The sequence below is a fragment of the Gossypium arboreum genome, chromosome 3 (assembly GCF_025698485.1).
Source record: "Gossypium arboreum isolate Shixiya-1 chromosome 3, ASM2569848v2, whole genome shotgun sequence".
Lineage (NCBI taxonomy): Eukaryota > Viridiplantae > Streptophyta > Magnoliopsida > Malvales > Malvaceae > Gossypium > Gossypium arboreum.
Genome location: NC_069072.1, coordinates 138,161,693 through 138,232,525, shown reverse-complemented (window position 1 = coordinate 138,232,525; position 70,833 = coordinate 138,161,693). Strand labels below are relative to the sequence as shown.

General features: G+C 30.8%; 9 protein-coding genes, 2 long non-coding RNA genes and 1 pseudogene across 18 annotated transcripts; 6 read left to right on the top strand and 6 right to left on the bottom strand.

Annotated features, from left to right (window-relative positions):
• Positions 1–5,059: 5,059 nt before the first annotated feature.
• On the bottom strand, positions 5,060–6,610 carry LOC128290466 (uncharacterized). The gene is made up of 2 exons (XR_008280324.1): positions 6,224–6,610; positions 5,060–5,393 (listed from the first exon to the last, which is right to left on the bottom strand). It is a non-coding gene; the product is annotated as an uncharacterized LOC128290466 (long non-coding RNA).
• Positions 6,611–10,664: 4,054 nt separating this feature from the next.
• LOC128290467 (uncharacterized) lies at positions 10,665–11,327 on the bottom strand. Its single transcript, XR_008280325.1, has 2 exons — positions 11,195–11,327; positions 10,665–10,999 (listed from the first exon to the last, which is right to left on the bottom strand). It is a non-coding gene; the product is annotated as an uncharacterized LOC128290467 (long non-coding RNA).
• Positions 11,328–11,902: 575 nt separating this feature from the next.
• On the bottom strand, positions 11,903–15,246 carry LOC108474708 (pentatricopeptide repeat-containing protein At3g26782, mitochondrial-like; annotated as a pseudogene).
• Positions 15,247–16,142: 896 nt separating this feature from the next.
• LOC128290627 (zinc finger BED domain-containing protein RICESLEEPER 2-like) lies at positions 16,143–19,044 on the bottom strand. The gene is made up of 5 exons (XM_053026360.1): positions 18,730–19,044; positions 18,531–18,629; positions 16,508–18,293; positions 16,366–16,400; positions 16,143–16,265 (listed from the first exon to the last, which is right to left on the bottom strand). Exons 1-5 carry the CDS (start codon positions 19,042–19,044, stop codon positions 16,143–16,145), a joined length of 2,358 nt encoding a protein of 785 aa, XP_052882320.1.
• Positions 19,045–19,107: 63 nt separating this feature from the next.
• On the bottom strand, positions 19,108–21,177 carry LOC128290626 (DELLA protein 2-like). The gene is made up of 3 exons (XM_053026359.1): positions 19,977–21,177; positions 19,643–19,692; positions 19,108–19,272 (listed from the first exon to the last, which is right to left on the bottom strand). The coding sequence occupies exons 1-3, from the start codon at positions 21,175–21,177 to the stop codon at positions 19,108–19,110; spliced, it is 1,416 nt and encodes a 471-aa protein (XP_052882319.1).
• Positions 21,178–29,380: 8,203 nt separating this feature from the next.
• LOC108474706 (pentatricopeptide repeat-containing protein At4g21065-like) lies at positions 29,381–32,103 on the bottom strand. Its single transcript, XM_017776709.2, has one exon. It carries the CDS (start codon positions 31,996–31,998, stop codon positions 29,815–29,817), a length of 2,184 nt encoding a protein of 727 aa, XP_017632198.1. The 5' UTR covers positions 31,999–32,103; the 3' UTR covers positions 29,381–29,814.
• An 892-nt stretch (positions 32,104–32,995) lies between these two features.
• LOC108474793 (60S ribosomal protein L38) lies at positions 32,996–34,879 on the top strand. Its single transcript, XM_017776811.2, has 3 exons — positions 32,996–33,145; positions 33,889–34,072; positions 34,681–34,879. The coding sequence occupies exons 1-3, from the start codon at positions 33,143–33,145 to the stop codon at positions 34,701–34,703; spliced, it is 210 nt and encodes a 69-aa protein (XP_017632300.1). The 5' UTR covers positions 32,996–33,142; the 3' UTR covers positions 34,704–34,879.
• A 416-nt stretch (positions 34,880–35,295) lies between these two features.
• LOC108475090 (DELLA protein 2-like) lies at positions 35,296–36,477 on the top strand. The gene has a single exon (XM_017777089.1). The coding sequence runs from the start codon at positions 35,296–35,298 to the stop codon at positions 36,475–36,477; it is 1,182 nt and encodes a 393-aa protein (XP_017632578.1).
• Positions 36,478–37,906: 1,429 nt separating this feature from the next.
• Positions 37,907–43,708, top strand: LOC108475088 (zinc finger BED domain-containing protein RICESLEEPER 2-like). The gene is made up of 13 exons (XM_017777087.2): positions 37,907–38,614; positions 38,694–38,771; positions 39,148–41,045; positions 41,169–41,203; positions 41,314–41,428; positions 41,593–41,646; positions 41,870–42,021; positions 42,124–42,206; positions 42,291–42,402; positions 42,589–42,681; positions 42,799–42,879; positions 43,043–43,272; positions 43,388–43,708. Exons 3-13 carry the CDS (start codon positions 39,527–39,529, stop codon positions 43,542–43,544), a joined length of 2,631 nt encoding a protein of 876 aa, XP_017632576.1. The 5' UTR covers positions 37,907–38,614; positions 38,694–38,771; positions 39,148–39,526; the 3' UTR covers positions 43,545–43,708.
• LOC108475089 (protein NLP6-like) lies at positions 37,955–39,444 on the top strand. The gene is made up of 3 exons (XM_017777088.2): positions 37,955–38,614; positions 38,694–38,771; positions 39,148–39,444. The coding sequence occupies exons 1-3, from the start codon at positions 37,955–37,957 to the stop codon at positions 39,442–39,444; spliced, it is 1,035 nt and encodes a 344-aa protein (XP_017632577.1).
• Positions 43,709–44,207: 499 nt separating the features above from the next.
• LOC108475086 (pentatricopeptide repeat-containing protein At5g16860-like) lies at positions 44,208–44,790 on the top strand. The gene is made up of 3 exons (XM_017777086.1): positions 44,208–44,383; positions 44,425–44,487; positions 44,589–44,790. The coding sequence occupies exons 1-3, from the start codon at positions 44,208–44,210 to the stop codon at positions 44,788–44,790; spliced, it is 441 nt and encodes a 146-aa protein (XP_017632575.1).
• Positions 44,791–50,190: 5,400 nt separating this feature from the next.
• Positions 50,191–58,764, top strand: LOC108474502 (uncharacterized). 8 transcript variants are annotated; one of them, XM_053026078.1, is made up of 14 exons: positions 50,191–51,608; positions 52,674–52,723; positions 53,243–53,890; positions 54,043–54,087; positions 54,438–56,223; positions 56,362–56,396; positions 56,484–56,601; positions 56,678–56,803; positions 56,901–57,070; positions 57,170–57,252; positions 57,376–57,487; positions 57,663–57,752; positions 57,867–57,947; positions 58,046–58,275. In XM_053026078.1, the coding sequence occupies exons 1-12, from the start codon at positions 50,468–50,470 to the stop codon at positions 57,702–57,704; spliced, it is 4,356 nt and encodes a 1,451-aa protein (XP_052882038.1). In that variant the 5' UTR covers positions 50,191–50,467; the 3' UTR covers positions 57,705–57,752; positions 57,867–57,947; positions 58,046–58,275. The 8 variants fall into 8 exon arrangements, with proteins under 8 accessions (XP_052882038.1, XP_017631939.2, XP_052882036.1 ...); XM_017776450.2 differs by having other exon boundaries at positions 54,414–56,223; positions 56,919–57,070; XM_053026076.1 differs by having other exon boundaries at positions 54,414–56,223.
• Positions 58,765–70,833: the final 12,069 nt, after the last annotated feature.

Genomic DNA, 70,833 nt, shown 5'->3' with positions numbered 1-70,833 from the left:
AAGAACAATTGGCGACTTCTTGGCACAAAGTACTTTAAAATATTTTTAGTATCCGGGCAATCCCTAAAGACATGTAAGATACCTTCTATCTCGTGGTGGCAAACTGGGCAGGACATACTTTGTCCAATGCCCGTTCATACACATTCTCGATTAGTAAGCAGTCTTTGTCTGCAAACGAGCCATAAGTAGGAGCAAACATGATGCGGTCCTTGATACTTCCAGACGGCTTTCCACTTAGAATCTCTTGCATCCCACGTATCTAATTTTAACATATGATATGCATTTCTTACCGAAAATCCTCCATTTGTTGTATGTATCTAAAAGATTCTATCAGAGCCAACTAAAGGGCGTGGTGGAGAGATACTTGCGATCCTTTTGACAACTTCTTTCAACAGTCGGTCCTTAAAAGCTTCCATATTCCATGCTCTATCCTCTATCACCATATCTTTAAGAAAACAGTCTGTGATCGGCCTATCCATGGTAGAGACATACATTTTCAACGGTCCTACTTTTGAGATCCAAGAATTCTCCCAACAGCAAACCAAGATTCGTATTCCAATGTCCCAACCCAAATTTTCTTTCAGTAATGGCCATAGTTTTGTGATCCCTCTCCAAATAGTTGAACAACTTCCTCTTTTGATATCTTCAAGGATTCTTTCTTTTATCCTTATGGTCTTATTTAGTTTTGTTATTATTACTATTTTTTTAACTCCACTATTCTTCCCCCCAACTCTCTAGGCTACTATGGTCTAATCTAAACCCCATTTTTAACTCCACTATTCTTCCCCCCAACTCTCTAGGCTACTATGGTCTAATCTAAACCCCAAAGCTTCGGCTCCGCTTGTTGTTGCCCTTGTCGAAAGCCTGGGTGTAACACCTCAAACCCATATCCGTCACCGAAACAGGGTTACGGAGCATCACCGGAGTTTACAGAACAATTACACAATTTACCAAAGCTGTCCTCTTGACTCACAATCACTAAATTATTTATATCTGGAGCTACGGATCTCCAAATTAAGATTCGTTAATTTTTCCTGAAACTAGATTCACATATATACTTACCATAAAATATCCAGAATTTTTGGTTTAGCCAATAAGTATAGTTTATTCTTTAAAGTCATCTCTGTTCTGCTATTTGACAGTTCTGACCCATCTTCACTAAAAATTAATTATCTCATATGTAACACCCCTAACCCGTATCCGCTGCCAGAACAGGGTTTCGGAGCATTACTACCATTTACAGATCACTAAAAAAAATTTAAATACTTACCGATTCAATGCATCATATAAATAAATATATTACCATTCAATCAACAGTTTGACAGTTGTATAAACATCAAACAGCAACATTGTTAGTATACTTGCACATATCTCATATAAATTCAACACTGATATATCTATTTTCTCGACATATCACACTTGAGTTTAATATTAGTCTCAATTACATAATTTCCTTGTATCAACATATCAAAGATAATCATATATGTACATGTCATGAAACATATCATGCTCTTACCGTTTCTTCATAAGCATATATCATTCATTTCATTATATCAATATTTCATGCTCCATCATTTCCATATATTTTATGTATATTTATTAGGTAATAGCTTATATCAAACTTAACATAAATTATATTTCATGTACTTATACTTATTTCGTTTATCTATCTTCATAATTATTTCATATAACCATTCGTCATCGATACATATTACACGAATATCAATTGTTCAACAGATGCTAGAGCGTCTCCCATCCACGGTCTTATTTATCTTTGACATGATGCCATAGTGTCTTTCAACTATGGTCTTACTCATTTTCTGTCATGTTGCCATAGTATCTTTCAACCATGGTCTTGTTCATTTCATATCACGTTGCCATGGTATCTTTCAACCATGGTCTTACACATTTCATATCAGGTTGCCATGGTATCTTTCAACCATGGTCTTACGCATTTTATATCGAGTTGCCATGGTATCTTTCAACCATGGTCTTACACTCGAGTTGCCATGGTATCTTTCAACCATGGTCTTACACATTTCATATCGTAGAGCACACTCATGAACCTCATCCTTGCGGGATTACCGGTCGAGCTAAATCCTCGCAATATAAACTCATAGAGTATTGTCGGGATTACCGGTCGAGCTAAATCCTCGCAACGACAATTACTCTAATGAGCTTGGATCCGAATTACCAGTCGAGCTAAATTCAGACCCTAATTCGGATTACCCGTCCGGGCTAAATCCATTTTACACATATTCTTCGGAGGGCTATATCAGATAGGATCACCCGTCAGGGCTAGATCCTTTTACCGTCAATTCCTTTTCGAGATCCATCGAATTTTCCTTTCATTCAACCGGATTTCTTCCCATTTTATCAAATATATCAATGTTTTATAAATTTTCATACAATGAACATTCAAATCATATTCACATCAATAACATACAATCTCAAGCATTTCGAATATAATTCAAGTTACGAACTTACCTCATTGATTGCTCGTGTTTATTATTTCATTATTCGATATATTTTCTTTCCATGATCAAGTCTCGTATTTGTGTCGTCCGGATCTTTATAAATAAATTTGATCATCATTTTCATTCATTTCATATTCTAATACATTTAATTAATGCTCTAGGCAAAATTACCATTTTGCCCTAAACTTTAATTAATGACGATTTCATCCTTAGGGACGGAAAGTAAAATTCTTGCAATTTAATCCTTATTTCCAACTATGATTCTCATATATATTGATAACAGTCCATGAATTCTATAAAATATCAAAATTTTCCATAATTTCAACACTTTTCAATTTAATCCCTAAAACATGTTTTCCCCCGATCTTGAACTAAATTGATAATTTCGTTAAATTTTAGTAATTTAAATAATAAAATAATCTATTTCATGCAATTTAGTCATTTCTGACATTTTTACAAAATTGCCCATAAAATTTTACTTTTATTCAATTTAGTCCCTGAGCCTAAAACATGCAAATTAGCCATGCTAGATGAATATTCATACATATTTTCCTCCTCCTCCTCTCCATTCCACATCCTTAATTTATATAACCTACAACAAGTAACATTATCAATAATTTCACTATTTACTTATATGTACATTCAAAATTGTCTATTTGCGTCATAGTCACTAAATTATTTATATATTAAGCTACAGAACTCGAAATTAAGATCCGTTAATTTTTCCTGAAACTAGACTCACATGTATTCTCATCATAAAATTTTCAGAATTTTTGGTTTAGCCAATTAGTACAGTTTATTCATTAAAGTCACCCCTGTTCTGCTGTCTGACAGTTCTGACCCTTCTTCACTAAAAATTAGTTATCTCCTTTTACAGAATTCAAATGATGTTCTAGTTTGTTTCTAATAAAACTAGACTCATTCAGGATTCTATAAATATAAATTTAAGCCTCTAATTATTTTTCTTCATTTTTTTATTATTTTTCAAAGTCTGAACAGGGGAACCCGAATTCATTCTGACCTTGTCTCACAAAATTCATTATATATCAAAATTTACAAATTCATTGCTTACACTGTTTCTTCTATGAGAAACTAGACTCATTAAGATTTAATTCCATATTTTTTTCATCTTCTAATTCAATTTATAAAATTTATGGTGATTTTTCAAAGTTAGACTACTGCTGCTGTCCATAACTGTTTTAGTGCAAGATATTAATTACCATGTTATAACACCCTTATTTTCTTTTTCTACACCATTTCTCATCACTTTCTCTTATTTTCTCTTCACTAACATATCAAGAACATAGGACCTTATGTAATAAAACTCTACTATAACATTATTTCCATGATTTATCAACAATAACAAACTTAAAACATATTGAAATCTTGATGTACTTACCTTATTCTCTTGATACCAATCTTTAACTTGATTTTCTCTCCTCCAGCTTCTATTTCTTGAATCCAACTTGATATTCTAACTCCCCATGTTCTCCTTAACATTTTCTCTCTTGGTAGCTATGGAAATTCATTTGATTTTTGGGTGAAAATGGTGAATTTTTGGTAAAGGACCAAATTGTAAAGAAAGTAAAACTTTCTTTCTTCCTCTCTTTCTCTCACGTTAGTTTGCATGGAAAGGAAAGATGATGAAAATTCTTCATCTTTCTTTCCTTATATACTAAATAAATAATAATAAAATAATATTAAATATCTCATAAAATATTAATAAAATAATATTTATCTAATTAATTAATTTAAAATATCATTAACATAATCATTACATTCTAGAATTCTCTCTCTTACTAATTGACCATTTTGCCCTTCATGATCTTTTAGAATTCCATCCTTGAGTCATCATTTAATTTGGTAAAATTGCAATTTAGTCCCTCATAGTTCTTCACTTATTCAATTTGGTCCTAATTCATCCATTTTCCTTAGTTTCTAGATCATTCTACCCTTAAAATATTTACGCTATTGGTCCTTCAACTTTTCATATTTACACTTTAACCCTTTAAGTCTTGAGTATTTACTCTTAGGCAACAAAACTTTTCTAACTTTTACAATTTAGTCCTTTCCTGAATCAAGATATCATAATTTACTTCCCAATGTTGCCATAACTCAAAACTTCCCTTTTTTATCACTTTATTTCCTTATTTTATTATATCAAGGATAATATATTACTGTAAAGATTTTCAGGGTATTACATCATAGTACAAGACTCGGATAATATTACTATCTATTTCTCTTGAAAATAGATTCATTAAGAATTTCAAGCATATAAAGTATAACCAATAATTATTTTTTCACAATTTATAATGAATTTCTCAAGTCAAGACAAGGGATTTCGAAAATCATTCTGACTCTGTCTCACATCAACTTAAATATCTCCTAATATAAAATGCAATTTCATGCATCGTTTCTTCTGTATGAAACTAGACTCATTAAGCTTTAATTTCATATCTAATTAAATTTCAAAAATTTTTGATGAATTTTCAAAGTCAGACTACTGCTACTGTCCAAAACTATTTTAGTATAAAATGTTAATAATCAAGTTTATAACAACTTCATTTCCTTTCTTTACAATATTTCTCATATAAACCTCAGCATCCAAGTGGCATTTATCATGCATTCAAAGCCAACCAATATCAATCATATATCATCTCATACTAGCACACATAACCATGATGATACATATATCAATATGACGAGGCCGTTTACTTATATATACACAACAACATTTATCAAAAAAAAAAGCCAAATCAAATGGCTAAATACTTGACCAAATCATGTAGGCTACATTAGCCCAACAACCTATACAATGCCATTATAACCCAAAAATAATAAACCATGAGTACCAAAATAGCCAATAGATAGTGTGATGATGTCTCTGACTCTTCCAACCGCGCGAACTTCCGATATCTAGATACACAAAGAATTTTAAAACGACGTAAGTATAAAATGCTTAGTAAGTTTGTAATTCAAAGAAGTAAAGCCTATAACTTCAATTTATAAGCATAATTTATTGAAGTCACTCCAACATGCCTTGGCCTTAGCCTAACCAACATTAGCCTTTCAATTTTAAACATCACATGAACTAGCAAATTATTACAAAACATTATGACATAAGTTTACATTACTTATGTACATTCACATATCAACCATATAGCTAAATATATTTTAATCATCCAAAAACTCATTATTCTCCATTCTTTCAATAGCAATTCAAATTGAAGAATTTTTCAATCTTTACCTTTTTCTCATATCCATTGAACCACAATTTAAATGAATAAACATATCATAATATAACTCATATTGTTCCACCAACCTATCATACATTCATTCACAACGTTAGCTACGAAATTCACAAATTTCATCAATTCAATGCTTGTACAGTTCTTGTACATACCTGTACCATCTCGTACCAATTTCATACTCATCCATATTTTTGATATACCCATTGAACCATTTGGAATAAATATTGGATACTCAGGAATCTTGCACACTAAGTGCCAATATCATGGCTCGAAGCCAAATCAATGTAACTTTAATGACATGCCCTTTGTATCTTAATTTATTCCTAAGGTTCAACTGGGTTTTCCAATGCCAAATTTTCATAAAATACTTCCGTACAATCATAATCATCAACAATTCAAATATACAGCATTAAATCTCAATTATAATAATGTTTATTAACAAGCTCATACATCCATGTACATACCTGTACCGATCCATAACAAAATCATACTTACACGAAATGTCGCTGCACAATCGATGTCTTGCACGCTAAGTGCTATACCGGATGTTTCGCACACTAAGCGCCATCCTCGATACTTCGCACACTAAGTGTCATTTCGGATGTTTCGCACACTAAGTGTCATCATCAATACTTCGTATACTAAGTGCCATTTCGGATGTCTCGCACACTAAGTGCCATCCTCAATACTTCGCACGCTAAGTGCCATTTCAAATGTCTCGCACACTAAGTGCCATCCTACTAAGGGCCATTTCAGATGTCTCGCACACTAAGTGTCATCCTCAATACTTCGCACACTAAGTGCCGTTCGTTTGGTCGATAAATCATTAATCATTAAAATACTCATAAATATTTCATTTATATGATTTCAACGCATTAAATGCTCAATATAATAATACTTAATACGTTCGAACTTACCTGACTAAATTGTAGAAATACCAAAGTTCAGGGGCATTTTGGAAATTTTTCATTTTCCTTGATTTTTCCACCCGATCTTGATCTAAATTAATAATTTTATTTAATATATTAATTTAGACAGTAAAAAAATTCATTTCATACAAATTGATCATTTTTGACATTTTTACAAAATTACCCCTAAAGTTTTACTTTTATTCAATTTAGTCACTGAGCTCAAAACATACAAATTAACCATTTTTAACCAAAATTGAGCTTAGCCAAATGTTCATGGTATCAAAAACAACCTATAATTCACTTTATGGAAAAATTATATTTTTTCCCCGAATATTTCAGCTTTTTTACAATTTAGTCCCTAGGCTCATAAAAATGAAACTCATGAAATTTCAACACACTCAAGCCTATCCGAATATATTATAAGCCTACAGCAGCCTATAAATTTCACAATTTCACTTGTTAACACACAATTTTTGTATTCATCAATTTAATCCCTAATCGATAATTTTATCAAAAATCACTTAACAAAAAGTGTTTAACACCCAACAAGGTTTCATTTTCTTCCATTAAACTTCATAAGCAACTATCATGCTTTCATGACAAAACTCTAGATTTTTAACCATATTGCAAATTAATCCTCTCTTTAGCTAGAGTAAGACACAAGGTTTTCAAAAACATGAAAATCATTAAAAACGAACACCAATTTCACTTACATGCAAGGGATTTTGTGGCTGAAAAAATCAAGCTTTCAAAGCTCTTTCTTTATTGATATTTTCGGTGAAGAAGAAGATGAAGATGACCATTTTTTTGTTTCTTTCTTTTCTTTTAATTATTCTATTTACTAATAATTATTCCCAACACCAAAGAGACATTATGATTGCACTCCATGCATATCCACTATCTCAAATAGTGGTCTAATTGACATGTAAGGATTTTTACTTTAATAAACCATAGCGACTAGGTACTTTAATAAATAACATGCAACTTTTACATTTTATATTAGATTTTTTTTTTCGTAATTACGCATTCAAACGTTAAAATTATTTCATGAAACTTTCACACATAGTAATTCACATGCTGTAAACACTCTAAATAATATTAAAATAATTTTACGACTTTAAATTTATGGTTTCGAAACCACTGTTCTGACTAGGGTTTAAACCGGGCTATTATATTAGGTTGGCCATTTTTTTTAAAGACCACCACTGAATATTCTCCTGAATCAAGGACTCCTTCCGTCAAGGTCACCATATCTCTTGCAGTTCCTCAAGCCCCGAGCGAGGCCTAACCAGACGAGTAGCCCCCAAATCAATTTCATCGCCGCTGCCTTGACTCCCCCGATTTCCCAATCATCATCATGACGATTGAATGCCCATCGACTCTCGCACCCCCTGCTTCTCTTCCCCATGCTCCATCGAAGCAAGGGTTGTTCGTGTTGTCATCTGGAGATCTTCGTTCACCGCCAGATGACAGTATCTTATTACCCTAGCCCAAATCATCGATGTATCTTAACCCTTCTCACCCGATTAAGTTTGCAGCAGCCCAATTGTCTTGGACATTTCCTCACATTAATTATTAGCCCATTTATTATTTATTCTAAAGTAATATTTTAAAAACTAAAAAGTAAAAATACATGATAACCTTTTTTTTGTGTGTGTGTGTGAATTACATTATAACTTTTTTAATTTCACTTGGTAATATCTTTTAGAAGAAAAAAAAAAAAAAGACTAGGCATGGTCTCTCAAAGTCTCTAATGGGTTAACTTTTATGTTTTCTTTTTCTGCAAAAAGATTCTCCCAAGATTTACAGAGTAAGAAATTTAGTTAAAAGACAATCTTTTAACTATTTATAAATAATAAAAAAGTTTCTTGGTCCCACTTTCCATGTTCTATTCATGTTCATTGATTTTTTTTTGTTTATTTACATTTTTATTAAAAAAAATTAGGTAAGTGGATATTTTAATTATGACTAGAGGTGTGCATAGACCCGGCCAAGCTGGGTTCGGGGGGCCCAAAATAAAATTGTTAAGCCTGAACTTGGCTTGGCCCGGCCCATATTAAATTTTTTTAAATTTATTTTATTAAATAAAAAAATTTTAAAATATAATAAATCAAATATATTTAAAATAAATATTAAAACAAGAAACAAATAAAAATGATACTAAAATAATTCTTAAAACAATACATAAATTAAAAATATAATAAAAAGTGATTATATTAAAATTGAAAATAAAATGTAAATATGATTAAAAATAAAAATATTTAGCATATAATTGGGCGGGTATGACTCGGGCCAAAAAAGTTTTATCTTAGCCCGGCCTATTTTCTAAATGGGCCTCATTTTTTTCCCAAATCCATATTTCGGGCCTATATTTTTACTCAAACCGTTTCATTTTCGGGGGAGCCTAACATGCATTGATTAAAATTTATACCTACGGGTTATTTTTTGCTTAACAAAATTATATTTTATTATACTTAAATAATATTATTAGTAATAATAGCATTATAGTTCCATCCTCCATCTAATATCAATATCTTTTTGAGGTGCGATGAAATATAAATATTTTATAAGCAAAATTATTATTTTGTTGTTTCCAATTTATTAAGTGGATCTTTTATAATAATAATAAAACTGATCTTTTATTTAAAAAATTAAAAATATATAAAGTTATTTAAAACACATAAAAGAATATAAATGATTATTTAAATATGAAAATTTTTATTTTTATTAATTTATAAAATTTTAAAATTTTGTATTTATGTTTTCATGTTACATATTGAGAGATTACTATGTGGAACATTATTAGTATCACGTCAAACACAAATTATTTATGTTAGTGCAAAGATATCAATTTCGTTGATGGAATGGAAGTTCAAATACTAAATAGAGATGTTCATGAGCCAGGTCGAGTTAAGTTTATGCTAAGCTTAGGCATGAAATTAATACATTTTATATTTGCCGAAGTTCACCTTGACTCGAAATACGAGCCTAAAATTTTGACCAAACCTACTCATATTTGTAAATAGTTAGCCCTTTTTTCTTGTCCATAGATTGAATGGCCTGCCTGGCTTGACCCAACTTCAGTAAAGATTCTTTTCTTTAGGCCAACCGACAAGATTTTAAATTAAATAATTTTATTTTAAATTTAATTATAGTATATATTAATATTAAATGATATATTTTAATATCTTATAAATGGTTATAAAGGTTATTTGGTTAGACCAAACTTGAGCCCAATCATTAAAAATTTTACATTTAGGCTTGACCTTACTTGACTCAGAGACATGTTTAGTTTAAACAAAAATATTCATTTTTAGTACCTAAAAGCAACAATGTTAATTTTAAGTGTTTAATTCAAGTTTTAGAGTTGATTTGATGAAAATCTATAATTAATTAATAATATTAGCACTTATGTCATCAAATCAATCCTAAAACTAAAATCAAATTTTCGATCTTATTGTATTTCACAAAATTAAACGTAAACGCTAAATTTATTTTTTAACAAAATCATGAAAAATTGAAACATGTAATAATATTAGTATTTAACTTTCATTAAATCAACCTTAAAATCTGAATTAAACATTAAAAAGTTAACACCATTACCTTTAGATATCAAAATATATAATTTTTTCAAATATAAATACCAAATTGAACTAAAAATAACACCGATACCACATTAAAAAAAGTGTCAAACTCGAGTACCAAATTAATTATTAAGCCTATAATTTTTAATTAATTAATATGAAAATTGTTTTTCTTTTTGACATAGAAACTAAACATAGATCCGAGAGCGAAAGTATCATACATGCATAAAAAAAAGTAAAGAACAAAAATATAACAATGTCAAATTTCAAAAATTCAAATTCACATCCATTCTTTGAGTCTTATATAAGGCATCAATCATTGTTTTTTCTTTTTCTATGTAATCTTCCATGGTATATATCAAAAAAAATACGAAGACAAAAATGAACCATGTCTTATGATTTAAAAGGAAAACAATCACCATGCGTAAGACAATCACCACATTTCATCACAAATACCCCACAATCAACCAAGCTTTACATTACAATACAAAAGAAAAAAGACAAATTTGTAAGATAACAAGTAAATAAAAGGTTGCAAAGTTTTTTTGCTTTGGGATATTATCATGCACTCCAAATGGCCATTCATTTGCATCACTATAACCTAACTTCAGGATTAAAAAGCTTGTGAGCCATTGTAATAATACTTTAACATGGTTTTCGAAATCGTAAGATAGTACTAGGGAAGATGGATCTGGATCCAAACATGAAAACGTTTTTTCCTTGATATCAACATAGAACAGAACCCAATGTGATGATAAGCACAATGGTAAAAACAACTGCAATCACAAAAAGAAACAACAAAATATTACATCTGTTCCTGTTAGTTATGATTAGGGATTTAAATAAAATTTTATATTGATTTTTTCTATTGTATCATAATTGAAAACAATTCATCGTTTGCATTCACCAACACAATTTAAATGTTAATTACAAGCTAAAAAGGAAATTAAAAAAAAAATCAAAGAACTTACTTTATGTACACCCCTTAGCTTCTCAGCTTTAAACCATATTAGTACTTCAAGTTCTGATCTGGATACTTGTATCAACTGAGTCTAATAATTGCAATACAAGGTACTTCATATATATAATGATTATAAAATAATAACAATTTCAATTTCAAATATCAATAGGTTTTGATAAGATATAAGTTCTTATGGCCATTTGAGAGTCAAATGAATAGTGATTGATGTATGTATTTTGAAATTTATCAGATCTCTTCTTAAGCAATTTGAAGAAAGCATTAACTACCTGCATTATAATATAAAATGATAACATTGAACACAACATTATAACTAATGCATGACACAAATATTTGAATTGCCAAATTGATTTATGCGCAAATATTTGATAATTACTTACCGAATCATTAATATAATACTCTTTTCGAGTTTCATCACTTTGGGGCACCATGAGTAAAGGTGTCAATATCTTACCTTGGAATTTAAATTTTTTATCTTGTCCAATCAATTTTCTGTGAAACATAAATTTCTTTATATAGTTAGATTATAATAATCATTTCATATTCCAATATTAACACATCAAAACTAGCAATATACCCATTCAACTCATTCCTTTGCTATTTATCTAGCCGTTTATGCTCCTTGCTAGTAAACCTTGAGAGTAAATATGCTTTAATATCCTGAGTAATAACCAAATAAAACCATTAATATATGAATAACTACAAAGGAATGTACGTATATATAGAACCAAAGAAATGAAGTATGAACCTGTTCACACCATGGTCCTTTTCCTTTTATCCTATGAAATGAGAATGCATTAAGGGAATTAAATTCTCATACTGTATGAAACAAAAAAATTCAATGGAGACAGCTTCTAATCATAATTTATGTACAATGGCTGAGTACGGATTGTATGAAATTGTGAGTATGGATTGTATGAAATTGTGATTCCACGTCATCCTTATCCCTTTCCAATAGGAGAATGATAAATCAGATTTTTTCTCCTGATTTTTAACTTTTTTTCCTGTTGACAAAATTCAAATCTAATTAAAAATGCTAAAAATTAGGAAGAAAAATCTTATTTGTCATTCTCCAATCGGAAAGGAATAGGGATGGCGTGTAATCACAATTTCATACAATCCTTTATCTCCATCATCTGTAACAACAAATCAACTTTGTTAAGTGATATTAAGTAATACTAAAGAGCCGAGAAGGCCTTCTAAGTAAAGTGTAGGAAAATATAATTGAAGGATCTAAACACATTAGGAGTTAAATTGAAGGATCATTGCAAAAGATTTCTCTTGATCTCAAAGCACTATCAAGTATGTCAAAGCCTGATTCCAGCCTGAAAGAAAGATCATCCCATAATTTCCCATCTTGTAGCTTCACTTGATCTACAGCTTCTTGGAATTTCAATTTTCCATGTCTTGTTTCAGTGACATATTCAATGGACTTCCTTAACTTAAAAAGTATGCCATCCATCTCAGGGAACCCATCCTCAAGAAGTGTGAAACTGATGAACCAATGATCTGAAGAAACAGAGCCCTGGTCACTAAGACAAATTTCTTTTATCTGATCAACCATACTGTCATTCAAAAGAGAGTTATCCACAGTTATGGAGCATATTTTGTTGCTTATATTCCACTCCAAACCCAAGCTCCGAATAATTTCGCCTAAAGCCTTCCTCACATTGCCATTGTCCACTAAATACCCCGATGTCTTTTCAGAGACCATGTTCTTTTCAAGACAAAGATTAAATAGTCCCAAGAAATTCACCAGAAATCCTTGCAAGAACATGAACCCAATTGAAAATGGTGGAACCGTTGTCCGTCTCTTACAATGAGATGCCTGCCTGTAACCTTGGAAGTAAACTTCAAAAACGAGTGACAATCACCACAAGTTTGTAGGTTCTTTATGATCATAAGAGTAGTTCCCGGCTCAGTACAGATAAGTCCCCAAGCAACAGCCAATCGCTCGCTATGAACCTTCATAGACTCCTCTTTCTCTTCATTTTCCAAGTCATGAACTACCATATCTGTTTCAGCAACATATCCAGCTTCTTTAAGTTTTGTATTAAGCTCATTCAACTTTTCATAGATACCAGCAGACCGTTGATGTGATCTATCTCCGGCCATAAAATCATGTATCGAGCCATTGATCTCGATCTGGCTCCAACCGGGTTCTTTAACCAATCCTTTATTCCTCATCATGCTACTTGTTTTAACTGCTTCCTTCCACTTACCATCCAATGTATATATATTAGCCATCAAAACATAACTGCTGGTGCTTCCGGGATTTAAATCTAACAATTTCTTGGCTACATATTCACCGAGTTCTATATTATGATGTTTCCTACATAAACTAAGCAATGGAGCCCAAACTTGAGATTGTACTTGCAGACGCATCTCTTGGATGGTTTTCAAAGCTAAGTCAAAGTGACCAGCTCGTCCAAGGAGATCGACCAAGCAAGTATAATGCTCTATTCCGGGCTCTATTTCGTAATTGTCTTTCATGCTTTTGAAGTACTTCAATCCATCTTCTACCAACCCTGAATGACTGCAAGCCAATAATATGCTTGTGAAAACAACATGATCTAGGCTGCAAGGTCTGGTTATCTGCATCCGGTGAAATAGTTTCAGAGCCTCGTTACCCATTCCGTGAATCGCGTAACCGTTTATTATGGAACTCCAAACAGCTAAGGCTTTATGTAACACTCCTGCAAATACTTCTTCTGCCTTGTCTATCCTCCCACATTTACAGTACATGTGAATAAATGAGGTCCTGCTGATTTGACGCCAGCCCATTCAATTTCACATAATGTTCAATCTTGTTCCCGATGCTCAGTGATCCCAGATCAGCACAAGCAGAGAGTATGCTGGCAATGGTAGCTTCATTTGGTTTAAGATCTGTTATTAATAAACTCTTGAATAAATCCAATGCTTCAGCAGGGTAACCATGCTGAGTATTCGCTGCAATCATTGAAGTCCACAAGAAAATACATTTCTCGTCTACCATTTCGAAAACTTGTCGAGCCGACACAATGTCACCACATTTTGAATACATATTAAGAACCGAGTTATCGATCAAAGCTTCACCATGAAATCCACTTTTTAGAACAAGGGAATGAACTGATGATGCCAATAACAAATTCCCAGATTCCACACAACTCGAAATGATCTTAACAAACAGCACCATATCTTGACTAACACACCCCATTTGTCTCATTCTATTAAAAAGATTGAATACTTCCCCAACATTCCCAACACTTACATAGCCACCAATAATAGTAGTCAATGACCAATAATAGTAGTCAATGAAAGGATCGATCTTTCATCCATTGTATCAAAAACAGAACGAGCATCATCAATTAACCCAAATTTAACATACATATTCACAGCCGAATTCGCTAAAGGTATTTCGCAAGGTAGCAACCGGAGCTTAAACACGCAACAGTGCATTGATAAGCCTAGTCGAAGATTAGTACAAGCAGCTAAAACACTAACAAAAGTGGAAGCAATCAGGTCAAAACCAATAACCCACATTTCTTTCAACAAATTCATTGCTTCCATCACATGGAAATAACGACAATAAGCAGAAATCATAGTGTTCCAACAAACAACATTTCTCATAACCATTTCGTCGAACGCATTCCGTGCAGAGGCCAATTCAGAGAATTTCGAATACATATCGAGAAGAGATGTTTGTACGAAGATGTCTTGTTGAAAACCAAGCTGAAGCGCAGGCTTTGAAGAGTAATGGGAAAGTAAAGCTATTGCCATGAACATGAGTGCCTCGTAACATTGAAGAGTAGATTTTGAGAGTGTCAGCGAAATCGCCATTGTTGGTTGAGCTTCTGATTTTCAAGTTGAACAGATAAAGTGGACGCTTCTTTGAAGTGATTGAATTCAAAGGGAAGTGTCGCATTTACAAGTTCTAAACATTTGGTGGTTCTTAGCACAAGAAAAGAAAGTAATACAATTGACCTTAAAAAATGGAAACAATAGAAATGTTGGTTTGCGGCAGAGGTGATGATCGGGGTGGTGCTTAATCAAATATTAATATATTTCTCCAAACATAAGCTTAAAATTGTACTCATATTTGTAAAAAATTAATTTAAGTTTTAATATTTATATTATATTATTTTAATATTTAATAAATTTATTAATTTTTGTAGACAAATTGTAATAGCGCCAATGAAAATTCCGTCTATTAAGTATTAATTTTATGCTTCGGTTAATCTTATAACATATGATTTATTTAACATCAAAGCTGTCCGTAGCTTGAAGTTAATGGTGCAGACGCACCTTGCTAGTGAATCACTTTATCCTTAGTTATACGTGAAATTTTCAACACTAGATCAAGCACTTGCGATATCAACATATTTATCCAAAAAATAAAATGATTTAAATTAAATTATTGATATTTGGGAGGGACTAAAAATAAAATTTACTTATTTAATCAACTTAAACATATTGGAGTAGATTGAAAATTGTGAAAGCGTTGACCATCTCTTAAAATAAGATGCTTGCCTGTTACTTTCGATGGGATAAAGTGAAATTTTTTTATTTTATGTAACATTTATATTAGGTGTATAATTATTTTTTATTGAAATATATTTTAAATATATGATTTTATATATTTAAATTTGTAATGATTATATTTTAATAATGTTTTAAATATAAATTATATAATCAAATTATTATTCAATAGTGGTTCATCATTTGAAATTTGGATCGAGGCAGCAATGTTGCTTCCATGATTAGGTTCTGTATTAAAAAATTTTGCTTAATAATGTAGTGAGCCAACAGGTTCATCTGAAAACATTGCAACACCATTTAATTAAAATAAAATGTATTACCATATGATATTTCAAGAGTTTAACTAATTTGAAGTTAAATACTCATAATAACATTGACATTCGAGTTTGAGTAACATAGTAGTTAATAATAAGAAGAATAGATCAATTACCATTGTTGTTGGAATCTTTGACAATATCTTCAATACTAATAGCTTTCTCACAATTCGAAGGTTTGGATTTTTTTCTGAAACAACTGTCCTCATTCAGCTTCCTTTTTCCTTTATCCTATGAATTGAAAATGCATTAAGGTAATTCAGTTTTCAAGGTATATGAAAAAAAATTCAATGGAGACAGCTTTTAATCATAATTTATGTACAATGCCTACCGTAGTTTGGGTGGGTTCATTATTTTCTCCATCATCTGTGATAGCAAATCAACACTGTTAAGTGATAAGATAATGTAATACTAAAGAACAGAGTAGGAAAATATAATAAAAGGATCTAAACAAATTAAGAGTAAAAACTTACTTCCTTTTGGAGTTTCCAACCAGTTTTCATTGCATACCAAAGCTTCCATGCTCTCAGGATTCAAGCTACTGTAGGCTGGATTATTGATCATGGCACTAATATTTGAACATGATGTGGAAATTGATACCGGAATTGCAAGGAAATCTTGAGCCATCTTTGCAAGTATTGGAAACCTTTGAGATTTATCACACCACCAACCAAGTATGTCAAAGAATGCTCCGTCCATGGGAAGTAAAGGTTCATCTAAGTAAAGCTCAAGCTCTAACTTCCATGAGGCCTCCTCATTGAAGTTGCTTGCAGATGCAAATTTACTCAAGGAGTCCAAAATACTATAATTTCCAAGCCCTACTGTTGAACAATTGAAATCATCCAAGACTGAAGAAGATGTAGTTAGATTTTTGGCTTCACTGGCATATTCATAGTAGACATCCCGAAGAACTTTATGAAACATGTTCAATCGCATCTTACTGTCATGGCCATAAATCACCCTATATGAGAGCTCCACAATTTTTAATTTTAACCTTGGATCAAGAACAGATGCAACAGCTAATGCCAAATTGCATAAGCTCCAATAGCGGTCGAATTTCCTCTTCATCAATGTAACAAATGAATGACTGCTTTTTTCCAACTGAAGCAATTTCTTGTATGTGTCACAAAGCTTTGGAAAGTACAAACTTACAGGAAGGCATTGAGTTCCTTTGATATCATCAAAGCATTTCAAACAACTCTGTATAGCTACTGCATTCTCCCATTCCTCCATTGATGGGTTTAGTTTAAAATTGCCATCAATTTGCTCCAGTTTGCAAAAGATTTCTCTTGATCTCAAAGCACTATCAAGTATGTCTAAGTCTGATTCTAGCCTGAAAGAAAGATCATCCCATGATTTTCCAACTTGTAGCTTCACTTGATCTACGGCTTCTTGGAATTTCAATTTCCCATGTCTTGTGTCAGTGACATATTCAATGGACTTCCTTAACTTAAAAAGTATGCCATCCATCTCACGGAACCCATCCTCAAGAAGTGTGAAACTGATGAACCAATGATCTGAAGAAACAGAGCCCTGGTCACTAAGACAAATTTCTTTTATCTGATCAACCATACTGTCATCCGACATAGAGTTATCCACAGTTATGGAACATACTTTACTGCCTATATTCCACTCCGAAACTAAGCTCTGAATAATTCCACCAACAGCTTTAGTGTCATTGTTATGCTCCAAAGTTCTCAAGCCAAGAATCTTCATCTTTAGTTCCCAACTATCATCAATAAAATGTGCTATCAAACAGCAATATGCAGTCTGTCCACTATTGTTCTTCCACAAACTTACTGTCAGATTGAATTTACTAGCAAGCTTATCAAAATACAGCTGAAGTTTCTCCTTCTCTTCCATATAGATGCTACGCATGTAAGATGAAATATCTTTCGATTCAAACTCAAACATGGGTTGCATATCTTTCACAAAATTCTTGAAGAATTCTTGATCAGCCATATCCAATGGATATCGATGCTTGATGATCATTTTCACAAAATTCAAGCGACTCCTTTCTTGATTTTGTTTTTTCATTACTGAACAGCGGTAATTCAAGTGGTTTTTCAAGTGTGTGGATCCACTAGTGCTCTCCCCCGTAAGCACATTGGAGCAATGTTTACATTTGGCTACTTGTTCTCCACCTACTAAAAGCCTGTCAAAATGCTCCCAAACTTCGGACGTCAAGCTTCTCTGTTCGGTTATTGGAAGTTTCTCCTTATTAGCTTTGCCAGTCTCAGGGTCACCATTGGAAACAATCTAAGAAAATTGAGAATAATAAATCGTGTATACTACTTTATATAACTCAATTGATTTTTGGAACTAATTAGATTGAAAAACACATGATTTTAAGTTTTAGAGCAATTAGATGGATTTAAATGTGAAAGATGAATAATTGAAGTGTAAAAAAGTAATTAAAGTAACATCTTTCATAGAGAAATTATGAATCAGTTATGGACTAGAATATGATATTAACCAGGAAGAATAAATAATTACCGGGTTATGAGGTCCTTCTGGTGTGTTAAAAGGAGCTGCAACAACCTTTGATGAAGGATGTGTAGGCATTGGCGAAGGAAAATTTGAATCCACTCCCCTCTAAAAGCAAATATTATTAGCATAATTAGAACCATGAATACTAATTTATGATTAATTTAGTATTGAAATAATAGAATAATATATAACATAATATATTTACCTCCACATGAACCCCATTTATTTCTACTGCTTGAACCTCCTCTGTTTCTTCAACTGCTTGTAAACACCTTGATGTGGAAATATTTGGAATGACTTCTTTTTGGGATCCAATTTCAGTGCCTTGAATCTTTACTTCTACAAACATTTTCTTCATATGTTTCAAGTCATTGAAGATACGAAGAGCCAAAGATTTTGATATTTCAATCATCTTTGCAGGCCAATAAAATTGTACTACATAAACATCATTACTTGTGTAAAGATTTTGTAGACAGATTGTAACAATATCATACATAGGTATGAACTTGTCTTCCGTCATATTAAATTCAAGTTTTTCCATAAAGCGAAGACCCTTGTTGCTTGGCACGTAACAAGAATTACTTTAGATAAAAAAAGCATGTTTCTTGTTTGGATCCGAAATAGTTTCATTCATATTGTTAACTTTAGAAGCCCATGTTAAAGCCAATGAAAGCTTGTATTTACAACATAAATCTTTGGATATGTCATGTATCTCGGCAAGTGCAGCTAATCGATTCAATATCAAACCCTGTAAAATTATTAAATAAGAAAACAATTGTAACAAATAAAATTTGAAATAACACTCTAAATGAAAAGAATTTTGACATTGTACTTTTAATTTGATAAAGATAATTAAAATTCAAAGGTGATTTTTCCTGTTAATTATTTATAAATTTAAATAAATTAAAAACATAATATCATAATTATACTTATTCATAAATCGAGCTGGATTTAGTATGTTTATGAATACCTTTAATTAGAGTAAAAGAATAAAAAATTCTCATTTTCAAATAGTACAATTATGACATATTGAGACTATATTTATAATATGACTAAAATTTATCAATAATTTATTTACACAATTTATTAATTTTGTATGAAAAAAGTTAAGTTAATACCTCCGAAAAAGGTTGAAGAGGTTGAAGAGGCAGAGGATTTGGATTGAAATCTACAAAGATATTCCATTCAATAAAATGTTATAAATAAGAGTAATTTTAATCCAAGAATAATAATTAAATACATAAACAATAAGTCAAGGAAAGGAAAATTGAAGATATATATTTTAACTTTAAATACATTACATTATTTAAATATCATTAAACTAATAATATGTAAATTATAATCAAAATAAATTAGTTTTGCATATGTAATTTTGATAATTCACCATTAATTTTGACGAATCGATTAATCACTGATTCGATTATAAAATATAGTTTAGAAAAAGAAAAATACCTTGTCGAAACTGATGGTTGGTGGAAGTGGAATTGAAGTGTCCATCTTCAACTTTGGGTTTCCATGCCGATAAGAAAAACATTGGACATCCCTTGTAACCTAAAATCAAACACTCTTCTTCCTTCCCCATTATTTTTAGGGAAGTCTGATTGTCAAGAATATGTCGCTCTGTAAGTAACAAACATTCCTCCTCGTTGCTAAGATCATCTTTCGTGTGGTTTAATGGAATTCGACTAAAACCACCCATTGAAAAGAGACGTTGCCATTCACTCAATGTTTGGTGCCGCCTAATTAGATTATTACCTTCGCATGCATCTCTGTTGCACTCCCACCAATACTCATTTCTACCAAAACCACTGTCCGCCTCCCCCCAGCATGTGCAAGTATTGGAGGAATACTGGAATGAATCCTTGAAACATGTCAAGAAATTGAAGTCGCTATGATTAGAATAGAAGTCTAGCATGATTACAATCGTCGGATTTATCTCCTTCAGTCTTACAAACTCTCTTTTCATTGCTTCTGCATCTCTTACCAACTTATGAAGTTTAAATTTGTAGTAAACCACCACCATTTCATCTTCTCTTCTTGTTTTGAAATCTAATTTATCTTCATCCACTTCTGCCAAACTATTGGCGTAAACCACTTTCAACTCATTCTCCAACTTTACATTAAGATTCATGGCATCCTTAGTCAGAAACTCCATTATTTTGCGTGAGAACTCTACATATTTTTTCAGAAAGGGTGGAAGTATGTAACTTACACGGACGGGTAGAGGATCACCGGAGAAGGTCGTTAGTGTACGAAGAACTGAACCCTCAAAATAGTTATTGTCATACGGGACGGGGAAATCAATGAGGTGCAATCGCCTGTTTCCATTCGAAGCATTCTTTTCATCATCGATAACTTTTTTTATGACGTAATTAATATAGTAGCTGTTATAATGATAATATGGTGCAGGATCCACCGGGAAAGTGAAGTAGGAAGAAGCGGGATGCAGTCCGTAGGCTCGGCGAACCAGAGCGTCCGCAAAGTATTTCACCACTCTTCTTTGATCTCCAAAACCGAAAGTACTCTGATCAGCAAGAATCAAGATTTTCTGAAGCAACTCATCGGCACGTTTCAGATCCCCATCTTCAATAGCTTCAGCGCTGGATAGTAACAATCTCAAGGCGGTTTCGGTGTCAAAAAGATCAAAATCCATGAAACAAGCTCAGATTCAACACAGTTTGGGTAAAGCTGAAGAGAAATTTGGTAGAAAAGTAAGTTATATATAAATATATAATTATATATAAATTTTAATTTTGTTTAATTTAGTATATATAAATTATGATTTGATTTGATTTGATTTGATTCGATTAGATTCAATTCTTGTAAATTATTAACATAATTATTGTCATAACTTTAATTTATCTCTACATATTACATATATGAATAATTATATTTATCCAATATAAAAAAATTAATATATTTATTTCTTTAAATATATCACTATCCCTCTCAGTTATTTCTTCTTCAACTACAAAAGAATTCTTTTGATCCATCTGCAACTCCACTATACAGTCACTAAATAGCAATTTGGCTTTATCAGCCGTAATCTCATCATATCTCTATAATTGCTTTAGCTCTACCACGCATTTTGGAACTAACACACAACATGGCTCGATTTTGAGAAGAAAATGCATAACCCTTTCACCAATTAATTCATCCCCGCTCATTAACTCTTTTCGCAAAGCTCCAGTGGAGAGATTGTCGAGACACGTAATAAAGTCTATCTTTGAGCAGTCAACATATAACATATTTTATATTTGCTAAGTTTGATTCAGTCTGAAATATGAATTTAATTTTATCAAAATTCACTTATTTTTGTAAATAGTTAACTCAAATCTATTTTAAGCTTTATATATTTTTATTTATTAAAATTTTATATGTAGTTATATTAACATTTTAATATTTATATTATATATTACTATTAATTTAATTTGTATGTGTTATCCATGTCCATGTATCACCATCAAGGTTAGAGAGCTTCTCCTTCAATTTTTGTTAATTTTTAACTTAAGATAGTAGATAGATATACATAGAGTTGTTCAGGTACCAAATTGAATATTAAAACTACGTAGAGATACTAAATAATATACTAACATTTATTTTATGTCTAAAACATCCTTCATTTCTACCAAAATTAATGAATGTGATCAAGGTTTTAGAATTAAACAGGTGGTCTCATCTAGTTAGCTCAAAGTAAACTGATTTTGTCCCTTAATTTATAAAAAAAGTTTATTTTAATCATTTATTTAATTTTTTGTCTTTAAATTTATATTATTTGTCAAATTATTTTAAAATTGATTGAAAATTAATGTCTATTAACTTTGGTAATGTAGCATACACGTCATGTGATGCTACACAAATAATTCATTTTAAAATTTAAAAATGAAAATTTATTAAAAAACATAAAAATTATAAAAGAATATTCGTTAATATTTTTAGTTTTTAAAAATTAGTTAATTCCTAATATGGTATATTCGTGGGCTACTACGTCCACGTCAACAAAATTAATAAAATTTCAAGATGATTTGACAAATAATATAAGATAAAAAAATATAAATTTCAGACCATGTGAGTGAATTGCATGACTGGCTACGGAGAAGTGGGTTCTTGAGTATCAATGCGTTGGTTTGTTTATCGATGTCTGAAGGTTGCTCTATGGCTTTGGTCTCTGTTCATGCTTTGACTTTGTTGAATGTGAGTGAATCTCTGTTTTTGGATGTTGCTGGTTGTCATGTTTCGATTGTTTATGCTACATGGGGTGGGTCGACTGGTGGCGAGATGTGGTGCTACTTGCTCTCTAACTACAGCTCTCCACAGTGCTTGTTTAATGTAAATAGGTTGGCGTAATCATTTTACGCTGTTTTTTTTTTATCGAAAAAATTATACAACATTTCTATCCTTAATTAGTTTACGTAGCAATTACCCATAATAACAAGGAATTATGGGATAAGTGCGCCTGTTATTACAAAATTAATTGATTATCTAATATTTATCTAATTTTTAAAGTAAAAAAAGAGGTAATTTGAGTATTTTAGAGCAATTATTTGAATGAGGAGTACTTTTATTTATAATTTTATTATGTCTTTCATTTAATTAATTAAATAAAAGTTTCATCTTTTAATTGTTTCAATTCCAATTATGTTTTTTTTTAGTTTATTGGATCACACTAATTTTTATTTTGATTCATATCTTGTATATTTTTTTGTTGATTATATTAATATTTGATAAATTAAAATTTTTAGAAGTTATAAATTTTCAACCATCCACTTATCAATCATGCTTAAATTTTGCCCTCCATTTTTTTAAAGCATTACCAAATTCTATCCTTCCACTTTTATGAATCTGAGAGGATTTCTTAAATACATACACTTATATAAATCCTAAGAGTATTAATGGTCGAAAACATTTTTAATATCAATTAGATGTTGTTTTTAATTCAAGGTTCAATTAAAATTTAATATTTAATTAATAATATTAAAATAATTTTACTCTTTAATTAGAAAAATAAGCATAGATCAAGATGGAAAAGAAACAATAATTTCTATCAAATTTCTAAAAGTTGGAATAAAAATCCTTTCACCTTGAAACATTTTCTTCATAATTGGATTCTAACAATAATTCTACTATGATTCCACTTTTATATTTTGGTGCAGCAATGGTCAAGTCTGTGAGAAAAAAAAAACCCTTAAAACCGTTTTTCTTTTCCGTCCTTTATATTTTGGTAGTTTTGTAAACAGAAGGTAATGGAATAAATGTGTTCGTATTCTTCTTTTCTCTCCAGTTTTGCTTTCTTCTTCCTCTCTTTCTCTGTCACTCTCTCATTAAATTTTCTGTCCCGTATTATTGAGATACCCAAGACCACTGATTAAACGTTTTATATTTAAGCATACATATTGACAAGCTATTCCCCTAATAACCCCTTTTTATCTTAGGAAAAAAAGTAATATTAAAAAAATGTGGACCAAAGTACAATCATTTTACCGTTATTTTCTTAAGCAACTTTCTTGATGCAACTTTCTCCTTACAGGATTTTTGGAACTAAATAGATTAAAAAACGCTTGATTTTAAGTTTTAGACCAATGAGTCCTTCTAGTGTGTTAGAAAGAGCTGCAACAACCTTTAATGAAGAATATCTAGGTATTGGCGAGGGAAAATTTGGAACCACTCCCCTCTAAAAGCAAATGATATTATCATCATTAGAACCATGAATGCTAATTTATGATTAATTTAGTGTTGAAATAATAGAATAATATATAAGACAACGTAATTACCTGGACATTAAGCCCGTTTATTTCTACTGCATCAACGTCCTCTGTTTCCTCAGCTATTTTCAAAGGCCATACTGTGTTCGAAGATGTTGGAATGTTTGAAATAGCTTTTTCGGTGCCTTGACCCTGTACTGTTACAAACTTTTTCTCCATATGTTTCAAGTCATTGAAGATACGAAGAGCAAGAGATTTTGATGTTTCACTCTCCGTTGCAGGCCAATGAAATTCTACTACATAAACATCATTAGTAGTGTAACGATTTTGTGGACAGATTGCAACAACAACATCTACTTCACAATTCTCTACAAATTGGAGATATAAGAAGTTGTCTACGTCAAGCTTAGTAATAGATGGTTCAAAATGGTACCCATCCTTTGATTCAAGTGCTTTCTCAATAATGGTTTGCTCAATCTTATATTCACATAAACGCATAAATTCATAAGAGTTCAAATCTTTCCAATAACAAGAATTATTTTGAATTGAAAAAGTATATAATTCTTGTTTGGATCCGACATAGTTTCATTCATATCGTTAACTTTAGAAGCCCATGTTAAAGCCAATGAAAACTTATGTTCACAACATAAATCGTTTAGTATGTCACTTATCTCAGCAAGGGTAGCTACTCGATTCAATGTCAAACCCTGTAATTACTAAATAAAAAATAATTACCAAAAACAAATTTTGAAACCACACTGTAAATGAAAATAATTTTGATATTGTACTCTTAGTTTTATTTTTTGTTTTTATTCGTAAATGTAAAAAATTAAAAAACACAATGTTATAATTATAATAGGCCAATTTTGGCCTGGGCCCGAAAAAATAATAATCGAAGCTAAATGATGCAATCGGTCGAAAACAAGCCAAAAATGGCCAAATTGAAAAACAATCATTAAATTGTGGCCAAATAAAAAATATGGAGAAAGCCAAGGGGTTATCAAATTTTGTTGACTTGGTAAAAGGCTAAAAATAGGAAGATATTATTTTGATTTTATTTTATTTTATTTTATTTTATTATTAAATTAGTTAGGCTATTTTTAGTAAACCCCATGTATATAAATAGGGGTATTTTGTTTTTTGAAAGGACCGATTACTTTTGGTATTCCTACTTCAATTTAGAATTGGATTATTCTCTCTTTTCCTATTTTCATTGGAATTAAATTATTTTCTTTTCTCTTTCAATTATGTGAGAATTTTGTCCATTTCATTTCAATTTCTTTGTTCTTTCTAAATTCGTCCAATTGCTTTTAGCCCTTCTGTTTTTTATTTGTTTTGCAATTAAGTTTTCATTATTCTTAATTTTGACCCTAAAATTTGCTTTGGCTACATTTTGGTCTTCCTTAAAGCTGTGTGTTTTGGAGGGTGGGGATTATTTCCCTTTTGGTCTCTCATTGTTATTCGCATGTTCAAATTGGTCAATTTTCTTTTATTTATCTTTGATTTGCCCTAGGATTTTTCTTTAAGGTTGGATTTAATCCTTTTTATTTTCTCTATTTTATTATCAAATTAGCTAATTTAGTATATTATTGCTATTATTATTATGTTTCTATTTATATTTATTTTGTTATTCTAATACTAATTATTATTTATCTAATTTTTATTTATTTATTTATATTTCTACTATTATTATATTTCTATTTATTATATTTTTATTTCTATTTATATACTAATATTATTTTCATTATTATTTTTCTTATATATGTTTTTTACTCTTGTTATTAACATTCTATTTATTTATTTATTTATTTTATATTTTTGTTATTATCTATTTAACTTTTCATATGACGCTCATTTCAAATTTTTATACATTATTTACTTTAATATTTTCATATATTATGTATATCAAATTTTTTACATATTATATATTTTGAATTGTTTATATATTATTTTTAAAGAGTTTTATATATTATTTTATCTTGAATGGATACTAATTTTTTAAAAAATTATTTTATATACTTTAGATCGTTTTTATAACCACGCGCGTTTCAAAGAACCCTCTCAATATAAGGAAATATTTCGTATTTGGGAGTTTGAGGAATCGTGCCCTATGGTGCTGGGTTTCAATTTTTCGTTCAACTAAAATGCGGAATATCCTTTTGAAATTTCATCCATGTTTTTTTTAAAATTAAAATGAGGCAATATTTCGTGTTTGGAAACTCGAGGGATCGTGCCCAATCGTGCTGGGTTTCGATTCACCGTTTTACCAAAGAGCCAAATATCCTTTTAATTTTTCAAATGCATGAGTTTTGGGAAGCATGAGATAATTTTGTATTGAGGGTTTGAAATGTTGTGTCCTATCGTGCAGGATATGATATTTTATTCTTTTTGAACGAGAGAATCTCAATATCCAATTCAAGATTTCCAAACGTTTTTAAAGATTGTATTTTAAAATCTTTTCAAATTTTCAACATTAGGACATTAATCGATCAATACGATATCAATTTTGGGCGTTGCGAAGGTGCTAATCCTTCCTCGCGCGTAACCGACTCCCGAATCCGTCTTCTAGTTTTTCGTAGACCAAAAACGTTGTTTTAATAAACCAAAATGCTTTATTAAAATGATCGACCATAGGGTGACCCGATTACACCTAAACAAAAAGGATTTGTGGCGACTCCATACCTCGTTTAAAAGTCGATCCCTATTTTCGAAAATAAAAATGGTTTCGACAATAATTATACTTATTCAAATAAATTTGATTCTTTCATATATAAAGAGGTATTCATAGATTGGATTGAACTGCATTTCAAAAATAAATTAAAAACTCATTCAGGTTTAATCTAGGCTACTTGAAATAGTTCATTTTATTATTTCAAAATTAAAATATTTTTATATTAATATTAATATTTTTATAATTAAATTTTAATTCTAATTTTATTATGAAAATTTTAATTGAGCTAAGGTGTATTTTAATTTGGTTTAAAGGTGTAAAAGCCCTAAAGCTTTTTTAAAAAAAAGTAATTAAGTCCTTCTTTTTCTTTTTTCTTTTTTGCATTCAATTAAGCACTTGAACTTTCAAAATACATTAAAAAGGTCCTCATACTTCTTCAAAAAAAGCAATTAAGCCCTCTACTTTTTTTAACTCAATTGGGCACTTGAACTTTCAAAATGAAAAGACCCTTGAAAAATTTTCAAAAAAGCAATTAAGCCCCTGCTCTTATTAAAAATTAGAAAAAAATTATAGAAAATAATAAATTTTAGAAAAATTATTAAATTTTAATAAAAGTTAAAAAATAAAATTATTAAAAATTATATTTTTATAAAAATTGTAAAAAATAAAATTTTATAAATATCATAAAAAAATGACCTCTAGTTTTTTTTTAATTTAAGTCATCACGCGTCATAATAATACGTCACATGTGGTGAAAATGATAAAAATAAAAATCAATAAAAGTTATAGAAAAATTATAAAATTAAAAAATTTTATTTTTATATTTTTAATAACTTTTAATAATTGAATTTTTATTAAAATTTAATAATATTTATAGCTTTTATTAATTTTAATTTTTACAATTTTTTTCTAATTTTAATAAAAGCAAGGACTTAATTACTTTTTGAAAAAATTTGAAGGTTTTTTTATGCATTTTGAAAGTTTAAATACTTAATTGAGTGAAAAAAAAACATATAGGCTTAATTAAATGTGAAATTAATACCTCCGAAAATGGTTGAAGAGGCGGAAGAGGTGATGGATATGGATTAAAACCTACAAAGAAATTACATTACAATTAGTCAGCGTAATGATAAACAAAAATAACTTTTATCCGATAAATAAATAAAAAAGTTAAGGAAAAGACGATTAAAGATGATTTATTATAAAATTAAGGATGAACAATTACCTTTAATTAATTTGGTCAGTTTCTGTTTAACTGAACTTATATTTAATATATTACTAAACTAATAATGTCTTGAAATTATATTTTTAAACTTAAAATAAATTATAATATTTAATATATAATTAAACTAATACTATAATTAAAATAACTTAGTTTTGCATATGCAATTTATGATTAATGGCAGTGTTGAGAATTTTCAATTAAATGAGTAATTCCGTTAATCTATATATTAATTGAAAAAATGAAAAAGAAAAAGAAAAGTACCTTGTCCTAACTTCTCGTTGCTGGAATTGAAATTTAAGTGCTCTTCTTCAACTTTGGGTTTCCATGCCGACAAGATAAACATTGGACATTCCTTGTAACCTAAAATCAAACACTCTTCTTCCTCCCCCATTATTTCTAGCCAACTTTGATTCCACGTTGAATTAAAATCATTTAGGGGATTTACATCCTTAACAATAAGGTCAATACCTTTCCTGTGGTTTAATGGAATTCGACTAAAGCCAGCCATTGAAAAGAGATGTTGCCATTCTGTCAAAATTGGGTGCCGCCTAATTACATTATTACCTTCAAATGCCTCTATGTTGCACTCCTCTATGTTGCACTCGCACTCATACTCATCATTAATAGAAAGGCCCAACTCCTTCCAGCAATCAACAGTCTTCAAGGAATACTGAAATGAATCCTTGACTATAAGTAACTAATTGACTGATGCATCTGCACTAGGGATTACAAAACAATGGAAGCTTATAACTTCAATTAATGCAACTCTCGCAACACAGTATGCAAGGTCATGGCCAACATATGCCAGATCTTCTTCTCCATTTTGTGGCTGGATGAACCCTTGCGCCATCCAAAGCTTGATATAAGCACAATCCATGCATTAAATTGTAGGTGACAATTCAATGTAATAATGGCTTCTTCAACCATCTTTTCCTTGTATAAAGGATTGATTAAAGGACTAAATCTCACTACCGACTCCTTCATTCATCATTCTATCAGAGCAAGCTTGCCGTTTCTGTCGATTTAACTAGAAACATAATTATTTGTTTCTCCACAATCTCCATGTTTTTCGAAAATAAAGAACAACAAGCACAATCCAGTTATGAGTGACTCATTAGTTCCATCATGGTAATAACTTATACGATCCTCTTTTCCTTGCATAATGCACTGATTAAAGAATTGAAAGTCACAACATTAGGATGGACTCCATTCATCATTCTATCGAGCAAGCTTATCGCTTCTGTTCTGTCCATTTACCTTCACCCAAACTCAATGTCCTTCATAATTAAAGAGCAATAAACAAAGTATTGTTTCAAATACGAAGGAAGGCGATCACCAAAAGAAAAATTAAACCATCATCAAATTCATTTCCTTGGTGATGAGAAATGTGCTTCATGTTATTCAATTGATTTTTACTACAATTTTTAAAAACCATGCAAACATTTTTGTGCTGTACAAATATTTGTATAAACCCTCATATCCAAATCCCAGTAACATAGGAGGTATCCCTTTCTCAGCAGAACCAGAATGATAATTTCAGCAATTCATAATGCTTAAATTATGAACCCAACATAACACAAGCACCAAATGACTAACAGAGCCTTCCTCACATTGCCATTGTCCACTAAATACCTCGATGTCTTTCAGAGACCACGTTCTTTTCAAGACAAAGATTAAATAGTCCCAAGAACTTCACCAGAAATCCTTGCAAGAACATGAACCCAATTGAAAATGGTGGAACCGTTGTCCATCTCTTACAATAAGATGCCTGCCTGTAACCTTGGAAGTAAACTTCAAAAACGAGTGACAATCACCACAAGTTTGTAGGTTCTTTATGATTGTAAGAGTAGTTCCCGGCTCAGTACCGATAAGGCCCCATGCGACAGCCAATCGCTCGCTATGAACCTTCATAGACTCCTCTTTCTCTTCATTTTCCAAGTCATGAACTACCATATCTGTTTCAGCAACATATCCAGCTTCTGTAAGTTTTGTATTAAGCTCATTCAACTTTTCATAGATACCAGCAGACCGATGATGTGATCTATCTCCGGCCATAAAAACATGTATCGAGCCATTGATCTCGATTTGGCTCCAACCGGGTTCTTTAACCAATCCTTTATTCCTCATCATGCTTCTTGTTTTAGCTGCTTCCTTCCACTTACCAGCCGATGTATATATATTAGCCATCAAAACATAACTGCTGGTGTTTCCGGGATTTAAATCTAACAATTTCTTGGCTACATATTCACCGAGTTCGATATTACGATGTTTCCTACATGAACTAAGCAATGGAGCCCAAACTTGAGCTTGTACTTGCAGAGCCATCTCTTGGATGGTTTTCAAAGCCAAGTCAAAGTGACCAGCTCGTCCAAGGAGATCGACCAAGCAAGTATAATGCTCTATTCCAGGCTCTATTCCGTAATCGTCTTTCATGCTTTTGAAGTACTTCAATCCATCTTCTACCAACCCTGAATGACTGCAAGCCAATAATATGCTTGTGAAAACAACATGATCTAGGCTGCAAGGTTTGGTTATCTGCATCCGGTGAAATAGTTTCAGAGCCTCGTTACCCATTCCATGAATCGCGTAACCGTTTATCATGGAACTCCAAACAGCTAAGTCTTTATGTAACACTCCTGCAAATACTTCTTCCGCCTTGTCTATCCTCCCACATTTACAGTACATGTGAATCAATGAGGTCTGGACCTGCTGATTTGACGCCAACCCATTCAATTTCACATACTGTTCAATCTCGTTCCCGATGCTCAGTGACCCCAAATCAGCACAAGCAGAGAGTATGCTGGCAATGGTAGCTTCATTTGGTTTAAGATCGGTTCTTAATAAACTCTTGAATAAATCCAATGCTTCAGCAGGGTAACCATGCTGAGTATTTGCCGCAATCATCGATGTCCACAAGAAAATACATTTCTCGTCTACCATTTTGAAAACTCGTCGAGCCGACACAATGTCACCACATTTTGAATACATATTAAGAACCGAGTTACAGATCGAAGCTTCACCAAGAAATCCACTTTTTAGAACAAGGGAATGAACTGATGATGCCAATAACAAATTCCCAGATTCCACACAACCCGAAATGATCTTAACAAACAGCACCATATCTTGACTAACACACCCCATTTGTCTCATTCTATTAAAAAGATTAAATGCTTCCCCAACATTCCCAACACTTACATAGCCACCAATAATAGTAGTCCATGAAAGGATCGATCTTTCATCCATTGTATCAAAAATAGAACGAGCATCACCAATTAACCCAAGTTTAACATACATATTCACAACCGAATTCGCTAGAGGTATCTCGCAATGTAGCAACCCAAGCTTAAACACACAACAGTGCATTGATAAGCCTAGTCGAAGATTAGTACAAGCAGCTATAACACTAACAAAAGTGGAAGCACTCAGCTCAAAACCAATAACCCACATTTCTTTCAACAAAGTCATTGCTTCCATCACACGGAAACAACGACAATAAGCAGAAATCATAGTGTTCCAACAAACAACATTTCTCATAACCATTTCGTCGAACACATTCCGTGCAGAGGCCAATTCAGAGCATTTCGAATACATATCGAGAAGAGATGTTTGTACGAAGATGTCTTGTTGAAAACCGAGGTGAAGCACGTGGGCATGGAGCTTTGTACCATCCTGAAGAGAATTAAGGGAAGCGCAGGCTTTGAAGAGTAATGGGAAAGTAAAGCTATTGCCATGAACACGAGTGTCTCGTAACATTGAAGAGTAGATTTTGAGGGTGTCAGCGAAATCGCCATTGTTGGTTGAGGTTCTGATTTTCAAGTTGAACAGATAAAGTGGACGCTTCCTTGAAGTTATTGAATTCAAAGGAATGTGTCGCATTTACAAGTTCCAAACATTTGGTGGTTATTAGCACAAGAAGAGAAAGTAATGCAATGCACATTAAAAAATAGAAATAATAGAAATGTTGGTTTGCGTTAGAGACTTAGAGGTGTGGTTATCCATAATAATAATAATAATATATTATGTTCAAGTCCGAGTCCGAATAATATTTTAAGTAAGTCTAATTTTTTGTCTAAATTTATTTTTCAAATCTAATATTTTTATTCGAATTGTCTCAAATTTTGGCCGAACTCTTAGAGTCTAAACGGATAGATTGAGCTATGAACAGATCTAGTTTGATGGTATTTTTTAATTTAAATTAAATATTATTCAAATAATTATTTAAATTTAATTGTAAAAATAAGGAAATATTAATAAAATTGTATTTCTTTGTATAAAATTTGTACTTTTAAATAAATTAAATTGATATAATATGAATTATTAAAATTATATAACTATAAAATAATTTAAACACAATTATGATATTTTGGGGACCTCTAATAATATCATTTTCGATGTTCGAACCTATATTATTTTATTAAAAGCGTAATGTGTTTTATTAATATACCAAACATTTAGAATAACTTTAAAGCGTAAATGTTTCAATTAGTCCTCATCTTCTTAATATAAGAAGGTTAAAATATGCCGTTAGTCCATATATTTTAATAAAATTTAAATTTTAGTTTTCTATTTTGAAATTTTTAAATTTAGTCTCTATATTTGAAAAGTTAAATCTTTAATTTTTATTTAAAAACTTTAGTCGATCATTAAAATCTTAAATATTTTTATCAAAATTTATCAACCTGATATGTTGATTAGACTATCATGATGTGATAAGGCAAATGACGGAAATTACAAACGATGATAAAAGTAGGAGGATTGGATATTTAACTTGTTAGGTATAGGGACTAAGTCTCAAATTCTATCAACGTACAGGAACTAACAGCAGATTTAACCTAAGAAGAAGTAGAACTCTAACGTCATATAACTATTTAACCAAGGTTAAAACAGTCAATACAATATAAAATTTTCTCTAGGGTTTTTTGCGTGCACCATATATATAGTTCAATATCGAACTTTTGTAGCGCCTTTTTGTGCTTGGGTTATAGCATATTGAAGAATACTCTGAAATCTTCAATCCAAAATGGTAAAACTCATTTCTCTCTTTAATTCTCTGAAATTGTTCTTATTTTGATGCTCTGTTCTGACTTCATTTCTCACCTGGTCTGCATTTGAATGCTTTGTTTGCATCTTTCTGATTTTCTCCTCATTTGATGGAGATTTGTAGAAATTTGGGTACTAGTATAATGCAACTGATTATCATATATCCGTTTATGTTGGCCTAAATAATGAGAAAATTGTTTCATTTAAATCTGGTATGGCTCAATGAACTGTGTTTGAAGATGGAAAAAAGTTGAAAATTTTGCCCATGTTTTTGCTGCGTCATTTAGTGATATTTTCAGTCTAAAACATCTGAATATGTTTAAGAATGTGTGTGTGCTGTTCTCAGATCTTTAGTTCTAATTTGTGTTTTTACTTGCTCTTTGAGTTGCTCATTTGCTTATATGCATATAGTCGTCCTAATGCAATATTATGTCTTTTTTTTTTTTGGGATTTGGCTTATGTTTGAAGGACTTGCACATATTTTTACTACATGTTACGACATTTTAATTCTAGAATATCCGATTATGATATCATTTGTTAAGAATGTGTATATTCTTTTTGTTTCAATCTGTATTTTCCTTGTTCATTGAGTTGCTTATTTACTTATTATGATCCTTATTTTGTGATTTTGGCTCTCACCGGCCTCTGTACTATAATTGATTTATGTCTTTAACTATGATTCGACTTCCTCGGTTAAATGAATGTTTTCTGGGTTATGATTTACAGCCTAAGCAGATTCATGAGATCAAGGACTTCCTTCTGACTGCCAGAAGGAAAGATGCACGCTCTGTAAAGATCAAGAAGAGCAAAGATGTTGTCAAGTTCAAGGTCCGCTGCTCCAAGTACTTGTACACACTTTGCGTGTCGGATGCTGAGAAGGCTGACAAGTTGAAGCAGTCCCTTCCTCCAGGTACATCTATATAAATGATACAGTAATCGTTTTTCTTGTTTCGGTTCAACTAGCATCCTTATTTCAAATCAGCAAATATATTATAGAATTGTAGGTCCATAGCAGAAACAAACCATTGTTCTCGTTGCTGCTGTACTGACAGAATTACAATCTGTCTTACTGTTCTTTCTTACCATGTAGATAACATCTCAAAGTTTCTTGGTCTTTGCTATGATGGTGGAGCCTTGTTTTTCTTATTTTGTTTCAACCAGCATCCTTTTTTGAAATTGAGAAACATGCTATAGAATCATAAACCCATAGCAGAAATGAATCATTGTTTCCCACTGTTATCATACTGGTATCAGTACAATTGATCCTATTGTTCTTTCTTGCCATGCTGGTAATATCTCAAGGTTCTTGGATGAAACCACTGGATGGCCTCGTTTTTCTTATCTTGATGCAACCAGAATCCTTATATGAAATGAATTGTTTGAAGCTAAAATGAAGTATTCTCTCTTTGTTGCCATGCTGGTGGCAATAGAATGTATTCTTTTCGCCATGTTGGTAACTTGGTAACATTTCAAGGTTCTCCTCTTGACTTACTTATCTCATGTTGTTCTTTTTTGCAGGTTTGAGTGTTCAAGACCTGTGAAAATATGGCAGCCCCAGGTTTGTCACCTGATTTATAGGTGATGAAAGCTAGATTTTAGTTTTGGGTTTATTGTATTTCTGGTCATTCTGCAACAGTGAAGCTCAATTTTCTGTAATTGGATCTATGTTTTTTTGTTGATTAAGGATTTTAGTGATATATGCACTTTTCAATTACAATGAATGTTCTTTTTAATGAAAAACACAGAAAAATTTGATGTTGCTTCGCTACATTTTCTTAGTTTTAAAGTTCCAAGCAAAAAAGCAGTGTTATTTTCTAAATATCAACATATTTATATCTATAATTTATACTGAAAAAAAACTAATAAGGGATTTACAAGAACTGATTAGCATTTTATTAGTTTACCTTAAAAGTTGGGTGACTGATTGTGGAATTTACCCTAATTCAAAACCATCAGAGTTTCAACATTAGCTCAGTATCTTATTGGCTTAAACTTGGACTTTATCGAATGGTTGTTAGGCTTTGGGCGTTGGGTCTAAATTATTCAATCAATCCATGTCTCGATATCTATTCCTTTTGACGAAAAACTGAGAAATCATCGATCAACACCCCGTAGCTACAGTTTTTGCCTACGATGGCCTCTTCGTCTTCTTTTTCTTCTGCTGATGCTGCTTTGGAGATCTTAGTATCGTGTGCTCATGCAATTGAAGATGGGAATTTGAAAATTGCCGATTCATTCCTGCACCAGATCTGGAACACTGCTGCTGTAGAACTTGACCTCATAAGCAAACTCGTGAGATACTTTGCTGAAGCTCTAGTTCGGCGAGCTTACGGTCTGCATCCTCCTTATTATACCCATTCGAATCTGCAAATACCTCATCCACTGTATTACTATTATTATTACTCAAGGTTTGATATTAATGAAATGGTGGGAGAAGCCATCGAAAGTGCCACGACAGGAAAGAAGGGATTTCATCTTATTGATTTCCACATTCCGCATCTGTACGGAAGGGGATACTTGTTCAAGACACTACCGAATCGCTCCAGCGATCCCTTGTCGGTCCGTATAACCGTCGTATTACCAACTTTTCTGAAAAATACCGTCGATTTCCAAGAAGAAATGGAGTATTTGACTGAAGCGGGTAAGCTATTGAAAATAGAGTTGAAGAAGGAAGATCTGAGAGTTGTTTACGCTAATAGTTTGGGAGAAGTGGATGAATCTACGTTGGATTTGAGAAGAACAAACGATGATGAGGCTTTGGTGGTTTATTATAACTTCAAATTTCATACACTGTTGGCAGAGGCAGAAGCAATGAAGAAAGAATTGATCAAATTGAGGCAGCTAAATCCAGAAATTGTGATCATGCAAGAACAATACGCTAACGATAACGACGGGAATTTCATCAAACGCTTGGAGTACTCTTTTCGATATTACTCTAACTTTTTTCAATATTATTCTAATCTTTTCAAATCTGGGAAACCTCTGGGCTACAATACAGCTAAATATTATATGAGACAGATTCATAACATTGTGGCATGTGAAGGCAGGGATCGAATTATGCGACACCAGAGTTTGGATGAATGGCGAGATCTGTTGTTAACAGCGGGCTTTCTTCAAATTCCATTCCAGAAAGATGTTGAGAATTTACATGCTCTGTATTGGGTAGAGGAAATCAAGGAGGAAAAAGGGTGCTTGGTTTTAAGTCATAAGGATTGCCCAATCTTGTTCGTATCATGTTGGAGACCCAGAGCTGGAGAGGAGCATTTCAAATTCAATCTAAACAGCAATAATTTAGGGCAAGGTACTTTATCTTGACTCAGTTTCTTAACAAATTTAAAAAAAAATTATAATTTTTAATATTTTGAAAAAAAGAAAAGAAAAAGTGATTAAGCTAGACTTGATAATAGATTGAAACGAGGTAAAATTTTAGGTTCGGTTTTTAGATCTAAGCCCAGTCTAGCTTAAAAAATATGACTTAAAATTACCTCAATCCGAATTAGATAAAAAATGCTAAACTTAGATCTAACCCGATTTGTCCATATTAAATTTTTTATATAAAACAAATTTAAAAATATAATATATTCAAAACACTAAAACTTTAAAATAAATGTTTCTTAACAAATTGAAAATACATTAAAAAATTTATATTTAAATAACATTAAGATAGGTGTAAATTAGTAAGCAAATATCTTTAATGTAGTAGTAAAATTAAAATAAAATAAAAGTTATGTAATATCCAAATAAAAACAACAGGAAAAAAAATTAAGTAGATTCAGGCCGGGTTGAAAGAAATTTATTAGAAGCCTAATCTGTTTAAAAAAAGTGCATTAATTTTTGTCCAAGCCCTTTTTTTGGACTTGTATTTTTGCCTATATCTTAGTTTTCAAGTAGATCTTTGAACTTAAAATCAGTTATTCTACTCATGATCAGGTTTATAATTAATGGTGTAAAAGTTATTTAATATAATTTTAAATATTTTTTAATCATATTTATTATTAGTATACCCACTTCACCTTCTCACAAATTTAACTTTTATTAATATATATAATCCCTCATATAATCTTTTTTTAAAACAACTGTCACATTTAACTTTTCCCAAACATTTTTTTATTTTCTATTAATCCTCATAGTAGTGTGCAAATTGCAATTAAGCTGTCCATGGCCATAGGTCAAGTGGCCCGCCTGACCTGATTGGTCCGGACCAAATTGAGAGTTAAACTGGGTTTGGATAAAGAGTTTTTTATCCATATACTGGCCCAATTTAGCCTGAATTTAAATAAAAAAATTTATTTAAATTTAATTATAAAAATATATTTTATTATTTTTAAACTATTAGGTGGGCTGTGCAAGGGTCAGGCCTTGACTTTGGATTTTTTTTTAAATTCTTGATTCAAGTAATGGACACTTCATTATGATATAATCTAGTTTTAATAACTTAGTTGTATGTTTTACTTACAGAAATTTATTATTTTAATATTAATATAAAATAAAATAATCAAAATATGGAAATTAGATTGCTAATCTTAATTCTTTTATCTTTTCACAAAATTAGTTTCATTAAAATTTAAGATTAATGAAAAGAATTAAAACATATTTAATGAATGATTTTCATGAAATTAAAAAATATATTTAAAATTAAGATTTCTCTTTTAAAATAATAATGTGGTTTTCAATGTTCAAACCTACCTTCTCTATTGGAAAATGCAATGTACCTTACTAATACACTCAACACTTGTTGGTAGAACGATAAATTTGATATATATGTAAAAATTAATTTAATGTAAAATCTAACATGTTGGAAGAAGTATGTTTTAGATATGAGCTTCCAGTGGCTTTAACATGGGCTTGTGAGGCTACTACAGATAAAATTATGTTGGATGGCAAGAAACATACTCTATTCATGGAAAGGACTTCTTGTTATGCAAGTAATGAGGGGTCTCAATGTTTCATGGAAGCATGTGCAAAACATCATATTCAAGAAGGGCAAGCCATTGCTGGGAAAGCATTCCAATCAAGTGCTAACTTTCATTTCAAACCAAGTATTACAAAGCTTATGAAAAGTGACTATCCACTGTTTAATGCTGCACAGTTGTTTGGTAGCCATGCTGTTGTTGCTATCTGTCTACAAAATCACTACATCATTGGTGATGTTTATGTAGTAGAATTTTATTGGCCTGAAATTGAAAGTGAGAAATCAGAATCTTTAGCACTTGATATCTTCAGTGACTTGAAAAATATGAAGAAAAAGTTTGTAACTATACGAGTTGGAGGTAATGAAGTTGGATTCGAGAGAGAAGCCATTTCAACCACTCTGCAGGGGACAATGCATATGAGAAATGCGCAACCAGCTTCATCCACCAATGATTTACTAAGCTCAAACACAACATGGTCTTTGAATGCAGTTCAACAATGTGATGTTCATGAAATGGAAAGACATGGGCTTGTTGAGCAGGTATGTTATGTTACATTATTGTTATAGACTTGTAGCATTCTAGTTCATGTGTATAATGAATAACAATATTTTCTTTTAGGTAGAATCAGCTCCCTTTAGCACACCCAATCCCATGAGTTATGGAGGAGTACTACAAACCCAAGGGCCTCATAAACAGGTAATCATTTCTATATAGTTTGTCTAACACTTGAAATCTGATTAGTAGGATAAAGCCCTAGAATATGTAAAGGAGAAACATATACTATCAATTATCTTGAATATTGTTTTTAAACAACACGAATGTAGCTTAAGTGAATAGCATTAGAATTAGTTGCCTGCCACTTTTTTTCCTTTTTCTTTTAAAAGAAGAAGGGTTTGGCTGATAGACTGTCAACATTATATTAACATTGTATGCTTATATATTTAATGTAGTGCTGCATGCCTAAGCTAAGTATTCAAATGATTATATATAAATTTGAGAGCTTTAGCTATTGTAATGTGCTTTGAAGTTTTATTATAGACAACTTATTCTTAGTTTGTCTACTTTTTGAAAGGAAATTGGTGATAAGGATTTCATTTCTCAGACTGTATCCATTGGTGACTATGAGATTGTGAAAGCATACATGGAGACCTGTAAAGTCCCACGAACCAAACGGAGAAAGTACTCGTCTAAAGTTTGGCTGGATTTCGATAAGTTTGAAGTGAATGGAAAACAAGTAGCCAAATGTAAACATTGCAATAAGGATTTTACAGGGTCAAGCAAGAGTGGAACCACACACTTGAAAAACCATTTGGAAAGATGCCAAAGTAAGAAAATAAAAAAATCAGGAAAGGCAGTTAAGCACATCTGAAATAGGTGATTTGATCACTCGGGATAGTGATGAAAGCAACTTCACATTCGATCAAGAAAGGAGTCGCTTGGATTTTGCGAAAATGATTATCAAGCATCAAAGTCCATTGGATATGGCTGAACAAGAGTTCTTTAAGATTTTCGTGAAAAATTTACAGCCAATGTTTGAGTTTCAATCAAAAGATATTTTATTATCTGACATACATCGCATCTATAAAGAAGAAAAGGAGAAACTTCAGTTATATTTTGATCAGCTTGCTTGTAACTTCAATTTGACAATCAGTTTGTGTAAGAACAACCACGGAAAGACAGCATATTGCTGTTTGATAGCACACTTCATTGATGATAATTGGGAGCCAAAAATGAAGATTATTGCCTGCAAAGCTTTGGAGCATATCTATGACACAAAGGCTTTAAACGAAATTATTCAGAGCTCGGTTTTGGAGTGGAATATAAGTAAGAAAGTATTTTCCATAACTATGGATAACCCTTTTTTGAATGACGATATGTTTCAGAAGATAAAGGAAACTTGTTTTAGTGACCAAGGTTCGTTTCCTTCAACTCACTGGTTCATCGGTTGCACTTTCATTGAAGATGGTTTTCGTGAGATGGATCTAATACTTTTGAAATTAAGAAAATCCATTGAATATGTAAGTGAAATAGCACAAGGAAAACTGAAATTTGAAGAAGTTGTAAATCAAGTGAAGCTACAAGGTGTGAAATCATGGGATGATCTTTCTTTAAGGTTGGATTCAGACTTTGGTGTGCTTCATAGTGCCTTGGAATCAAGAGAAATATTTTGTCAACTGGAGAAAATTGATGGCAACTTTAAATTAAACCCATCAGTGGAGGAATGGGAGATGGTACTAGCTTTCCACAGTTGTTTGAAATGTTTTGATGATATCGAAGGAACTCAATCACTTACTGCAAATTTGTACTTCCCAAAGCTCTGCAACATATATAAGAAATTTCTTCATCTGGAAAAGAGCAACTATCCAATTGTTACATTGGTGAAGAGGAAATTTGACTACTATTGGAGCTTATGTAATTCGGCATTCGCTGTTGCAACTATTCTTGATCCAAGGTTAAAGTTTAAATTTGTGGAGTTCTCATATACTGAGATTTATGGCCATGATAGTAAGATGCATTTGAACAGATTTCATAAAGTCCTCACAGATGTTTACTATGAATATGCCAATGAAGCCAGAAATCTGTCTAAATCTACTTCAGACTTGGATGATTCCAATTCTTCAACAACAGAGATTGTTAATGATTGTATTCTGGAATCTTTCAGTAAATTTGCATCTGCAAACAACTTTAATGAGGTGGCCTCATGGAAATCTGAGCTTGACTGTTACTTGGATGAGCCGTTACTTCCCTTGGATGGAGCCTTTGACATACTTTACTGGTGGTGTATTAATACTAAAAGGTTTCCTACACTAGCAAAGATGGCTCGAGACTTCATTGCAATGCCAATATCAATACTCGCACCATGTTTGAATTTCAATGCCATGATCACAAATCCAACCTACAACAACTTGAATCCTGAGAGTATGGAAGCTTTAGTATGTAGTCAGAACTGGTTGAAAATTCCAAAAGAAAGTAAGTCTAACTTTTAATTTGTTTTAGATCCTTTCATTTTATTTTATTGCACTTCACTTGGAGGGTCTATTCTTTAGAGTTACATTATCTTATCACTTAATTGAGTTCATTTTGTTATCACAGATGATGGAGAAAATCATGGACCAATGCAAAATATGGTAGGTATTACATATGAATTATGATTAGAAAATGATCTCGATTGAATTCTTTTTCCTATACTATGACTAAGCTGAAGAATGAGTTACCTTAATGCATTTTCATTAAATAGTATAAAAGGAAAAGGAAGATGGAAGACCACTCTAATGTGGTAAAAGTTTCTAAAAATTGGAATCGAGAAGAAGCTAATAGTAGTGGAGACATTGCCAAAGGATCCATCAAAAATGGTAATTGAACCATACTATTGCTATCTATTGTGTTACTTGGATTCAAATGTGAACTTTGATGTGGAAATGTTTTGGACAAGAGTATTTCAAGAAGGATGAAAAGATCTTTGTTCTTATTTAACTTGAAATGCCAAATGGTAATCCGCTTGTTGTTGAAAAAGCAGAGAACATAGAAGCTTCAGTTTGCAATCGAAATAGGTTGGAAATATCAACAGGAAGTAAGTTCCTTATTTGATCGTTTTATCACTTATCTAGTTCAGTTTTCCAACCAATTTTTTATCTACTCCTCATCTTGAACTGAATCTAAAAGGTGTGTAAACAGTGATAAGTTGCAAAAATTGATATTATGAAGAAATTAGCAGTGGAAACAACTTAAAGAATGTTTCCCTTTTAACATTGGCAATGGCTCAATCCATTATTAAGCAAAATTTCTTGATACAGAACCTAATCATGGAAGAAACATTACTGCCTTAATCGAAATTCCAAAAGATGACTCACCATTCAGCAATAATAAGTCAGGTCAGTTTCAAAGCTTGTCTTCTGAGTCTGATAACGAAACAACATTGAAGGAGCAAGGATCATGGTGTAAAGAGGTTCATACTTCATTCCATTCCTTAAACACATCTCTTTGCTGTTATGCATATATTAAGGCTTTTACATCTAAGATTTTTCCTTTTTTTTAAATTCTTCTTTAGGATGTTCGGGCATATTTAGTCTCGAGATTTACAGGCAAGGAGAATAAACGACTAAATAGATGGCAAACTAATGAGTTGATTGGGTATGTGCTAGCTTTGATAAGTTAATATTGGCATATGAAGTGATCATTATAATCTAACTATACATTGAAGTTTATATTTCACAGAAAATTGATTGGACGAGATAAGGAGTTTTGCTTAATGGGTGACAAATTAGCACCTTTACTCATGGTGCCCCATGGTGATGAAACTCGAAAAGAGTATTATATTGATGATTGTGTAAGTAATGATCAATTTTTTAGAGATATGGGCATAACCTAATTTGGTAATCCATATATTCATATAATTTTCATAATTATAGAACTGTGTTGTGTATTAATTATGTATTTTCTCATGCATGTTCGAAGTTATCAGGTAGTATGAGTTGGAAATAAACAAATGTTGTTAATTTATTATGGTATGCAGGTCGTTAATACATTCTTCAAATTACTTAAGAAGAGATCTGATAGATTTCCAAAGGCATACATTAATCATTATTCATTCGACTCTCAAATAGCTGTAAGAAATTTTATCTTGCACGAGGAACTATATTGATATTTCGAATTGAAATTGTTAGTATTTTATATCAAATACTACATATGGTACAGTTTAACCTATATATTTTGCAATCACTAGACTTGCTTGATACAAGGATCCAGATCAGAACATGAAGTATTAGCTTGGTTTAAAGCTAAGAAACTAAGAGGTGCTCATAAAGTAAGCTCTTCAATTTTTGCTATATGCTTTGTAATTGTGATAAATTACATTAACTATTGCAGTAGAAAAAACCCAAATCGAAAATATCAACAGCAACTTAAATCCTTGATTGTAACTAACAAAGATGGATGTAATCTTTTTTGCTTTCTTTTTGTGATTGCAGTTGTTTTTACCATTGTGTTTATCAGCCCATTGGGTTCTTTTCTATGTTAATACCAAGGAGAAGAAAATTTCATGGTTGGATTCAAATCCATCGTCTCGAATAATGTCTAATAATGTTGAAAAACAAACAATATTACAATGGTTCACGACCTTTCTACTGCCAGAGTTTGGTTATTATGATGCAAATGAATGGCCATTTCTAGTGCGTACTGATATTCCAGTGCAAAAAAAGTAAGTATTCGTCTATTAAAATCTATACATTTTGTACCTTTTATTTACTTATTATCTTACCTTTACTTATTATCGTACCTTTCTTTTTTCGTTTCTCTTGTACTACAATGTAAAGCTGGGTTGATTGTGGGGTATTTGTGATGAAATATGGTGATTGCCTTACGCATGGTGATTTCTTCCCTTTCACACAAAATGACATGGTTCATTTTCGACGTCGTATCTTCCTTGATATATACCGTGGAAGATTGTATGGTAAAATTAGACAAGTTTGATGCCTTGTTTTTTCTTTTTTCTTACTTTTGTGAAACCTGACCGCTTTTTATGCATACATGGTACTTTTATCCTCAGTTTATACTTACTTTCTATGGTTAAAGGTGAAGAACAATGTAATTAAAAATATGACTTGACAATAGAATAAGCTTTTGCCAATTTTAAAGTTGAGTTATGATCATTTTCCTGTGCATTTGAAATAATTTTTAGTTTATTGCTCTTTAATCTCGAAGGACATTGAGCTTGAGGTGAAGCAATTGATCACATTTTTTGGATGGCATTAAGTGTTTATCCAGCCACCATTAGTATTTCATGGAGATTCTTTTTTCAAGTTACAAGACAAGATGATTTGGGAATTGTGGAGAGCTTAATAATGCATGATCTTGCATTGCATGCTCTGTTGCTGTGACTGAATGTTGCATCACAAGTTGACATTTTTGCTCCAGTTAAGTGGTGTTAGCTCGTATCATTGCATATGAATTCGGATATGCATCAATACAGATTCAGTTCATTTCAGGTTGTGACAAAAATAGGAATTTGGATATGATGGTGAAACTTTGATTGACAACTCGGTTCCTAACATGCATGCAAAGTCACTGCAAAGTGTGGTGACATTGTCTCAGCTCGATGAGTATTCGAAATGGTAGACTTTCTTGTGGACATTGATGATTGTTGTGTATACTCAGCATGGTTACCCTTCTGAAGCATTGGATTTATGCAATAGCTTGTTAAGAACCGATCTTAAACCAAATGAAGCTATCATTACCAGCATACTCTCTGCTTGCGCTGATTTGGGGTCGCTGAGCATTAGGAATGAGATTGAACTTTATGTGATCAACAGGTCCAGACCTCATTGGTTCACATGTACTGTAGATGTGGTAGGATAGACAAGGCAGAAGTACTTGGAGGAGTGTTATATAAAGATTTAGCTGTTTGGATTCCAAGGTAAACGGTTATGCGATTCACGGAATGGGTCATCAGATGCAGATAACCGAACCTTGCAGCCTACATCATGTTGTTTTCATGAGTATATTATTGGCTTGCAGTCATTCAAGGTTGGTGGAGGATGGATTGAAGTACTTCAAAAGCATGAAAGATAATTTCGGAATAAAGCCCGGTATAGAGCATTATACTTGCTTGGTCGATCTTCTTGGTAGAGTGGGTCACTTCAACTTGGCTTTGAAAATTGAAAACCATCCAAGAGATGCCTATGCAAGTACAAGCTCAAGCTTGGGCTCCATTGCTTAGTGCATGTAGGAAACACCAGCAGTTATTATTTTACAACGAATTTTTTTAATGTATCACATTTTCTTCTTATGTAAAAAAAAAAAAAAATTAAATCTACAACATTTCTCGCCGGGACAATACAACTCTTGGTTTCCGCCAATTTGGAACATATAAATTTGAAAAGTTATATCAACTTTGAAAATTTGAAATTTTATATATTTGTAAACTTAATAAAATATATATATTTTTCTTTTCCTCCACCTGTTAAAAATAAAATGGTGGTGCCACCAATGACATCGGGGGCACCTATCAAAATAGTGCCACGTCAGAGTTTAATAACAATTAAATCGTCACGTAAACGGTTAATGTTGACCATAGTCAACTAACGACCACGTCAGCATATCCGTTAAAAATAAATCAATTTGACAAAAAAATAAACGTTTGGGGTTAAAGTGCTCCAAAAAAAAAGATAAAGGGCCAAAGTGACCAAACATTCAACCATTAGGGGCCATTTTTGGCATTATGCCTATATTTTAATAAAATTTGAATTTTAGTTTTGTATTTTGAAAGTTTTGAAATTTAATCTCTATACTTAAAAATTAAAAGTTAAGTTCTTTAACTTTTTATTTACAAACTTTGTCTATTCATTAAAATCTTAAGTATTTTCTATCAAAATTTATCAATTTGAAATGTTGATTAGGCTATCATCATGTGATAACGCTTATGACTGTGTTGAAATATTTTGATAGAAATTACTAACGATGATAAAAGTAGGAGATTGAATTTTTAACTTTTTAAGTGCAGGGATTAAATCTATTTTTAACTTTTTAAGTATAGGGATTAAATCTCAAATTCTATCAAAGTACAAGGACTAACATCATATTTTAACCTAAGAAGAAGTAGAACTCTAACTTCATATAACTAATTAACCTAGGTTAAAGTCTTTCAATTCTTTCAAAGTATAGGGATTTTCCAGGTTCAAGTCTTTCAATTCCTCCAATTCCTCCAATTCCGACTCTGTAAGCTAATGATCATCGCTTCTAAAGTAAAATTCTTTGTTTAATTCAAAGGTTTGATCATTGATGCAAAAATAAATTTCAGTGTTTTTTAATAAATTAGTTATAGTTATCGACGATTGCCAAGTAACGTAATATCTTCTTACCTTCCGTTGTTGACAAACAACCCTATAACGACCACTTAAGAATTTAATTTATCAATAGCTTTAAAGAACAAAAGAGACCTAATTCTAACAAACAAATGCACATCAAGGTTTATTTAAGTTAGATTGCATGCTCACATTACACAAATTATTATGCAATCGTCACAATTATTAGAAACCAATTGATCGACTAATTATCTAACTCACAAAGCAATTATTCTAAGCTTTCATATACTGGTCATATATTTAACAATCTTGAACAAATGTAATTAAATTAAAAGACATGCAAATACCAAAAAACATAGAAAAAATTAAGAGCAATTAAATCTCACAACCTGTGGAATCGAACTTTAAATATTACTTTAGCTAAAAAAGAGGAATTTAGCAAGTCATAAAGAAAATCAAACACAAAGCGAATTAAAATTAAAAACCGAGATCCTTCATCTCTATTCTAAGATCTTATTTATAGAGTTTATGGAGTTTTCATTGATTTTAAACTAGGGTTACAAATTAGCGTGAGTTTGGATGGGCAGTAAGGTGCGGTGTATTTAGCTTACTTTTTCTTTCACGTTACAATATTGCTACAATATCTAATCTCACCGTTACTATTATTTTTAGAGTAACACAGGTAAATATACCATTCATCCAAACTCACACTTAAATTTAAATACTCGAAAAGACAAAAGTAACCATTCATTTTAATTTTAAAATAGCAAACAGACCCACAAGACATGAGACTCGATGAGAGGGGGTTGTGACTAAGGGTATTCAATCGGTTAACCGACTCGAAATAACATTAACCGAATTAACCGACCTTTTAAAATTTTTAACCGTTACCCGAACTGAAATTTTTTCAAAAAATTTAACCGAACCGAAAATTATTTTTTTTTAATTTTTGGTTAAAATAAGTATAAAATTAACCGAATTAATCGAATTAATCGAATTAACTGAATTACCCAAATTAACCGAATAAACCGAATTATTTGTATAAAATTATATGTTTTTTATTTTTATTTTTATTTTTAGATTTTATTTTTATTTATTAAATTATTTATCTAAATTTTAATAAAAATGCAAAAATAAAAAAAGAAGTCAATGAAAATGAATAGAAGATGGAAAGTGGGAGGAAGTGTAGAAATACACTAAACTTTGGGAGAATCTTTTTGCAGAAAAACAAAACGTAGAAGTTATCCACTTGAGACTTTGAGAGACCATGCCTACTCTTTTTCTTTTTCTTTTCTTTTTTCTAAAAAGAAATTTATTATTTAATATTTTAATAGTGGTTTTTAAATTTTACAAGTGAAATTAAAAAATTTATCATGTCTTTTATTTATTTTTAGTTTTTAAAATTATTTTGAAATAAATAATAATTTGGCAAATAATTAAATCCAAGTGGAAGCCAAAAATGAAGAAGGCTGTATCACATTATTTCCAGGAAGCACAGGAAAAGAAGAAAATCCAAAGTTGAAACAGTGTATTCCGCGTGGGGTTTCTCCATCAATCAATGACGCGCCATTGCTTTTACTTTGGAATAATTTAACATAATTTAATTTTTTTTAATTTATTTTAATTTGAGAATTTAATAAATTTTATTTTAATTCATGTGATGACATGATAATATGATATCGTGCTATGTTATCACTTAAAGAATTTTTATTTACTTTTGTGGTACGTTTTTTTAATTTTATTTATACAAGTAACCTTAGTTTTACAAATAATTTTATGGATAATTTTGTTGTTGTCCTTTCTAGTTTAGTATTATATTAAATAATCATACATTCTAATAAAATTTAGAGTAAACTATTTGGGTGGTCACCCAATTTAAGATAAGTTTTATTTTGGTCACTCAACTTCAAAAACATTCAATCTCATCACTAAAGTTTTCAAATTTTAAAATTTTAGTTACCCACAGTTAAATACTTAACGAAAAGCTGATACGGGCCTATTTTTATTGATCTAATAACAAATTTAACCCTCCAATATTTATATATTTTATTAATTTGATCCTAAATTTAAAATTTCAACAAATTTAATGTTCAACGTGTTCAAAAAATTGTATTTAGTTCTAATTTAAAAAACTCAATTAAGCTGAATATTTACAAAATTTATCAATTTAATTTTAATTCAAAAGTTTAAAAGAAGGAAAAATATTTAAAAGTTCAAAATATGTACGGAAGTTCAAAAAATTCCATACGTTACCCAAGAGAAAAGCTTCATTCTTTTTAGTTTTTGCTTTTGAATAAAAAATCTAAGTGATTTGTATTTTGAAAGTCAAGGAGATTTTTTTTCCTAATGTGATAACTTTCTTATTATTTGATTGAGAATGGAGTGTCGAGGACTGATCATAACAGTTTTTTAAATATTTTTCTTCTTTTAAAATTTTTGAATTAAAATTAAAATTAACAAATTTTGTAAATGTCTAGGGCTAACTTTATTGTTTTTTTTAGAATTAGAATTAGATGAAAATTTTTGTAAACATTGAGCGCTAAATTTGTTGAATTTTTAAATTTAGGATCAAATTAATAAAGTGCAAAACATTGGAGGGCTTAATTTCTATTAGACCAATAAAAATAGGCCTGCATCAGCTTTCCATTTAGTGTTTAACTGTGGTGACTAAAATTTTAAATTTTGAAAATATTGATAATAAAATTAAAAATTTTTAAAATTAAGTGACTAAAATAGAACTTACCTTAAAATTGGGTGACCACCTAGTTAATTTACTTTAAATTTTATTAAGGTAGCCTAATGTGAACCAAATATACTTAGAAGTAAGGTAATCGAGCCTCATAATAGAGTTGGATTTGGGGCGAGCCTATATATTGTTTGAATATTATATATAGTTAGTCAAATTTGACTCGATTTAAAATATGAATTTCAAAATTTATTTATGTTTATAAATAATTAGTCTAAATTATTTAATACGTCCATATTACTTTTTATATTATATTTATTTATTATTAAGTAATTATATATTTTCTAGTATTTTTATTTTATTAAATTTTTAAACATAAAAATCTAACATATTAATTAGCATGTTCCACAAAAATTCATTAAGCTTAATTTTAATCATTCAAGTTATTATTAATTATAGTATATCACATTCATTAAGTTTCATTTTTCATATTTTGTCGAGCCATTTTACACCATCTATATGAATATCCTATATCTATCTACCATCTTAAACTAAAAATTAACAAAAAATTGAAGGAGAAGGCTTTCTAACCTTGATGGATGATACATGGACATGGATAACACATAAAAATTAAATTAATAGTAATATATAATATAAACATTAAAAATGTTAATATGATTACATATAAAATTTTAATAAATAAAAATATATAAAATTTAAAATGGGTTTGAGTTAATCATTTACAAAATAAGTAGACTTTAATAAAATTTTAAGTTCATATTTCAGACCAAATCGAGCTTGAACATATATAAAATCAAATTTTAATTTTACATTATAAAATTTTGTAATAATTTTGAAAATTTTAGAGATATATATAAAAGTAGCACTAATTAGTATTTATATTATATTTCAATTGGAAACCATAGGAATTGGGAAGAATAAAATAATAAATTTAAACTCTTGAATTAATTTTTAAATAAAAGATAAATTTGAAAATTATATATGAATTTTGATTTAATGCATAATTATATACATAAATTTTAATTTGATACAATTATACATGTGAATATTTAATTATGGTTCAAATATATACTTAAAATTTTAATTTTAACTTAATTATACATATTTAAAGAAATAAATACATTAATTTATTTTTATATTAGATAAATATAATTATTTATATATACAATATATAAATATAAAATAATGTTTTATTAATAATTAATGTATAATTGATGTAACTTAAATAAAGTATAAATAGCACATACTGTAAGCAAAAAAGCAATGTGTTAGGTGATGATTAAAATAGGAATAGAATATGGAAAGTGGGAGCAGGTGTACAATTAAAATATCAAATTAAAATTTTTCGAGAATCTTTTTGCAGAAAAAGTTATGCCACAAGTGACCACGCCTAGTCTTTTTTTTTTTTCTTTAAACAGAAAATTATTATTTAATATTAAATTATGACACACGCTAACAATTATGTAATTTATTTATTATAAATTGATATAAAAATAAATATAATCATGTAATTAATATTTTTGATAAATTATATTTTTTTAGATAAAAAATTTTAATACAGGTGGAGCAGGCGAAACCTAAGTTTTAACATTTTTAGAATACAAAGTCATCACGGATCAAAATTGTGAAATTCTAGTATTAATGTAGACAAAAAAAAAAATTTGAGAGACTAGGTTGAGATATTATTTAATTTGCAGGCAGGTCATTTGTAGGAAGCAAAAAGAAAAGTCAAAATATAAACACTGAGTATTCCGCGTGAGTGTTCAATGACGCACTTTTCCTACTGCTTTTGCTTTTCCTGAGTCATCATCTTGCTGCCTTCACTTACTTTTCTACCATATTTCTCTTCTGCTTTACCCAAACTCTGTTGAATCTCACCTTCTTTCATGGCTTCTTCTATTTCTGACACCGCCTTGAGATTGTTACTATCCTGCGCTAAAGCTATTGAAGATGGGGATCTGAAAAGCGCCGATGCGCTCCTTCACATCATCTTGGTTCTTGCTGATGAGAGACCCTACTTATATGAAAGCAGACTGGTGAAATACTTTGCGGACGCTCTGGTTCGCCGAGCCTACGGACTGCATCCTGCTTCTTCCTACAACACTTTCCCGGGGAATCCTGCACCATATTATCATTATAACGGCTACCGTATTAATGACATCATAAAAAAAGTTATCGATGATGCTTTGATGGGAAACAGGCGATTGCACCTCATTGATTTCTCCATCCCGTATGAAAATTTTGAGGGTTCAGTTCTTCGTACACTACCGACCTTCTCCGGCGATCCTCTACCCGTCCGTGTAAGTTACATTCTTCCACCATTTCTGAAAAAATACGTAGAGTCCTTCAGCCAAATGGAGTTTTTGACTAAGGATGCCATGAATCTTAATGTAAAGTTGGAGGCTGAGTTGAAAGTGGTTTACGCCAATAGTTTGGCAGAAGTGGATGAATATAAATTAGATTTCAAAAGAAGAAGAGAAGATGAAATGGTGGTGGTTTACTACAAATTCAAACTTGATAAGTTGCTAACAGATGGAAAAGCAATGGAGAGAGAGTTGGTAAGATTGAAGGAGATAAATCCGACGATTGTAATCATGCTAGACTTTTATTCTAATCATACCCACTCCAATTTCTTGACATGTTTGGAGCATTCTTTTCAGTATTACTCCAATACTTGCACATTCTGGTGTCGGTATGGCATTTTTTTATATTCGAAGTATGAGTGGGAGTGTAACAGAGATGCAAGTGAAGGTAATAATATAATTAGGCGGCACCAAACGTTGAGCGAATGGCAACGTCTCTTTTCAATTGCTGGTTTTACTCGAATTCCATTAAGCCACGAGAAAGATGATCTTATAGATTTTTTTTTCTTTGACGATAGTAGTTTTTTAGAAATAATGAGGGAGGAAGAAGAGTGTTTGATTTTAGGTTACAAGGAATGTCCAATGTTTTTCTTATCGGCATGGAAACCCAAAGTTGAAGATGGACACTTCAATTCCATTTCCACTAACCATCAGTTTGGACAAGGTATTTTCTTTTTCTTCTTTTCTTTTTTTAAAAAAAAATTATATAACAATTTCATAATTGAATTAATGGTTGAACCAACCAAAATATTAATTTATTGATTGGATGCAATTCAAATCATCTTAAATTATATATCAATTTTTATATAAATTTTTATTTGATGCATTGAAAATATATAAATTTCTATGTTAATTGCCAACCATATGATACATCCATACTAAAATAAATTATTTTAAAATTACTAAAATAAATAAGTTAAAATAAATTGTTTTAATCTTCTATATTTTTTCACTCAATTGAGCCTTTAAATGCTAAAATTTCACTCAATTGAAGGATTTTCCTATTAAAATTAACAGTCAATTATTAAGTGGTAATGGTTATCCTTTTGTGTTATTTTCACCACATGGCATGGTAGGATTGTGACACATGGTGAAAACTAATTTTATTAAAATAATAAAAATTATAATCATTATAAAAATTATAAAAATTATAAAAACTATTTTAAAAATACAAAAAAATATATTGAAAATATAGAAAAGTGCACAAAATGATAAAATTATTATAAATAAAAATAAAATAATTAAAAATTGCAAAAATATTAAAATTAAAATTTATATAAACTGCAAAAAAGTAAATATAGTAAAAATATGAACAATATTTAAAAATATAGAAGATAATTAAAATTTAATAAATTAATAAAAAAGTATAAATATTATAAAACAAATTAAACTAAGGTCAGAAAATAAGTTGAGAAGTCCAGTGACAACTAAGGTTGTATATAAAACTGTAGATATTTCAAATATTTGATATAATTTTTATTTTTAAAATTTTCTATTATTTGTTGAATAATTTTTTGTAATTTTATACAATTTTGTTTGCATTTTTAATTTAAAATATATATTGAGGACATTATTGGCTTTAATGACATTATTAGTAGTAAGTTGAATTAAAGAGAAAGTGACCAAATTAATAAAGGTTGATTCATTTGTCCTTTCCTTCACTTATTGTTATGTTTTTATGTTTATTTGACTAATTATAACATTTTCATTGAATGGAATATGTTTGTAGGTTTCAATCCAAATCCTCTGCCTCTTCAACCTCTTCAACCTTTTCTAGAGGTATTACCTTTACATTTAACCCTTTTTTTTCATACAAAATAATTATTGTTCATTATTGATAAATTTTAATCATATTAAAAACATAGTGTAAATATGTCATTATTGTACATTTGGGCCAGTCGGCTTGAATTTTTTTTACAATAAAAGTATAATTTTATTTAACTTTAATTATAAAAATTAAAATATTAATATACTCATATTTGAAATATTTTAATTTTTAAAATAGTAAAATGAACTATTTTAGGTAGTCTAGACTTGACTCAGATGAACTTTCGTCTTTTTTTTTGGTTCAATCCAACTTCAACTTATGAACACCACTATGTAAGAAAAAAATCAAATTTATTTGAATAAGTATAATTATGACATTATGTGTTTTAATTTGTTTAAAATTATGAATAATTGACTGGAAAAAGCCACTTTTCAAATTTAATTACCTTTATCAAATTAAAAGTACAATGTCAAAGTTTTTTATTTTAAAATTTATTTGTGGTAATTGTTTCTTATTTAATAATTTTACAGGGTTTCGCATTAAATCGATTAGCTGCTTTTACTGAGATACATGACATATCAAAATATTTATGTTGTAAATATAAGCTTTCATTAGCTTTAACATCGGCTTCTAAAGTCAACAATATGAATAAACCTTTTTGGGGTCCAAACAAGGAATTTCCTTTTTTTATCCAAAGTAATTCTTGTTATGTGAAAGATCTCAAATCTTATCAATTTATGAATCATGTAGTAGAGGTAATTAATAGCCTCATTATTGAGAAAGCATTTGAATCAAGGGACGGCTACCATTTTGAACCATCTATTACTAAGCTTGACCTAGAATACTACCCATATGCCCTAGTAAAGAATTATAACATAGATGTTGTTGTTGCCATCTGTCTACAAAATCGTCACACAAGTAATGAAGTTTATATAGTACAATTTTATTGGCCTCCAACTGAGAGTGAAATATCAAAATCATTAGCTCTTAGAATCTTCGATGACTTAAAACATATGAAGACAACGTTTGTATCAGTAAAAGTTCAAGGCACCGAAATTAAGTTCCAAGAAGAAGCCATTTCAAGCATTCCTACATCTTCAAACACAGCAATGCCTTTGAAAATAGTTGAAGAAGCAAGGAACATTGATGCAATAGAAATAAATGGGCATATTGAGCAGGTAATTACATTACCTTATATATTCTTATATTATTTCAACACTGAATTAATTATGGATTAGCATTTATGGGTCTAATATGATAATAACATTTGCTCTAAGAAGGGGGTGGTTCTTAATTTTGACTCTCCGATTTCTATACATTTTCATCAAAGGTTGTTGCAGCTCCTTTTAACACACTAGAAGGGCCTTATAACCAGGTAATTATTTATTTTTTCTTGTTAATGTCATAGACTGGAAATCTACCCTGTCTAAACTAGAAATCTAGTTTTTTTTTTTAACCTAATTAGTTCCATAGAAACTAAACGGAAAAACTTACATCAAGTATGCAGCTTAACAAAATTAATTTCACAGTAAATCTAGTTACCTTTTTTACAATATTGGTGGAATATCTTTTCAACATTGTATTAATATGTTCTGCGTAAATATTGCATACATATGTAGTATCAAATAGATTTTCCCTTTGGATAAAATCTTGAAATCATATAAAGTAATATACATGATTTATTATTCTCATTTTTCATAGATTATTTTCAATGGTGACTCTCAGATTGGGAAAACAAAAGGAAACAAGCAGAGAAAGTCGTGGTCTAAGGTTTGGGTGGACTTTGATAAGTTTGAAGAAAATGGAAAACAAGTAGCCAAATGTAAACACTGCCCCAAGGTGCTTACAGGGTCAAGCAAGAGTGGAACCACACACTTGAATAACCACTCGAAAGTATGTCCTGGTAAGAAAAAACAAAATCAAGAAACCCAGTCGATACTTCCAGTTGATACCAATGAAAGAAGCTCAACGTTTGATCAAGAAAGGAGTCACTTGGATCTTGTGAAAGTGGTTATTAAGCATCAATATCCATTAGATCTGGCTGGTCAAGAAGCCTTCAAGAATTTTGTGAAAGGTTTGCAGCCAATGTATGAGTTTCAATCAAGAGATAAATTGTTATCTGACATACATCGCATCTATAATGAAGAGAGAGAGAAACTTCAGTTGTATTTTGATCAGCTTGCTTGCAAATTAAATTTGATAGTAAGTTTGTGGAAGAACAATCATGGAAAGACTGCATATTGTTGTTTGATAGCACATTTTATTGATGATGGTTGGGAACTAAAGATGAAGATTCTTGGCTTGAGGAAATTAGAGCATGTATATGACACAAAGGTCGTAGGCGGAATTATTCGGAGCTTTGTTTCGGTGTGGAATATAAGAAAGAAAGTATGTTCCATAACTGTGGATAACTCTTTTCTGAATGATGGTATGGTTCATCAGATAAGAGAAAATTGTGTTCGTGAGCAGGGCTCCCTTTCGTCAGCTTATTGGTTCATCAGTTTCACACTTCTTGAGGATGGGTTTCGTGAGATGGATAGCATACTTTCAAAGTTATGGAAATCCATTGAATATGTCACTGAAACAACACATGGAAAACTGAACTTTCAAGAAGCTGTAAATCAAGTGAAGCTACAAGGTGGGAAATCATGGGACGAACTTTCTTTCAAGCTGGAATCAGACTCGGACATACTTGATAGTGCCTTGAGATCAAGAGAAATATTTTGTAAGCTGGAGCAAATTGATGACAATTTTATGCTAAACCTATCAATGGAGGAATGGGAGAAGGCAGCAACTCTACAAAGTTGTTTCAAATGTTTTGATGATATCAAAGGAACTCAATCCCTTACTGCAAATTTGTACTTCCCGAAGCTCTGCAACATGTATGAGGAATTTGGTCAACTAAAAAAGAGCAATCATCCGTTTGTTATATTGATGAAGAGGAAATTTGACAACTATTGGAGCTTATGTAATGTGGCTTTCACTATTGCAGCTACTCTTGATCCAAGGTTAAAGTTTAGATCCTCATGTGATGAGACCTATGATCTTGAAAATACGATGAAGCTGAGAAGATTTCGTAAAGTTCTCATGGATGTTTACTTTGAGTATGCTAATGAAGCCAAAAATCTGAGTGCATCATCTTCGGTCTTGGATGATTCCAATTCTTTAACAGCAGAGACCACAAAAGATTGTATTGTGAGCTACTTCAGTAAATTTGCATCTCCAAGCAATGTTAAAGAGGTGGCTTCACAGAAGTCAGAGCTTGACTGTTATTTAGAAGAGACTTTGCTTCCCTCGGATGCAGACATACTTGGTTGGTGGCGTGTTAATTCTCAAAGGTTCCCTACACTTGCAAAGATGGCTCGTGATTTCCTCGCAATCCCAGTATCAGTTTCCGCACCATGTTCGAATATTAGTGCTATGACCATAAATCCAGCCTACAGTAGCTTAGACCCTGAGAGCATGGAAGCTTTGGTATGCAGTCAAAATTGGTTGGAATCTACAAAAGAAAGTAAGTCTAACTTTGACTTTGTTTAGACCCTTTCGTTTAGCTAGAGTTTATCATTCTATTTTCCTGCACTTCAATAGAAGGTCTACTTTTTAGAGTTACATCAAGTTTTCACTTATATGAATTCATTTTCTATCACAGAAGATGGAGAACATCATGAACCCATGCAAAATATGGTACTAATATCCATTCAATTCTTTTTCCAACAACATGGCTAAGAATTTCAAAAGATTGGATTACATTAATGCATTTTCATTTCACAGGATAAAAGGAAAAGAAAGATGGAAGAGAATGGCACTTCAACTGTAAAAGTTTTCAAAAACCGGAATCATGAAAAAGCTAGTAGTAATGGAGACATTGCTAGTGATTTCAACAAAAATGGTATTTGAACCATACTTGCCATTATTATCTGTTTTGCTACTTAAAATTGGTATTAATTGAACTGTTGAAATGCCAGATGGTAGTCTATCTTTTGACAATTGGATGGAGCCACAATGTTCTTCTTCAGAGTCTGTTGGTGAAAAAGCAGAGATCATGGAAGCTTCGGTTCGCAATCGAGATAGGTTGGAATCGTCAATAGGAAGTAAGTTCTTATGGAGAAACTAGTAGTGGAGACAAATCCAAACTACTTAAACAATGGTTTCCTTTAACATTTGGCAATGGCTCGCTCCATTGTTAAGCAAAATTTCTTGATACAGAACCTAATCATGGAAGAAACATTGCTGCCTCAATCGAAATTCCAAATGATGAACCATCATTCAACAGTAATCAATTGGATGAGTTTCAAAGCTCATCTTCCGAGTCTGATGATGAGACAACATTGAGGGAGCAAGGGTCATGGTGTAGAGAGGTTCATACTTTATTTCAATCTTTTTTATATATATTCCTTTACTTTTTATGCACATATTAGTGTTCTTACATTATAAATTTTATTTTCTTGTTCTTGTAGGATGTTCGGACATATTTAGTCTCAAGCTTTACAAACAAGGAGATAAAAAGATTAAATAGATGGAAAAAGAGTGAGTTGAGTAGGTATGTTACTAATTTTGATTAGTTAATATTGGAATAAGAAGTGATCATTATAATCTAACTATATATATTAGAGTTTATGTTTCAAGGAAAATCTAACTATAAATTAAAATTTACTTTTCACAGAAAATTGATTGGACGAGACAAGGAATTTAAATTAGTGGGCAAGAAACTAAAACCTTTACTCATGGTGCCTTATTGTGATGAAACACTAATAGAGTATTATATCGATGATTCGGTAATTACTTATTACGTGATTGAGCCATAAATTAGTTTTTTAATTAGTATATTGTTATCATTTTTATAATTATAATTAATGTTATGTTTTACTCATCTTCAAAGTTAATAGTTCTGCAATTTAATATTTTGATTGAAGATATACTAATGATATTAATTATTAATGTTACACACAGGTCGTTAATGCTTTTTTAAATTGCTTAAAGGAGATCCGATAAATATCCAAATGTATACATCAAAATTATTCGTTTGATCCTCAAATAGCTGTAAGAATTTTTATCTTGCCAAAATTATTGGTATTTTAAAATGAAATTATTAGTATATTATATAAAATTATATAAAGAGAGTAACATTTAACTTGTATATTTTGCAATTACCAGACTTGCTTAATAAAAGGATCCAAATTAGAAGATGAAGTATTAGGTTGGTTTAAAGCTGAGAAGTTAAGAGGGGTCCATAAAGTAAGCTCAAATTTTCATCATTATAGCTTGTGATGTAATTTGGATTTAAATCGTTGATCATATCTAACTGTAATTCTTTTTTTTATTTGTTTTTGTAGTTGTTTCTACCAATGTGTTTATCAGCACATTGGGTTCTTTTCTGTGTCGATACCAGAGAGAAGAAGATTTCATGGTTAGATCCGATACCATCTTCCCGGATAAAGTCTAATAATGTCGAAAAACAAATAATATTACAGTGGTTCACAAGCTATCTACTGCCAGAGTTTGGTTATAATGATGCAGATGAATGGCCATTTGTAGTGCGTACTGATATTCCGAAGCAAGAAAAGTAAGAATTCATCTTTCAAAACTTACAAGTTTTCTATATTTTATTTACTTATTATCTTACAATATTTTTTTTTCATTTCTTTTACTACAACTAAAGCTCGATTGATTGTGGAGTATTTGTGATGAAATATGGTGATTGCCTAACGCATGGTGATTTCTTCCCATTTACACAAAAAGATATGATTCATTTCCGACATCGTATCTTTCTTGATATATACCGTGGAAGGTTACATGGTAAAAGATAGACAAATTTGCCACTTGTTTTGGAGCTGAAATTCAATGGATGTGTCTTTTTCTAAATGTTCTTTTATTGTTAATTTTGTGAAATCTGACCCTTTCATGCACATATAGTATTTTCTTTCTTAGATTTATTTAAATCTGACATTTTTTATGTACATAGTTTTTTCGTCCTTAGATTTATACTTATTTTCTATCGCAATTGAAATAACGTTGAGCTTTTTGCACTTTAATTTAGTTCAAGCTTAAACAATTGACTCCATTTTGGATGTTAAGTTTTTATCTTTCTCCTTCCATTGTTCATGTTTTGGAGGCTAAATTTGTTATTAAACTAATAAAAACAAGTCTGTGTTAGTTCTCTCATTAAGTATTTAATTGTGGGTCATTAAAATTTTAAATGTTAAAAATATTGGTAATGAAGTTGAAAGTTTTTGAAATTAGTTGATCAAAATAAAACCTACCCTAAAGTTAGTTGATTAATATTTTAGTCATTATTTACGTTAAAAGAAAGCAATTTGACTCTTTTTAAAGGTTAATAGTCAAAATTAGCTTTAAAAAATAAAAATCAATTTAACAAAAGATATAAAGTTAAAGCTAAATTTATCATTATGCCATTTTAAAATTTGAAAAGCACCAAATTAAGATTAATGACTAAATTCATAACTTTCATAAGCAATAGAGATCAATAGCATAATTTAACTTAGGGCTCTACACGTTTTAAAAGAAACTTGAATTTTGACATAATCTAAAATGAAATTGAATCCAAGTCAGATAAAACATTTATAATAAATAACTAAAATAAAATAATAAATCAAAGATTAAGGAAGCGAATAAAGAATATAAATAGAAAGATAGAACGTGGCGTGTAGAAGTCCTTAGAAGCCTTGGAAACACGAAAAATCTACAACCCTCTTCAAGTTGCTCTAATCTTTCCTTCAAGATAGAAACCTTGGCAAGAAAAAGTTTGAAGTTAAAACTCTTCTAAAATAAACTCAAGAGAAATTCTTGAAAAGAAAAATCTAGAGAGAATTTATTAACTCAAAAGAGAAATAGAATAATAATGTATTGTCTTGAAACTTCAACTCTTCTTCTCAAATTTTTTTCGTGATAAAGTCTTGAATAACTAAATTCAGTTTTGACTTTATCTATTTGGATTTAGATCCCGTAATTGGGCCTTGAGGGAAACTATGCTCATCTCTATTATGGCCTTTGAATTGGGATGAGTTGCTCGTATCATTCCCCCCTTCCACAAAAGGATTCGTCCATCTGCAATATCAAAAGGAGAAAGGTCAGCCACATTAAAAGTGGCACTAACATTATACTCACCGGGAAGGTCAATTTGATATGCATTATCATTAATGCGCTTGAGTACTTGAAAAGGTCCATCACCACGTGGGTTCAATTTTGTTTTGTGTTTCATTAGAAATCGCTCTTTTCTCATGTGGCCCCAAACCCAGTCACCGACTCAAAGATAATTTGCTTGCGCCCCTTGTTAGCTTTGTTGGCAGTTGCTTCATTTGTTTTGGCGATTCGTTATCTTGCTTTCACATGCATAGATTTCACCAATTCAACTTTCTTCTCACCATTTAAACTAGAAATGTTTTCTATAGGCAATGATACAATATCAAGTACAGTTAGTGAATTAAAATCATAAACAAGTTCAAATGGAGAATAGGCAGTTGTAGAATGAATAGATCGGTTATATGCAAACTCAACAAATGACAAACATTCTTCATAATTTTTAAGGTTCTTACCCACAACAGCTCGTAATAAAGCACCTAAGACTCGATTGACTACCTCAATTTGTCCATTAGTTTGGGGGTGACATGTAGTAGAATCCAATATAAGCTAAAAGTAGATAGATTGTCAATCAATTAGTCACCTATAGATACTCGCAACATGTTTGATAATTTAATTTTTTTTTTCTCAATGATTAACAATTACAGAAAAATGCCATGGAGAATCCAAGCCATTCTAGTCTCAAAAACTTGCAGCATACAATAAACTCTACCAAAGCCAATAAAACCAACTCTGCAAACCCCCTTAACTGAATACATAGCAGTAGAAATAAAGCAACTAATCAATCAAAAACCAATACTCCCCTTCTCTTCAACACTCTCACCACTTGCCGGTGCAAAAGCCATTTCGTTCCCCATTTGTTCTGCTTTCCCTAATGTCAGATATGATCTTCTCTCAATTTCAGCAAAAAAATAGTGTAATTTTCTCGGTCTTGACTCTGTTTCTGAAAGCCATTTAAACACCACATTGGAACCAATTTCAATCAATAATGGACAACATGTTGCCCATCCCATACCTTCATATAACTCAAGCGCGACTCTAATTGACTTCAATTCTGCCAATTCAGCATCTTTTGCCTCGCTCGAACCCAATAATAATTCTCGCGCCACTCCATCTTCATCTTTCAATACCCCTCCACCTCCAGCTTTGTCCTCGAACACTACCCCGCATTCATTAAATTTCAGCCAACCTATTGGAGGAAACCGTCAGCTCATCTCCAAGCCCTTATAAGTTTTTTTATGAGACCTGCATTTTAAAGGGTAGAACCCCCAAGAATTTTCAGTTAAAATGACTTCTTTATACACCATCCTTACCCACATCATTGCTCCCATCTTCGAATGGAAAATCATTGAATCTATTGGTATCATTTTTTGATTGAACACCACCTCATTTCTTGCCAGCCAAATTGACCAACATGTAGTTGAAATTGAGATCAGTCATAAACTTTTCATAACCCCTGACAGATATACATTATTACACAAGTTAAAGAATTCAAAAAATCCCTCCACGGGTTCCCATCTCATTTCCCACTAGTTGAAGATTCCCCTCCAAAATCCTTCAATGAATTTACATTTAAAGAACAAATGATCAACTATTTCCAACTCTTTATCGCACCATGGACATTCCTTCCTCATTTGCTGGAACTGAATGCCCCGCCTTTCAAAAAACTCTATTGTGGGAAGTCTTCCTAATGCCAACATCCAAAGAAAACTTGTTACCCTGGGTGGCACCTTCATCTTCCAAATTTTTTCGAAATCAAAACTTAAATCCTCCACCCCCTTCTCCATCAATAAATCTGACATTCTCTGTACTGAAAATTTTCCCTTACTGTCATGCAGCTATGTCAATCTGTCCTCCTTCTTATGAGCTAACTTTATTTTTGTTACCTCCTCAACCATCTTCTCAAGCATATCCATCACTCTGTCAAGTAGTTTTCTTATAAAATACTCCTCCCGCTTCACTAAATCCCCCGTTTTTTTGTATACATTCTCACTATTCATATTTCAACAAATTTCAGCAATTTTTTTTTCATATCATTGATAACATGTTAATTTGCATGACTTTTTGTGTTTAATTCAATTAATTTTTGAATTGATCCTGCTGAATTAGTAATTTTATGTTTTAATCTTGTCAAGGATGCAATTGAGATAGTATGAGTAAAAAACAAGTAGAAAAGGACCAATTTGCAACACAGTTAATAAAGTGAGACCAAATCAAAAATATGGAAATAGCCAAGGACTCATTAGATTCTTATGACTTTGTAAAAGCTAAAATTAAAAAAAATATAATTTTATTTTTATTTAATTTCAATTATATGTTAAAATGGTTAAAGCCAAATTTAACAAAATGTCATATATATATATATATATATAAATAGGGCTTTAAGCTAGCTTGGATAAACACATTACATTTTACATTTGATTTCCATTTGGAATTAAATAGAATTATTCTTTTTCTTCCAAAGTTGGTGCGCAAATTAGCATACTGCTGTTTCATTTTCATTTCTTTGTCCTTTACCAAAATGTCTAATTGCTTTTCAAATCATTTCCCTTCCCAATTTCCCCCATTATCATCAAATCACCTTTCATAACCTATGAAGCATGATTAAATTCATGTTTCACTAAATTTCATCTTAGCTTTAGGTTGGTGTTCTTTCCGGTCAGGAATCATGACATACGTATCCGTTCTAGAAATCCTTCCAATTGGTATTTACATTTTTTTTTAAGTATCGGGATTGACAACTCATCTCTTAAAGTTAACTCGATTTCAAGTCAAAAAGTACATGTTGGGTTAGAGTCATGTTTGCGGACAATTGGAGAAACGAGTCGGGTATGCTATATTCGGATCTCCGAGAACAAATCAAGGGAGAAGTAATCGGATTTAAATGACCCACGCGGTTGAGGCCGTTAATCCGAGTTGGGTTCTTCAAAGTGCAAGGATGCCAAAATCTTGAATCGGGAACACGTGTATCTCGGTTAGATAATCGGTTAGGGTTGGTTTGCAAGTCGTACCGGGATCAACTACGAAAGAAAGAATTGGTGGTTAGGACGTTCTTAACTGTTGTAACCAGCTTATTGTTTGAAGGAGAAAATTAATTATTGACATAATTTTAATAATTTTTTTATCTTAACCCTAATTCAAGTGTACAATCAATCTGTTAGGTCATAATTAAAATATGAAAAGAATATTGAAAGTGGGAGGAGCTGTACAATTAAAATAAACAGAAACATCAAATTAAATTTTGGGAGAATCTTTTGCAGAAAAAGAAAACATAAAAGTTATACCTAGTCTTTTTTTTCTATTTAATATTATGACACACCTATTATATCAATGCAATAATTATGTAATCTAATTTATTATGAATTGATATAAAATAAATATTATTTTAATTAAAATGATAAAGTTGAAATATTATATTTTTGGTGTCTTGAATTTAAAGCTTATTATAATATATATTTTTGGTTTTGTATAAAAATAAAATAATCTTAAAATAATATTTATATTTTATTAAAATAAAATATTTTGATAATTTAATAATTAAATTAAGACTCAATTTTAATTGACACCCAAATTTCTATATAAAATATAGATATTAACATTTTTAATTTTATGTCTTGAATTTAAAGCTTATTATAATATATTTCTAATTGGTTTTTGTATAAAAGATGAAAATAATCTTAAATTTATATTTATATTTTATTAAAATAAAACATTTTAATAATTTAATAATTGAATTAAAACACAATTATAAGTCACATTAATTCAATTGAAGTTTTTATATATAATATAGATATTAACTGTTTTTTTTAATTTTATAAGTGAGATTAAAACATCATCATGTATTTTATTTATTTTAAAATTTTAAAATAGTTTTTTACAAAAATGATAATTTTAGTCTTGTAAAATTAAAACACGTACCCCGTTAATGTGGCACATAATTAATCCAAGTGGAAGGAAAAAAAAAATAAGGCTCCATCAGCTAATTTCTAGGGACCATAAGAAAGAACAACATCCAAAGTTGAAACAGTGTGTTCCCCCATCCATCAATGACGCTCACTGCTTTTGCTTTCGCTTTAGGATAAAATGTAACTTTTTTTTAAATTTAATCTTTAAAATTCTTTTCTTCACATTAGTTTTAGAATATAATAACTTTTTCCCGTTTAGACTAACGTGATAATATAATATTTTGATATTGTATGATGTTATTATTTACAAGTTAAATTTTGGTAAAAATTAAGGAATAAAATAGCATAATGTTCAATAATATCATGTTCAAGATTTAAATTTATATTCTTTTTTAAAATGTAATTTTTTATCATTATATCCAATACTTATTAATATATATAAATTTACTATAACGACACAACAACCAATATTTACTAAGATCAGATCATATCATATCCCTCAATTAGTTCATTGATAGATACACTATAAAATGAATGAACATAGTTTAATATTTGATTTTCTTATGCATTATACTTTGGATATGTTAATATCAACGTGGGTTTGGAGCGATAGATCATGTTAATGTTTTAATTGTTTTGCAAAGGAGAAAATAGGTTAGGGACATTAAAGTTTGTATTTCGAGGAACCCTCTGATGCTAAAATTGGTAATGGTTTAAGGAGAGTTAAAAATAGATCGGAATGATTTTATAGATTCTAGGGTCAGTAAGTACGTGAATTGTGTTATATATTCTCAGTTTGGAATTTTGTGTTTTGGAAATTAAGGTTGTTGAGTATCATTTAATTTGTAGGAAGCAAAGAGAAAAGACAAAGTAGAAACAGTGAGTATTCGGCGTGAGTGATCAATGACGCGCTATTCCTACTGCTTTTGCTTTTGCTGAATCATAGATATAAAGTTTCATATGAAATCTTGCTGCTTTCACTTACTTTTCAACGATATTTCTCTTCAGCTTTACCCAAACTGCGTTGAATCTCAGCTTGTTTCATGGCTTCTTCTTTTTCTCACACCGCCTTGAGATTGTTACTATCCTGCGCTGAAGCTATTGAAAATGGGGATCTGAAACGTGCCGATAAGTTCCTTCATAACATCTTGATTCTTGCTGATGAGAGACCCTACTATTTTGCAGATGAAAGCAGAGTGGTGAGATACTTTGCGGACGCTCTGGTTCGCCGAGCCTACGGACTGCATCCCGCTTCTTCCTACTTCCCCTTTCCGGTGGATCCTGCACAATATTATCATTATAACTGCTACCATATTAATGGAGTCATAAAAAAAGTTATCGATGATGCTTTAATGGAAAAGAATGCTTTGATGGGAAACAGGCGATTGCACCTCATTGATTTCTCCATCCCGTATTACATTATTGAGGGTTCAGTTCTTCGTACACTACCGAATTACTCCGGTGATCCTCTGTCCGTCCGTGTAAGTTACATACCTCCACCATTTCTGAAAAAACAAGTAAAGCTCTCACGCCAACGGGAGTTTTTGACTAAGGAAGCCAAGGAAGTAAATGTAAAGTGGGAGGATGAGCTGAAAGTGGTTTACGCCAATAGTTTGGCAGAAATGGATGAATGTGAATTAGATTTCAAAGGAAGTAGAGATGACGAAATGGTGGTGGTTTACTATAAATTTAAACTTCATAAATTGCTAAGAGATGCAAAAGCAATGGAGAGAGAGTTAGTAAGATTGAAGGAGATAAATCCGATGATTGTAATCATGCTAGACTTTTATGCTAATCGTAGCGACTCCAACTTCTTGAGATGTTTAGAGGATTCTTTTCAGTATTACTCCAATACTTGCAGATTCTGGGGCGAGTCGGACTTTGGTTTTTTTGGGTATTTGTGGGAGTGTGCATGTGAAGGTAATAATCTAATTAGGCGGCACCAAACATTGAGTGAATGGCAACGTCTCTTTTCAATGGGTGGTTTTAGTCGAATTCCATTGAACCACACGAAAGATTGGTTAATAATAATGCAACATACCCTTGTCAATCAAAGTTTCTTAGAAATAATGGGGGAGGAAGAAGAGTGTTTGGTTTTAGGTTACGAGCAATGTCCAATATTTTTCTTATCAGCATGGAAACCCAAAGTTGAAGATAGACACTTAAATTCCACTCCCAGCAATGATAAGTTTGAAGGTACTTTTCTTTTCTTTTCTTTTTTAAATTATTTTCTTTTCTTTTCTTTTTTAAATTATATAAAGGAATTTATTATCGAAAGTGATTAATCTAGATTGGCTATCATTCGTCAATTTAGTTGATTTGATTCTAATTTTGTCCCATTCAAGCAACTTTAAACTATGCATCTATTTGTATTTTTTTATCACTATATAAGTTTTTCTTTGATACATTGAAAATCTATAAGTTTCTATATTAATAGCCAATCATATGATATATCCATACTAAAGTAAATTATTTTATAATTACTGAAAATAAATAGTTTAAAATAAATTATTTGAAGTCCCTATATTTCTTTTCAAATATTAAAATTTCAAATTTTTTTGGTTGTTAAATTAAACGGCCAACTATTAAATGGTAAAGATTACCTTTTGTATTATTTTCAGCAAAAATTAATTTTTATTAAAATAAAAATTTATACAGTACATTTTTTGAAAATATATAAAAGTGAGCAAAAATGATTTTATAATCTTTTTTATAAATTTTATTTTTATTTTATATATTTTATGATTTTCTATATTTTTTATAGTTTTTGCCGGGTGACATAATTTTGACATGCCATTTGATAAATAAAAAACCCAAAAATATAGTTGTTACTCTTTAATTGTTGACCCTTAATTTTAACAGTAAAAGGACTTAATAAATTAAAATTTTAACCTTTAAAAGCTCAATTGAGTGAAAAATATAACAATTTAATTGATTTTTGAGAAATTTCAAGTGCTTTAAATATCCTTTTAACCTTTATTTTAATATATAATATTGTGCGGACTATCAATGTATAAATTTATAGACTATTTTCAATATATATAAATGGAGGATGAATAATTTACATTAGTTTTCCCATTATTAAAATCCAATTTTGAATGGAATAAAAATTTTAATCAATCAGTTGTCATTTGTGGACAACTTATTACTAATAATTCAGTTAACCAAAATTTTTCAATATTACATCTCTCGGTGTCAATTGTGGTATATTGCATATGCAAAACTAATTTATTTTAATTATAGTTTACATATGATTAGTTTAATAATATTTAATTATTATAATGTATTTTAAGTGAAAGAAATACATATTCAGGACATTATTGGTATTGATGACATTATTAGTAAGACCCAATTAATATTTCGGTTAATAAATCATCTTCAATTGTCCTTTCCTTGTCTTTATTTTTGGATTAAGTTACTTTTTCTTTATTTTAACATTGACTAATTATAACCATTTTTTTTATTGAATGGAATGTCTTTGTAGATTTCAATCCAAATCCTCTGCCTCTTCAGTCTCTTCAACCTTTTTCGGAGGTATTAACTTAACATTTTACTTTTTGTTTCATACAAAATATTTATTGTTCATTATTGACAAATTGTGTAAAAAAAATATTGATACATTTCAATCTTATTAAAAGCACAGTGCCAATATGTCATAATTGTACTTATTTGAAAATAAGAAAAAAATATTCTTTTGCTATAATTAAATATAATTCATAAATCTGTTAAGTCTAGAAAAAAAATTTAAAACTCTTGTACCTAAGCTTATTCAGGTTAGGCCAAGTCAATTAGTATATTTTATTATACCAAAAGTAATTATAATATATTAATATTTGTATTTTAAATTAAATTTTAATAAAAACTTATTGATTTTATTATTAAAAGTTTTAATTCAGGTTATCTCGTCTTGATTAAAACTTACGTTATCCAAGTTTAAGCAAATACCCTATTTTTGTACATGTTTAATTGCATTTGGGTCAGGCCGCTTGAATTAATTTTTTATAATAAAGTATAATTTTATTTAAATTTAATTATAAAAATATTAATATTAATATAATCATATTTTAATTTTAAAAATAATAAAATTAGCTATTTCAAGAACTTTAGATTTCACCTGAATCAGCTTTCAATTTTATTTTATTTTGGCTCAATACAACTTGTCTTATGAATACATCTTTATATAGGAAAGAATTAAATTTATTTAAGTATAATTATGACATTATGTTTTTAATTTGTTTAAAATTACGAGTAATTGACAGGAAAAAATCACCTTTCAAATTATCTTTATCAAATTAAAAGTACAAAGTTAAAATTCATTTTGTTCAGAGTGTTATTTCAAATTTTATTTGTGATAATTGCTTCTTATTTAATAATTTTACAGGGTTTGACATTGAACCGATTAGCTGCACTTGCTGAGATATATGACATACTAAAACATTTATGTTATAGATATGAGCTTCCATTGGCTTTAACACGGACTTCTAAGACCAATGATATGAATGAAACAATGTCAGATCCAAACAAGAAACATACTTTTTTAATCCAAAGTAGTTATTGTTATGTGAAAGATTGGAATGCTTATCGGTTTATAAATTCATGTAAAATTGATACGAAATCCATTATTGACAAAGCACTTAAATCAAGGGACGGCTACCATTTTGAACCATCTATTAAGCTTGACAAACTAGACTACTCATATCCCATAGGGCCAAAGTATTATAACATAGATGTTGCTGTTGCAATCTGTCTACAAAATTGCTACACAAGTAATGATGTTTATGGAGTAGAATTTTATTGGCCTATAACTGAGAGTGAAAAATCAAAATCTTTGGCTCTTAATATCTTCAATGATTGGAAACTTATGAAGACAAAGTTTGTAACAGTAAAGGTTCAAGGCACCCAATTTAGGTTTCAAGAAGAAGTCATTTCAAACATTCCAACATCTTCAAACACAACAAGGACATTGGAAATAGCTGAAGAAGCACGGGACGTTCATGCAAAAGAAATAAATGGGCATATTGAGCAGGTAATTACATTACTTTATATATTCTTATATTATTTCAACACTGAATTAATCATAGATTGACATTTATGGATCTAATATATAATAACATTTGCTTTTAGAAGGGGGTGATTCCTAATTGTAACTCGCCCATTCCTATACATTCTTCATCAAAGGTTGTTGCAGCTCCTTTCAACACACTAGAAGGGCCATATAACAAGGTAATTATTTATTCTTCCTTGTTAATGTTGACATGTTGATTTATTTATTATCTTTTAATTTCTCTATGACAATGTTATTTTTATTATTTTAAAACATCAATTATCCATGTTTTAGATACACATCCATCTAATCTGTCTAAACTGAAAATCTATTTTTTTACTTAATTATTTTCATAGAAACCCTCAACGAGAAAGCTACATCAAGAATGTATCTTAAGTAAAATTAATTCCACAATAAATTTAGTTACCTTATTTACATTATTGGTAGAATATCTTTTGGACATTGTATTAATATTGTTTGCTTAAACATTGTATGCAAGAATATCAAATAGATTTTTCGGCGGATGAAATATTGAAATCATATAAAATAATATACATGGCTTATTATTCTCATTTTTCATAGATTATTTTCAATGATGACCCTGTGAAAGCAAAACGAAATAAACAGAGAAAGTTGTGGTCTGCGGTTTGGGAGCACTTTGATAGGTTTGAAGTAAAAGGAAAACAAGTAGCCAGATGTAAAGATTGCCGTAAGGAGTGTACAGGGTCAATCAAGAGTGGAACCACACACTTGAAAAACCACTTGGACAGATGTCCAGCAAAGAAAAAACAAAATCAAGAAAGGCAGTTGATATTTCCAGCTTATACAAATGAAAGAAGCTCCACGTTTGATAAAGAAAGGAGTTGCTTCAAACTTGCAAAAATGATTATTAAGCATCGATCTCCATTAGATATGGTTGATCAAGAATTCTTCAAGAATTTTGTGAAAGATATGCAGCCCGGGTTTGAGTTTCAATTGAAAGAAATTTTATTTTACATAAATCAGATCTATAAAGAAGAGAAAAAGAAGCTTCAATTGTATTTTGATCGGCTTGCTTGTAAATTAAATTTGACACTAAGTTTGTGGAAGAACAATCATGGAAAGACTGCATATTGTTGTTTGATAGCACATTTTATTGATGATGGTTGGGAACCAAAAATGAAGATTCTTGGCTTGAGGAATTTAGAGCATATATATGACACAAAGGTCGTAGGTGGAATTATTCGGAGCTTTGTTTCGAAGTGGAATATAAGTAGGAAAGTATGTTCCATAACTGTCGATAACTCTTTTCTGAATGATGGCATGATCCATCAGATAAAGGAAAATTGTGTTAGTGAGCAGGGCTCCCTTTCTTCAACTCATTGGTTCATCAGTTTCACGCTTCTTGAGGATGGGTTTCGTGATATGGATGGCATACTTTCAAAGTTAAGGAAGTCCATTGAATATGTCACTGAAACAACACATGGAAAACTGAACTTTCAAGAAGCTGCAAAACAAGTGAAGCTACAAGGTGGGAAATCATGGGATGATCTTTCTTTCAAGCCGGAATCAGACTCTGACATACTTGATAGTGCCTTGAGATCAAGAGAAATATTTTGTAAGCTAGAGCAAATTGATTACAATTTTATGTTGAACCTATCAATGGAGGAATGGGAGAAGGCAGTAACTCTACAAAGTTGTTTCAAATGTTTTGATGATATCAAAGGAACTCAATCCCTTACTGCAAATTTGTACTTCCCAAAGCTCTGCAACATGTATGAGGAATTTGGTCAACTAAAAAAGAGCAATCATCCGTTTATTAATTTGATGAAGAGGAAATTTGACAACTATTGGAGCTTATGTAATGTGGCTTTCACTATTGCAGCTACTCTTGATCCAAGGTTAAAGTTTAGATCCTCATGTAATGAGACCTATGATCTTGAAAATATGATAAAGCTGATAAGATTTCGTAAAGTTCTCGTGGATGTTTACTTTGAGTATGCTAATGAAGCCAAAAATCTGAGTGCATCATCTTCGGTCTTGATTGATTCCAATTCTTTAACAACAGAGACCACAAATGATTGTATTGTGAGCT

Excerpts from the sequence above, each read along its gene's own strand:
- LOC128290627 (XM_053026360.1), bottom strand. The coding sequence starts at position 19,044 with ATGACGGAAGACAAGTTCATACCTATGTATGATATTGTTACAATCTGT. Across the intron at positions 18,294-18,530 it reads CAGAAGGACCTCATAACCCG|ATTGTTTCCAATGGTGACCC; the intron begins GTAATTATTTAT and ends CAATTTTCTTAG. Across the intron at positions 16,266-16,365 it reads ATGAACCCACCCAAACTACG|GATAAAGGAAAAAGGAAGCT; the intron begins GTAGGCATTGTA and ends TTCAATTCATAG.
- LOC128290626 (XM_053026359.1), bottom strand. The coding sequence starts at position 21,177 with ATGGATTTTGATCTTTTTGACACCGAAACCGCCTTGAGATTGTTACTA. Across the intron at positions 19,693-19,976 it reads CAACCATCAGTTTCGACAAG|ATTTCAATCCAAATCCTCTG; the intron begins GTATTTTTCTTT and ends ATATCTTTGTAG. Across the intron at positions 19,273-19,642 it reads CTCTTCAACCTTTTTCGGAG|GGTTTGATATTGAATCGATT; the intron begins GTATTAACTTAA and ends ATAATTTTACAG.
- LOC108474706 (XM_017776709.2), bottom strand. The coding sequence starts at position 31,998 with ATGCGACACATTCCTTTGAATTCAATAACTTCAAGGAAGCGTCCACTT.
- LOC108474793 (XM_017776811.2), top strand. Across the intron at positions 34,073-34,680 it reads GAAGCAGTCCCTTCCTCCAG|GTTTGAGTGTTCAAGACCTG; the intron begins GTACATCTATAT and ends TCTTTTTTGCAG.
- LOC108475090 (XM_017777089.1), top strand. The coding sequence starts at position 35,296 with ATGGCCTCTTCGTCTTCTTTTTCTTCTGCTGATGCTGCTTTGGAGATC.
- LOC108475089 (XM_017777088.2), top strand. The coding sequence starts at position 37,955 with ATGTTGGAAGAAGTATGTTTTAGATATGAGCTTCCAGTGGCTTTAACA. Across the intron at positions 38,615-38,693 it reads GACATGGGCTTGTTGAGCAG|GTAGAATCAGCTCCCTTTAG; the intron begins GTATGTTATGTT and ends ATTTTCTTTTAG. Across the intron at positions 38,772-39,147 it reads CCCAAGGGCCTCATAAACAG|GAAATTGGTGATAAGGATTT; the intron begins GTAATCATTTCT and ends ACTTTTTGAAAG.
- LOC108475088 (XM_017777087.2), top strand. The coding sequence starts at position 39,527 with ATGATTATCAAGCATCAAAGTCCATTGGATATGGCTGAACAAGAGTTC. Across the intron at positions 41,204-41,313 it reads ATGGACCAATGCAAAATATG|TATAAAAGGAAAAGGAAGAT; the intron begins GTAGGTATTACA and ends TTCATTAAATAG. Across the intron at positions 42,880-43,042 it reads AACTAAGAGGTGCTCATAAA|TTGTTTTTACCATTGTGTTT; the intron begins GTAAGCTCTTCA and ends TTGTGATTGCAG.
- LOC108475086 (XM_017777086.1), top strand. The coding sequence starts at position 44,208 with ATGATTGTTGTGTATACTCAGCATGGTTACCCTTCTGAAGCATTGGAT. Across the intron at positions 44,384-44,424 it reads GAACTTTATGTGATCAACAG|GATAGACAAGGCAGAAGTAC; the intron begins GTCCAGACCTCA and ends TAGATGTGGTAG. Across the intron at positions 44,488-44,588 it reads TTAGCTGTTTGGATTCCAAG|TCATTCAAGGTTGGTGGAGG; the intron begins GTAAACGGTTAT and ends ATTGGCTTGCAG.
- LOC108474502 (XM_053026076.1), top strand. The coding sequence starts at position 50,468 with ATGGCTTCTTCTATTTCTGACACCGCCTTGAGATTGTTACTATCCTGC. Across the intron at positions 56,804-56,900 it reads GTTGGAATCGTCAATAGGAA|CAAAATTTCTTGATACAGAA; the intron begins GTAAGTTCTTAT and ends TCCATTGTTAAG. Across the intron at positions 57,253-57,375 it reads AAAAAGAGTGAGTTGAGTAG|AAAATTGATTGGACGAGACA; the intron begins GTATGTTACTAA and ends TACTTTTCACAG.